This window comes from Erpetoichthys calabaricus, chromosome 10 (genome assembly GCF_900747795.2).
Source record: "Erpetoichthys calabaricus chromosome 10, fErpCal1.3, whole genome shotgun sequence".
Lineage (NCBI taxonomy): Eukaryota > Metazoa > Chordata > Cladistia > Polypteriformes > Polypteridae > Erpetoichthys > Erpetoichthys calabaricus.
The window spans coordinates 43703291-43775379 of record NC_041403.2 but is presented as its reverse complement, the minus strand read 5'-3'; the positions used below and the strand labels follow the sequence as shown (position 1 = coordinate 43775379).

At 38.5% G+C, this 72089-nt stretch overlaps 1 protein-coding gene across 1 annotated transcript; it reads left to right on the top strand.

Annotated features, from left to right (window-relative positions):
- Positions 1–31049: 31049 nt before the first annotated feature.
- On the top strand, positions 31050–31701 carry LOC127529446 (uncharacterized; the record flags this gene model as incomplete). Its single annotated transcript, XM_051933028.1, is given in 2 exon segments — positions 31050–31432; positions 31434–31701. Coding segments are annotated over 2 exon segments (651 nt in total), but the record flags the coding sequence as incomplete, so codon positions are not given.
- Positions 31702–72089: the final 40388 nt, after the last annotated feature.

Sequence of the window (72089 nt, the reverse complement as noted above, 5' to 3'; positions counted from 1 at the left end):
AAGATAGACAAAGTCGCTTAGCCGCCAATGCACAAACGATGCGAGCACGTCAGCAAAGCAAAACTTCCTAGGAGAGGGAGATGCCCTTTCAATTACCTGACATCTCTACATTTCAATTTTTTTTCTGACGATTTCAATGGCTTCTAGAACCCTGGGCTTTTTATAGCACGGGTTTACCCAGCTAGTATATATATAAACAATAAGAAACAAATACTAACAGCACACAAAAGTTCAAAGTGAAAGTAATACATTCCTGACAGCTATAGTCCCTCTAACTATTGGCAAGTTCTAGGGTGTCTGGTCCTTCATTAAATTACAGGACTCAAGAATGTGCTGCCCAATGGCCCGATAGATTTATAGCGGCTGCTCATGCCACCCAGAAGAGACTCTGATGGTTGGCAGGAGCATACACTTTAGATAATGTTTAAAAAGTTACTTTTTGCCAAATCCATCTTTCCAGTTCTATACAAATGGGCGAATAGAAATCCATTGTCACATACGTATAAATATGTTAGTCATTTTCTAACCCGCTTAGTCCTGGACACGGTTGCTGCAGTCTATCCCAGCTAGTATAGGGCATAAATCAGGAACAAACCCTGGACAGGGCATCAGTCCATCACAGGACGAACACACAGCACACCCCGAGCACACACAAGGGCCAATTTTAGTATCACCAGTCCATCTAATCTGCATGTCTTTGGATCATGGGAGGAAACAGGAGCACCTGCAGAAAACCCCTTCAGACATGCAAACTCCATTGGACGTGAACCCAGTTCTACTTACTGTGAGGCAGCTACACTACCACCAGGCCAACGGGCCACCCCAATATGGTGCTTTCTGTAATTATTAACATAATAATTGCAGGGACTTTTGCACATACATATATCATTTTATAAAAAAAGGAAGCAAACCGATTAAATGCACAGCCTAATAGTTGAACATATGCCTGTGCAATATATAATGTGTTAGTGAAGCATATCAAAATCTACATATAAGTCTAATAGTATAGAAATTCTTCTATGCCTGTCATTAGATAATATTATATCTGTAAAATAAATTAAGGCTCCTTTTCACAGTGACTAAGGGAAAACTTGCCTGAAGTCTTCCTAATAAACTGCACTTTGGAAATAAAACTACAGTTACAAAACTACTCTATTGCTAATTTTCAAAAAAAATTTCATATCCTCTGAAGCTCCATTAGATTGAATGGGAAACACCTGTAAACTGCCATCTTCAGGCTTGTTGCTATATAAAATTAAAACCAATTGAAGAATTAATTTTCATGCAAATGGATTAGAAATAAGTGGACAGAGAGGACAATTAAAAGCACTGTTTTTCAAGACATCCATCCATTCTCCAAAGTTTCTTATTGAAGTGTATGGTAACAACGAGAAGGATCGTATCTTAGTAGCAATAAGCATAAGACCACCTTTGGAACGCTCACCAGTCTAGTACAGGACAAACTCTATGTTGGTAAACCTAAAATCACAACAATTAGCCTAACATGCCCACCTTTGACTTGTGATAGACAACCAGACATACCAGAAAAAAAACAATTTGGATAAAAGGAAAGCGTGAGGCTTTCACACAAACAGTAACTAGGCTGAGAATGAGCCTGGACCTCTGCAGTTGTGAGTAAACAGATGAAGACATTCTAAAATTGGAAGGTCTGGTGAAAGAAATATACAGTATAAGAGCAGACTGGAAAGAAACAGAGACGGAAGCTAAGAACTGCTTTGTTTAAACCATCGACCGACTTGCTGAAACTGCTGTAAAGTCAAGTTTGGTCATGACTGGAACTGCAGACGTTTTTAGGCTGTCTAGGAGAGTAGGTAAGCCATTAGTCTCTTAGCTGGTGGTTCACTGATGATTACAATTATAATGGCCATGACAGTCAAACAAAATTGGCATTGCTTTGAGATGTTTCAGCCTTTAACAATGGAAGGATTACTTGAAAAAGATACTTTGGGAACAGAACAGAAATATAACAGAAGAACAGTGGAGAAGGGCAATACGGCAGAAATTGACCATCCGATTAGTTTTCAGGGATTAGGATTTGCAGCTTGGATCAGGAGCTCCACTGGTGGGAGGAAAGCACCCCAGAGATGTTGACATGGTCTGGATGTTGGAAAAGGTGTTTTGTACTTAGACTTTTTGGCTTAGCCCTCAAGAGTTTGTTTGAGGGAAATAGCACATTGAATACTAGCCTGGTCACTGTTTATGATAGCACTACAGCCAGAAATTCAATTGTGGTCTAATTGGCCATAAAGAGGTCATACAATAGCATGAACTGTATAACATTCTCCAATATTTTCATTTTATTCTATTAAAAATGCCTGTAAAATATTTAAGATAAATCAAACAATCAGTTGCTTACATATCCATCCATACTAGTTCATTGTCATTAGGAGTCATGTCTATCCTGGCACCATTGAGGGGAAAGGATGGAAATCAGTCCTAGATGAGAAGATGGTCAATCAAGGGCCACACACAAATGGACATTTCCTTTTTGGACATCAATGTAATTAGCATGGCACACCTTAATTTAAGTAGTTTATCCCATACTTTCTGGCTGATCTCAAGCTTCATTAGATTGAATGGGAAGTCTGTAAACTGCTATCTTCAGGTCTATCCACAGATATTCTATGGAGTTTGGCTGGGCTAATCAAGGACACTCAGAGACTTGTACTAAAGCCACTCCACCATTTTTTTGACTGTATACTTCAGGTCACTGTTGTGCTGAAAGGTGAACTGTCACCCCGGTGGTGCACTCACTCTCAGTATTTGCCTGCATTCAATCTTCCCTCAATTCTAACCAGCCTCCCTATCTGTTTCCGCTGAGGAGCACTACCATAGCATGGTGCTGCCACCAATAAGAATGTGATGAAAAGTGCCTGGTCTTTATAAGACATAATGTTTTGACTTCTGCTCAAAGAGTTTCATTTTTATCTTATCAGACAAGAGGATCTTTTTCCTCATTTTCTCAGAGTCCTTTAAAATGCTGTTTGGCAAACTCCAAGTTGGGCTGTCATGTGTGCCTGATTGATGGAGTGCTACTGATATGGTCAATTATCTGACAGGTTCTCCTATCTCAGCAGAAGACTTCTGGAGCTCTGTTCGAGTGACCATTAGGTTCTCGGTCACCTCCATGACCAAAGTCCTTTTTGCCAGGCGGCCACCACTAGAAAGAATCCTAGTGATTCCAGACTTCTTTCATTTCACAATTATTAAGGCCATTATGCTTCTGAGATCATTTGTATCTTTAGAAATTGTTTTATACCCTTACCCTAATCTATGCCTCACCACAATTTTGTTGCAGAGGTCTACAGAGAGGTCCTTGGACTTCATGGCTTGGTTTTTTCTTCTGACATGCAGTGTGAATTGTGGCACCTTATATACGCAGGTGTGCCCCTCTAAATGATGTCCAGTGAATTCAGTTTGCCACAGGCGGACTACCACCTAGACACATCTCAAGAATAATTAAAGGAAACAGGATGCACCTGACCACAATCTGCAGTGCCTCAGCAAAGGAGCTGAATACTTCCATAAATGAGAGATTTTACTTTTTGAATTTTAATAAATTTGCAAACTTTTCTGAAAACACTTTTTCACTTTGTCATTATGGATTATTTAATATTGATGGGTAAAAAATGGCAAATTTATGTATTTAAAATTAAGTCTGCAACTCAATAAAGAATGCAGAAAGTGAGGGGATCTTAATAGGTGGTCTAAATACTTTATGAATCCATTGTGTATAATGTTTTTGTATTTGCATAAATTGCAGTAAGAAATTATTGTTTATATTTACTGTGTATTATATGGAAATATGATGAATCAGTGCTTACTAGCTTACTGGTACACCACTATGAAGTCCCAGGATGTGTATGATATTTGAAAAATATACAAAGCAACATAGGAAAAAGATATACAGTACAATTACTCATGTTGAAAACACTTATTCTTTCTTACAGAGTATTTAGGCTCAAATTCTGTAATTTATCCCAACACTCCATAAAAAGCTCTGCACATAAAGCGAGTCTCTTCCCTTACTAACACTGGTTGCTAAATGTGTGTTGCAATTAACACCACAAGATAAAGCCTATGTTAGCATGTCATACAAAGGTCAAAGTAAAACCTGCAATGCTCTCTGGGGCACAATTCTAACAGAAAACGCCCATCTGTTATTCTTTTCACTGATTTTTTGTATGATTTATAGTGATCACCTAAAAAAGACAATTCAAAACAGGGAAAGGGGCAGTTCACCTTGAAACTCATTGAACTTTAAATACATCTGCATGCAGGCTTGTCTATATAAACAGGTCTGGATAGGAAAAAAAAAGATTTTTTTTAATAAAGTTATAATATACTTTAAATCTAAGACATTCATTATGTTTGAAATGCAGCTGATTGCACACTGGTAGAGAGATCAAAACTCTAAAAAAATGTAATTATAAAAAGCTACTGTTCAAACTCAAGTGGAGTTAATTGTTCTTTAAATGCCATATTATTATGAAAACAATTGCTGGAAATAGAGTTTTTCAGAATGAATGTTCACCAGGACTTAATAATAAAGCACATTCAATAATTGCTTTACATTACACTACACTGTACCTCCTTCACATTTTTAATCATTGTAATTTGTGCAGGTTATTTCATCTCACTCCTCTATACAGCTTATTTGTTTTTAAGGTAGTGTTCTAGTTTATAAGCAGAAAGTTGGTTTAAAGATGTCCAGCAATACCCAGCAAGGAAAAGGCAGCAAGAACAATGCAGAGGGAGGAATGTTTCCACATATCCCTCAAGCTAACTAATTAATATCCGAAAATGCTAGGAGCTGAGATTTGTTGAATGGCAGACCATTATTGATAAGGGGCATTAAAGAAAAACATGGAGCCAGCTTTCCAAGACTTATCTCCTCTCTTTATTACAAGTCAATGGACTCACACAGTTGCATTTCTCTGAAAACTCTCTAAATCCCCAACAAACTAAAAACTACAGTATCTTCTTTTCTCACAGGTCCTCATACTTTGCTGTCTCTGCAACAAGGAAGGAGACATTTGTAGTGAAACATTCAGGATCAGAAGTTTTTTCAATGACAGTGGATACTGCTCTTGTGTTGTGGACATAGACCTCAATCAAGCCAGCAGAGTTCACAATTTCCACCATAAGAGGAAAACCAGTATAAAAACCAACATGCCTCTGCTTCTTCCAATCCACTGTTCCACTCTTTCTTGCCCTAACGCTTTTAAACAAAATGTCCTCATTTTGCAGGTGATCCTTCTGCAGGAGCATTTTTGTCCCAATCTTCCCTTGATATTATTCCAAGCTTACACAAATTTCTTATGTGTGGTTCACCTCACATTAAAGAGAGCCAAACTTCCCACCTGGTGCTTTTGGTTGTGACAGGAGCCATTGTATAATTTGCAGATTTACTGACTGAACAAATTTTTAGGAACGCTATACTAATACTGGCTAGGGCCTCCTTTTCCTCTCATAACAACCTCAGATCTTCACGGCATGCACTCCACAAGATGTTGGGAACATTCCTTTGGGATTCTGGCCCATCTGGACATGATGGCATCACACAATTTCTCCTGATTTGTCATCTGTCCATTCATGCTGCAAATCTCTTGTTTTACTACATCCCAAAGGTGTTCTATTGAATTCAAGTCCAGTGATTAGTGAGGACACTGAACAACAGTGAACTCCTTGTCATGTTATTGAAACCAGTATGAAAGTCCTTTGCTTTGTGACATGGTGCATTATCATGCTGGAAGTAGCCATTAGAAGATTCATAAATTGTGGCCATGAACATGGTCACCAACAACAATCACACAGGCAATGGAATTTAAGCCATGGTTGATTGGTATTAACAGGCCCAAAGTATGCCAGGAAAACAATCCCCACACCATTACAGCACCACCAGCATGGCTGTTGACACAAGGCAGGTTGAGTGCATGGATTCATGCCATTGGTGGCATATTTGACCCCAGCATCTGTGTGCCTCAGCAGAAATCGAGATTCATCCATACCATACCATACCATTTTTATTTGTTAAGCGCTTAAAAACACAGCATTACAACTGACCGAAGTGCTGTACAGTTAAAACAAGCAAGACTAAAAGCAAAATATTAAAAACAAACATTAAGAGAGAATTAAAACAGAAACACCAAAAACAGGTCAGGGGACCCAATAAACAGAGAAATAGCAAAAAGCAAGTGGGAATAAGACAGGTTAAGAATTAAAAGCCAATGTGAAGAAGTGCGTTTTTAGGTGTGATTTGAATGTGGCGACTGAAGCAGCTTGCCTAACCACTAAAGGTAAGGAGTTCCAGAGCCTAGGTGCACAGACGGAAAAAGCCCTTTCAGCACGAACTTTAAAACGTGCCTTGGGAACGGTTAGGAGCAGCTGATCTGCGGATCTAAGAACACGAGGGGGATTGTGACGATGGAGCAAGACACTCAAATAGGCAGGAGCTAGACCATTTAGTGCCTTATAGGTTAAGAGGAGTATCTTAAAATCAATTCTGAATCTAACCGGCAGCCAGTGTAGGGTTTTTAAAATCGGTGTAATGTGTTGGCTTCTGCTGCTTCCAGTTAAAAGCCTTGCAGCCGCATTTTGAACCAATTGGAGTCTAGAAAGACCAAGCTAACTTTTTCCAGTCTTCAACTGTTCAGTTTTGGTGGGCACATGCCCACTACAGCCTTAACGTTCTGTTAATGGCTGACAGGATTGGAACACAACATGGTCTTTTGCTATTTTAGCCCATTTGCGTCAAGGTTTGATGTGTTGTACATTCTGAGATGCTTTTCTGTCACAGTTGTTCAAAATGGTTATCTGAATTACTATAGCCTTTCTGTCAGCTCAAATCAGTCTGGCCATTTTCCTCTAACCCCTCTCATCAATAAGGTTTTGCTGTCTGCAGAACTGCCACTCACTGAGTAAACTCTAGAGACTGTTGTGTGTGAAAATCCCAGGAGATTACAGTTACAGAAATACTCAAACCAGTCTGTCTGGCACCAACAATCAAAATCACTGAGATCACATTTTCTCCCCATTCTGATGTTTGATGTGAACATTAACTGAAGATTCTGGCCTGTATCTCCATGATGCTATGCATTGCACTACTGCCAATAGCCTGGCCATTTATAACTGCATGGATACACAGGTGTACATGTACTCGTAATAATTTGTTCAGTGAGTGTATGTCCAACACAATAACATTGCATTAGGACTCTCTGCTAAATTCAATATTAAACAACACACCTCATTCCAATCCAAAAATCTTACTTACTACATCTTCTGCGGATTGTGCCAAGCCATCTATATGAGTGAAACAGAGAGATGATGTGCAGATCATTTCAAAGAGCATGTTTAAGCCACTAGGATCGCCTTCAGCCCCTGGTGATGTAATAGTGGTAGGTGATTCTATTGTTAGAAACCTCAATATCGCATGCCCTAATAGAAAATCATTTGTTTCTTGTTTTCCCGGTGCTCGTGTCCGTGATGTGATGAGACGTGCGCCGGCAATCTATGAGAAGCACAAGAACAGGCCAGTTGGAGCAATTGTTTTGCATGCCAGCATAAACGATATAAGGCAGCGACAATCGGAAATGCTCAAGGCTGACTTCACAGCATTAATTAAAGACACGAAGGAGAGGACCCCATCGGCAAAGATCTTCATTTCGGGTCCACTTTCTCTCGTCAGACGATCAAACGAGTACTACAGTCGTCTGCTAGGATTAAACAACTGGCTGCAGGGCTTCTGCAAGAATCAAGACATTGGGTTCATCAAAAACTGGGACCTCTTTTGGGAAAGACCGCGTTTCTTCAAGCGAGATGGCCTGCATCCGAACAGTTTCGGCGCCCGGGTCCTCTCCAAAAACATATCTAAGGTAATTCGTTTATCTATCTATCTCTGCTCTTAACCCCTTCCGAAATGCTACTGCTGTGCTAGGACATGATAATTGTTTAACAAAATCTTCCATAAAAGTGCACAACATAAATACTGTAATAACCAATCTCAATGCACGTAGAAAATCTAGGCAATACGGCATAAACACCAATAATTTAATTAAAATTACTACTTTAGATGAACAATGCTTGTGCCACCACCATCTACTCTAAGTACCATGATGTTCCAACAATGATGGATGGATTAAAAGCCAGAAGTCTGTATGACCATCAGCATCAAGTGACTCCATGAGAACCCTAACTACAAAGAGGACTATTTCATTTATGTTAGGTAGAATGCCCAGAGGGGACTGGGCGGTCTCGTGGCCTGGAACCCCTACAGATTTTATTTTTTTCTCCAGCTTTCTGGAGTTTTTTTTTTTGTTTTTTCTGTCCACCCTGGCCATCGGACCTTACTCCTTTTCTATGTTAACTAATGATGTCTTATTTTAATTTCTTATTTTCTTTTATTTTTCTTTTCTTCATTATGTAAAGCACTTTGAGCTACTTTTTGTATGAAAATGTGCTATATAAATAAATGTTGTTGTTGTTGTTGTAGGATAAAAGAGATAACAACGCACATTGTAGAACATTTCATATCCCGTGATCTCTTTATTTGTGTTCTTTAACAGGTTTTCAAAGATATCGCCCTAAAAAAACAGGAGAAGTCAAGCGCACTCCAAGCCTTGGATCACTTATTTTTCCACGATTTAATGACTGAGTGACTTTTTAATGTCTCTCTTAATCTTCTTTAATGGCAGCTTTTCATGTCTACCCTTGTCTTTCACGCCTGTCATCCCTTGTTGCTTTTTTTCCCTCATATATACAGTATGTAACCCACTTTTTCTTTTTACTGTCACACACCTGATGAAAGTTACATGGCTGAAATGTTGTGTCCTTTACCTTTTTTTCTTTTCAGCATAAGAATAACCTTCACTTTTTAAAATTCTTTTGCAGATGCAACCTGCCACAGTCCTTCATTAACTGCAAAAACAATCAATGCACCTTAATTTCATACAGTGACTTTCACAGAGTCTACATTCACAATCCATTTTATTAGGCACACAGGGATACCATTCAAAGCAACAAAATAAGAAACCACAATGCAAATTCATTTGAATGCATCATAAACCCTGAACTTGTGTTCAGCTTACTCAAAGAGCCACAAAATGTCATTAAGGTGCAAAATAAGGCAAACCCTGATAAGAAGTAACAAATATAGATGAAATATAGGGGGAAAATTGTTTCCCATTAAATACAATGAATGCAATGAAGAAATTGCTACTGCAACTTCCTTCTGATCAGCAGGTCTACAAAGTGCTAGTTAAGACAAGCCAGCTCTTTTACATATGAATATGACCAAATTACTCTAATTCACTTGAATAACCTGCAGTCAATTCAAGCACTTGTTATGTGCTAAAATGATTATTAGTGTACCATGAAATCAATTTATGGTACTCAGGAGATCCAGAACAATTGCAAAATTCTGCATGCATTAAAGATTCCTTTCCTTTCTTTTTCTTGTCTTTGTTTAAATGTTATTTAACGTGTTTATAAAAAGGGGGGTTCATGCAAACTCATTAATTCATTATTACTGATATTTTTTATTGTTGTCTGTAAAATTAATAAGTTATAATTCTATATGTAATTGATGACACATGAGAAAAATGCAAATGTATTCAAAATGAATTTCCAAGATTTCAAGCAAATATTGTGAACCCACACAAAATTCAACTTTCATTTTTTAAATTTTTGAAATTAAAAAATAATTTAATCTGTGCATCTTCTGTGTGCCTTGAAAGGAGATGCTGAGCAGCTCTTACTGCTGAATGGCCACATACCCAATCAACAAAATTTCTATATTATGCTTATTATCTCCAAAAATGTTTTGATTTGTCAAAGTAAGGCAGTCTTGTGGGGCCAGACATGATTGTAGTGACACAACTGGGTGTCTTCCTAAAAACCCACCCCGATTTCCTCTTGTCTCTGCACTTTAAAAGTTCAGGGATGCAGTGTGTTCCATTTCTACTCAAGTATTGGAAAGCTACATATGTAAAATAACTTGAAAGTCAGAGAGAGTGTAAAAAAAACTGAACCAAAGCCTTGATACTTACAGAAAATAGAAATGTAAAATTAATGTTACCAAGAGCTTAGTACCTGAAGCTTTATATACTACATAATAAAACACTATGGTCTGTGTGTGTGTCCAGTCCCTTAGAGCAATATCATTAGTCTGTTTTGCTGTGGTACTTCAGTCAGACGTGATCAAGACAGAAGGCATCGTGCAAAAAAAGACGTGGGAAGATTGCTTAGACTCACCTTCAAGGTATTCACAAAAACTTAAATGATGTTTTTGCATTGGGTAAATGGGGCCTGTCTACCATTGCTGGTGGCCAAAAAGCAGACAGTAGGCAAGCAAGCTGCTTCAAAATGACAGAACCTTAGAAACAGGCTTTATGAAAATGCAATCAAGAAAGAATGCACTGGGCAATACAGTTTAAGGCACATGAGGATACCGAAGAAAGATGCTGGAAGAATGCTTGAGGGTATATGTACGGTAAGAGATATTAAATATCAAATATTCTTAAATTGAATTACCTGTCTTTAAATTCATTTACATTAAAGTATAAACTTTATTTGTCCCCAGGTGGAAATTAGGATGCTATATAAGCCCCCAAAAGAAAGAAAGAAATATAATAAAAAAGCAATAACTCCCCCAAACACTCATACAAAAACTTCTAGCTTGGATAACAGATAATTGCTGCTGTCAATAACAGGGTTGTAGGTGGCAGTAAAATGAGGTCAGACCTGCTCAGATCATACCACATGAGTATATTTGAAGTCATTACCATTTGAATAGGGAAGTTGTAGCTTGTAGTGCCCACAAAGGAAACATGCTGATAGTGGTTCAGTTCCTTGTTTGCAATTATCCGCATTCAGAATGACTCATCATTAAGATATTGGTACAGACTGAATAATTTCTGTTGCTGAGTAGGGAATCCGATTACCAGGAGCCCGGGATTGCCGGACATTTTTCATTCCCGCATTCCCAGGAATGAAACTGCTGTAATTCCCGGGAAAATGGGAATGGCCAAGCTTGCATATATAGTGTGTAAAAGTGTAAAAACTGATCAAGAAATAACAGAGTTATAGTTGAAAATAATTAAGGAGGCACCATTGCTGCAGCTTGCACTTCATCAGACAATAGCTTTGAACAGCAACTTGAAATTGCAATGCGTCAGTCTGTTGCATCCGCATTATCTGTGCCAAGAAACTTGCCATCACAGAATGATAACAAACTGGATGCATCAGTAAAAGCTGAAATGGCGGTGTTTCAGAGCAATGGCAAGTGCGGGCGTTGTTTAGAACAAGTGTATCAGTATCTGATGATTGTGCCGCCTACTTCAGTGGAGGCAGAGTGTACTTTCTCAGTGGCTGCCGTACTTCTGCACGAAGGTGCGCTCTTGCCTGGACGACCGCACACTGGACACGTTAATAATAATAATTCATTAAATTTATATAGCGCTTTTCTCAGTACTCAAAGGAACCGAACCCACAATCTTCCACAGTCTCCTTACTGCAAAGCAGCAGCACTATCACTGAACCATCTGTGAGGACATTGTGCTGTCTACGCTCATATTACCACAACTAAAGATGCATGTACTTATATGACAGCATGAACTGCTTGTAGATAAGGTTAGTCTTTTATTTGTGTCAACATATTGCAGTAGTTTTATCAAAAATAAGTGTCGGTCGTTCTAAAACCGTTCACATGTGAGATGCCCGTGCACTGTGTCATCCCCAGGAGCCTGGGATTCCCGGGAATGAAATGCGGGATTCCCGAATTCCCGGGAATGGATAAACCCTTCCGGGAATGGATTCCCTATTGCTGAGTCAACCAGGATGATGTAAGTTACTTTTCTGAGGCAGTGACAAGGACAAATTCAGTCCACATTTCAATGTCTGGATCATACATTTAGTTATAATTGTACGGTGCTCCCTTTTCACCAGACCCCGTCTTGCTTTTACTACTCAGTCTGAAGAAACCCGTTCAGCACTGAAATAGTGTCAAAAATAAGAGGTGTAAGATGGTTCTCCGCTGTATCCAAATACAAATATTTGCTTTGACAAGTAACACAGGTAGTGTATATATATGTACAAGTCACACATCAATATCATATTTATCAGATGTCTTTTCAGTAGGCACACAGAAAGTTTATCCATCATGACCACAGGCTTCTTATCTGCAGGATTAGGTTAACAAGCGCACCGTTACTCGTTGCTGATTAAAGTATGACCCCTACTTGAAGTTGGTCTTCAGGATGTGTTGGATTGGTTTAGATATTTCAAATTGAGTGAACCATCTACATTTTCCCACCCACATTTAAGCCAAATTCTCTCATGGTTGTCTCCAGACATGTGTCTTATACATTTGCCTTTGCAAGGCTACACTGCCGGAGACCAGTTGTTCATCATCTTACAATTTAAAGTGCCTTGAACATTGACTGATAATAGCCTACCTAGGACACTTTCAATGTGAAATCAAGACTGCTGTCGGCTCCGGTTTTCAGGTAACATATTTAAAGAGGTATCCACTCAAACCTGCCCTTATATTACCTGTACTGTTTCTGACTGGTGTCTAACCTGGACACCCTTCCTGGGCAATACTAAAGCCAACCACTGAGCCCTGAGTGCAGTGCAGGGTTCCTCCAGCTCTTACTGTAGCATACTGTACTATTCTACCCCGTACACACATTTGAGGACTGCCTGACTGAATCTCTAAAAAAAGATGAGAAAAATGTGCAAAAATTACAATTGACTATTATAGGGGATCACAAATGTTCAAGTGCACAGTGTAATTATAGATAACTACAGGTTGAGCAATATTTCAAATTAAATGATTAAAAAAAGACAAAGTTGAAAAATTTTATTTGGTTTGCTTCTGCAAAACATACCATTCTCAAATTCAGTTAATTCAGTTTGAGTCATAGCCGACTATCTCTGCTGCACTGATTGCAAGGCTGGAGTCAACTGTGGGCTAATGTCCATTCACGCACACACACTCACACAGTGGGGAAATTTACTGTCGCCAGTTAACATAACCTACTTGTCTTTGGGAATGTGAGATAAACTTCCACAAGGTTAATAATTTAGGTATATCGAAAATTAACTTGCCCAGCAAAAACAAAAAACACTATCAAAGCTGGAGTACCTTTTGTCAATACATTCCCTCTAAAACACCTCTTCCAGTTATTTCAAAATGTCCTTTCATGTAATACTTAGGTACTACTCATTTAGTAGTTTTTAGGTTTTTTTTTTTTATTATTCATTCAAAGGCAGTACTTCTTAAAAACTAAAAAAATAAAAACTCACCAAAAAAGTTACAGTGTTTTAATTCAATAAAGGAAGTTAACGATTAAATAGAATAATGTTTCAAACTTTTAGTCTAGTGTGATTTTTGTGTTGAAGAAATTAAATAGCATTTTACTTGTGCCATTTTTAGATGTATGCTTTACGAACTGTCCAGAAATACCTGTTCTCAACCATGTCATATGAAAATGTCAAGTAAATGCCGGAGCCTGCTGAGCACTCAGAGCCACAGGAATTTGGTGCAGAGAAGCTTAACAAATGTATACTTTTTAGTATTCAGGAAAAATAAAAGAGATTTAGAAACTTTTCTTGTAATGTGTATTATAAAATTTAATCAGGAGAGTATACTCAAAATAGAGGCACTGCATCTATGATTGCCTGCTTGCTTTGAACACAGTGTTACCAAGTTGGCCTCTGATTCTCCTAAACTGATATAAACTGATTAAGAAAATGGATGGATGGATGGATAGAAGATTGGATGCAGCCTTAATTTCACAAGGAATGTCAAATTTGCTGTGGGTTAGTGCAACATCAAACAATTAATAATACGGTCTATTCAGGTCAATGCCACCAACAGTTAGGATCACAGTAAACTTTCATTTCAGCAAGAATATATGAATAACCGGTCTTAATAAAAACATACATACAGTTTAAAGGACATTCCATGTGTATTCATGAAATAATAAATCTACCAATGTAGTATAAAATATGCAACTTATACAATCTTAAGTGAATAAATAAAATAGGCGCACAGGGTGAGGCAACTAGACAATTGCCTCAGGCGGCACTTTGATAAGGGAAACATTTTCATGCAACAATTTATATTTCTTTAACAATGCTAAATAAGAAAAAAAAATATATATATATAAAAGTCAATGTATGTGTGTGTGTGTATGTATGTGTGTATGTTCCAGCATCACTTCCGAACGGCTGGAGCGATTTTCATGAAACTTGGTACACATTTCTCATTGGTCGACTAAAAATACTGTAGGGTGAACTCAACCCTAACCCACCCCCTTCTGGGTAGGGTGGGGGGTGATCTTCCGGTCTTGTACGCATGTTATCATCCAGCCGACACTTGGAATGACCACTAGAGGGCAAACTGGAGGACACTGCCAGCATTCTTTATGTTTGAACACCACTGCGCCCCTGTTGCTTTTGAAATGAAATAGAGTTGGTCGGTTCCAAGCGTCAAAACGATGATAACATATTTACAAGACCGTAAGACAAGCACATTAGTGAGTCTTCATTGTTTGTTCATTTATTTTTATTTTTAAAGTTGTGTTTTTTTTAATTATATTTTTCTCAAACAATTAAAAAAAAACACTTCATTTTCCTCTCTGGTAACTCTGGGTATTTCAGCTAGTAAGAGTTAAATATGAACCTTGAGAATTACTGTACATACACATCCAGTGCCTTTTTTATATACTATTTAACAAAATTTTTCAAAGTTTCTCACTGAATGTAGTTCGCACAGCCTCACTATACCGTGAACATCCAAGAATCAAAACTGTGTACGTGCATTTTGAAGCTACTTAATATTGCTGCATGACTTTGACATTTTGCCAATTTTCACATACTGTATCGTGTATAAACTGATTGTTGTCTTGCAAAATTTTATTAATTTCAAGAATGTTATTAAGGTGTCAGTTACAATTATAATATCTCTTATGTTTGCACCACATGTTTCATTAGAAAGGGCAGGCATATATTTCTTTTATGTTTCTACGGCTGTATGCATCGGAATTTCCCCATGGGATTAATAAAGTTTATTTAATGTGATATAAACTGAGATGCCTTTCAGCTTGCAGGACACTGTTTTGAAACTGTAAAGTCATTTAGAGAAGCATGCAGAATTAGTAAAAGTTAACATTCATTTCACTTTCAATTTCACAATTTCAAAATTCAGTATAAACAAACAGAAGCAATGAAGAATGTATACATTTTGTATTGTTTTTACCATGAACTGAACTTGAACTGTATTGCCAGGCAGCACAGTTGCTAGGAATTTCTCTTGGTCTTATATCCATACACATAACAAGAAAAATACAATTAAACAAAACACAATATACAATACATGACAGCATCATAACATTATATACATTAGTGCTGAAAAATATATTGCACTAAAACACAAATATGTAGAACAATATGGTAAAGTAAATTTGTACTGGAGCCCAGTATTATATCAAGTTAAATTCTTATAAAATAAGCAAACAATAAACGTGATTTAGATTGGATGGAGGGGTTTCAAAATCAGGAAAAGACAGAGATGAACCAGAGACTTTGCTTAACCAGAGTGACTGCAGTAGAAAAGAAAGTCTTTCTATGTCTGGTAGTTCTTGCCTTTAGTGACTGGTAATAATTGGTCAATGATAAGAACTGAAATAGATGGTTACCAGGATGATTGTAGTTTTTGATTATAATTCTGGCACATTCCTGACCTGTGATACATCCACAGAGCAGATCAAATCATTAAGCAAAATAGGTGGCCTGCTAGAGTGCCATCATCTGAGGGGCTCCATTTATTAAATTAAGGGGCACTGAGGGGGCCTCCCCCCAAATGTAAATTCTTCAAACTCTGAATATACTGAGTGGCCACTGTTACCCGCTTGGTGTCGTTTATGAAAGTAAAAGCGCTCTTTACAGTCTCAAAAGCAGTAGCAAACAGCCCCACAAATGGATGGATCCTTCAACCTTCGGCTTGAATAAAGGGGAGAGAAAGACTTTACAAAAAAAACAGATTTATTTTTTTACAAAAATGCTGTACAAAAGCTCAAAATAACACAAAACACAAAAAAGGAGCTGTCTTTGAGAAAAATAGGCAATCCAGTGGCAAACAAATCCCAATACAGTGATCCCTCGCTATATCGCGCTTCGCCTTTCGCGACTTCACTCTATCACGGATTTTATATGTAAGCATATTTAAATATATATCGCGGATTTTTTGCTGGTTCGCGGATTTCTGAGCACAATGGGTCTTTTAATTTCTGGTACATGCTTCCTCAGTTGGTTTGCCCAGTTGATTTCATACAAGGGACGCTATTGGCAGATGGCTGAGAAGCTACCCAACTTACTTTTGTTTCTCTCTCTCTCTTGCGCTGACTTTCTCTGATCCTGACGTAGGGGGATTGAGCAGGGGGGCTGTTCGCACACCTACACTATACGGACGCTCGTCTAAAAATGCTGAAAGAGTTGCTACCTTCTGTGTGCAGCTGCTTCGTGAAGCGACATGCATACTTAAAAGCTCGAAGGGCACGTATTGATTTTTGACTGTTTGTTTTCCTCTGTCTCTCTCTCTCTCTCTCTCTCCCTGCTCCTGACGGAGGGGGTGTGAGCTGCCGCCTTCAACAGCTTTGTACCGGCGGTGCTTCGCATACTTAAAAGCCAAACAGCCCTATTGATTTGTTTGGTTTTCTCTCACTTTCTGACATTCAGTGCTCCTGACGCGCACTCCTTCGAAAAGGAAGGTATGTTTGCATTCTTTTAATTGTGAGACAGAACTGTCATCTCTGTCTTGTCATGGAGCACAGTTTAAACTTTTGAAAAAGAGACAAATGTTTGTTTGCAGTGTTTGAATAACGTTCCTGTCTCTCTACAACCTCCTGTGTTTCTGCGCAAATCTGTGACCCAAGCATGACAATATAAAAATAACCATATAAACATATGGTTTCTACTTCGCGGATTTTCTTATTTCGCGGGTGGCTCTGGAACGCAACCCCCGCGATGGAGGAGGGATTACTGTACACAAATCTAGACAGATTGGAAAAACAGAGCAACAGGTCAAAAATGCATTAAATCAACAAGCACAATAACAATAATCACAAGAACTCACCAAGACTAGAGCATACAACCTTTATAGGTCTGAGGGCAGACCCTTGACAGTGATGGACAGGTGGCCCAGCTTTTGGGGGCCCACCTTCAAAATACACACAACATAACAGAAGGTACATAGACACATAGAAACTAAATCCTCAACAATAGTGACAAAGACTACTTAATTATACAAATAGTAAACATGAACAAAAGTATTAACAAACAAAAGAATCAACAATGAACAAAAGAGACATAAAACGGAATTTGAACCCCTACCAGAGGAAGAACCCTGGCTAAAACATAACACGCCTCACCCAAGGAAGCCTGGCCCCAACATCAAAAGCTGGCCTGCGTAAGTCCATAATGGGTGAGCTTTTAAAAATTCAAAAAGCTTTAAATGCATAAAAATGCCCTTGAAGAGAGAGGATAATCATCTACCTCAAAACAAAACAAACAAAATGTTCCATCAAAGTTTAAAGCATTTATTAAATAAATACAAAAATGATAATAATTAATAAAAATGCAAGAAGGGTTTGCCTACAAAGGCAATGCAAGGCTAACAACTCCAATCCATAATCCAAATGTAGAATACAAGAACAATGCAAGAAATCACCATCACCCAAAACTCCAAATGATAAATGATCTTAACTCCGCCATGAACAACAAACCTCTGAGAGACCTGAAATGTAAAGGTTGAGGGTAGTCCCTCAGCAGTGACATCAGGGTAGCCCCAACTATTAAGGGTTCGACCTACACCACACAAGAAAGATAACTTGAGACAAATATTCAAAATACTTAAGTGTGGCACAGTGGTTAAGGCTTTGGACTTCAAATATTGAAGTTGTGGGTTCAAATCCTGCTACTGACACTGTGTGGCCATTAGCAAGTCACTTCACTGGCCTGTGATCTAACTGTAAATAACTAAAGAAATTGTCCAGCTTGGGTCACAGAGTTGCACAGGAGACTGGAAAAAAGAACCAGGCTCCCAAAGTGTAAAATCTTTATTGTTGAACTGGCAGGTACAGACACAAGACTTTATTCAAATGGAGATTATCTTCAGCAAGCAAGCACATAGGTTTCAACTGGCAAACATCACGGTCCAGCTCCACTATCCCATAAAAGAACACAAAGTCTTCACGAAAATGGTTCAGCAATTCAGAAGCAGCGACTGGGGCAGACACTGTCTGAGGTAGAGAGGACAGGAGTGTGAACCATTAAGTTGGTCGGGGCCAAGTGCTTTAACACTAGAATTACCAGAGCCCATGAGAAAACTCGTAAATTCGGCCCACCTTAAATCCTTTCTCACCTCTCTGTCAGTGTCTTTTGTCCTGTAAATGTGTCGATAAGCAGCAAGCAGCCTGGTATTCCATCCCCCTGCCCACCGCTACAGTTCAATTCGCAAAGATGTTTCTTAGTGCTCAGTGTTTATCTTCAAGTGAAGTGCTGGAGCTTTATAGGGTAAAAATGTGTGTTCCTTATCAACAACAATCTCTGTAAAAACGTCGTTAACACAGAAACGTTTTTCATGTTTTAGTAATAATTGACAAAATGTAGACATGAAATGTATAATGTGTGAAGCCTGAAATACAAATCTATATATATAAAATCCCTATGTGCGTCCAGGTGTCCGTGTGTGGGTGTCTTCTGGTGAAGTGCGCATGTGCGGGGCATGGTGCTATGCGCGATATTACTGTAACAGAAAGTTAGAGGCGTATTACTGCGAGAGGAAATTAAAGGTACACAATACAGTGACGCATATTACAGCCACATACAAGCCAGTATTACTGTCAAAGGAGATTAAAGACATATTACCGACACGCACGCCTGTATTACTGCCAGAGAAAATTAAAGGTATATTATGGACGTACGGACATATATTACAGACGTACAAGCCAGTGGATGTACAAGACGATATCCTTCAATAAGGGCGCGCACAAAAAGGCGAGCCTCAAAAGGACGACCTCAATTGGGCGCAGCAAATAAAGGCGCGCGTAAATAAAGATCTGCACTTGTTGCTCTTCACATATTCCAGAGCCATTTGAACTAAATTATCTACGCGCCCTTATTGAATAGAGCCGTACAAGACAGTATTACTGTCACAGAAAATTAAAGACACACAATACACGGTGGCAGCCCATGAAGAACGGTCAGCTCAGCAAGTAAACATCAACAAAAGAAAGGCTGAAAGACAAAGAAAAATACGACCAACAAAAAGAATGAGGTCAAAGTCCCTTGCCATTTAATATAGACTGTTCCTACTAATATTTATTCACTACTGTTCTAGCGCCCGTTATTGTAACGGGCTAAATGACTAGTATGAAATAAACACTTTCACAAAAGGTACAAGTATAACAAAATAAGTGCACTTTTGTTCAAGAATTTAACCGAAGAAAAAAGAAAGCAGGTTACGGTTCATGTTACAAACCTTGTGCTAGAAGCATGTTACGTGGTAAGCTTGCAAGTCTGCAGCCTGATTCCGCAAAGGACGGGTAGGAATGTGATTGTTTCTCATTGACATAGTGTTTAAAAGGGAGTTTCCAAAGGGCAGCTGTGTTTCTTTGCCATAGGTTTACTGTTTAGCAGAGAGTCAGCTTGCAGTTAAGAGCGTATGAGCATGCAGCTGTCGACGCCATGCAGTAGGAAAACTGAGCGGGGGGTTACTGAACTGTCTATGAGCGACGGTTGCCGTCGTTATGGGTAGCAAACCAGCAGTAACACCGGTTACAAAATGTAATCAACTGTATCTCAAATGTGACAAGTTAACCAAATAAGAAATAATAGTAAATAATATTTAATTAACACAATAACAACAGAGTATACATATTAATAAAAAACACACGAAAAACAATATTTTAGAAATGACAATAAAAGGGACAACATACAGTAACCCTGGCTGAAACATAACACCATGGTCTAGGGATAGCAGGCTAGACTGCCACCTAGTGGCTCCTCATGTTCCTCTAACTTTGGACCCTCGCCTTGTATGTTACTGCATATTTGGCTGACAAAGAAACGTGTGCCGTCATTGACAGGGCAAACCTCCTTTGGCATTACAGAATCCTGAAGAGCCCTGACTCTGCTTTGTCACCCCACTGATGCTTGAAGAACTGATTCTGGTGTGCCAACACAATACAGTATCTTGATTGGCTCAATAAAGCAGTTAAACAGATTCTGTATTTTCTTACAAAACTGCTGCTTTCGTTATAGTTGGTTTTTGCTGTGGTTGTGAACATGTGTGATTGAACAATTAGAAATAAATACGAAACATTCAAAGCAATGGATGCTCATCAGAGGCTTAAATATTATAGTCACATGAAAGGCAAATAGTTTTGCATCATGTTAGAGAGTGCATACCTTTATTTGAAACTAATTATTGTGTTCATTGATTTTGTTCCATTTTAATGTTATTATTAAAAATTAATCATCGTTATTTGAACAAATGCTCTGTATTGATAATTTAAACTATAAAAGTCAATAACAAAGTCAGGAAGGGTCATATAACAAAATTAATGTGATTAATAAAACAGTTCCTTGTCAATTCTTAGAGCAGCAGGTCGATGCACAATTTGCTCCCAATAAATTCATCTGAGTGCAAGCAGTTTAAGTTCTACCGGCACCACTCTTTAAATGAGAGCTCTACACTTTAATTAAATCTGAAAAACCAAAATATGTTAAGGTCAAAGAGATTTGCCAGTCTTTTATTAAAATTTTCTAATCTGGCAAGGCCAGCAGCAGTATAGAATTTTTGTTTGTTCTTTTGTGGGTTATTAAATTGTTATATGATTGTCATTTTAGTCTTTTTCTTTTATATTCAATAATTACAGGCAATTTCAATTTCAGGGCAACACTGTGACTCAGTGGTTAGTGCAGCTGCCTCATGGATCTGGCATCCTGGGTTTAATTCCAACGTCCAGCCATTGTCTGTGTGAGACTAATACCTTCCTCATGTGTCCTGGATATTTTGATTTTCCTCCCATATTCCAAAACATGCCATAGCTAAGTTGGCCCCGAAGGCCAAGTGACAAAAAATTGAAAGGTGTGACGTGCACAATTAAACAAGGAGATGTGCACACTTAAGGTGATGTGCACATTCAAACGAGGTGACGCGCAAAATTAGAGATGATGTGCTCACAATCAGAAGGGTGACGGCAAGTAAAAGTGTACTGAAGGGGTAGGTACCTTGAAAAAACAAAAGGAAAACACTAATTGGTGGACAGGTTTGCCTGTCAGTCCACAGGAGAAGTTTCCGGTTAAGTTGTGTGTTGAGTCAGGGAAAGTTAATATAGCATTCCTTTTTCAGTTACATTGTTGGCGATCACAGTTCCCGATGCATGTACATGATGGTGTACATTAACAGGCAGACATCCATTTCTTTTTTTTTTCCCATGCAAGAGTTATATAAAAAATGATCCCAAATTAAACTGGAGGTGCTCCCCATTCTTTTTTTGCCTGCAGTAAGGTGCTTGATAGTTTGTGCCAATTTGTTACACCTTTTTTAATTATGCGGCACCGTATTTAATTATACACTTCACTTTAAGTACGCACATCACCTTGTTTAATTGTGCATGTCACACCTTTACATTTTTTGCCACTTGCCCTTCAGGGCCACCGTACATAGCTGATCAGGGGCCTCATGAATAACGCCATGCATAGAATTCACACTATAACATGACGTACCAGCAAAAACAGAAATGTGTGTACGCACAAAAAAATCCACATGCATATATCTGTGTGTTTGCCAACTTCCACCTTCTTCCGCTACATAAATCCTGGTCAGTGTGAAAAGTAACACACGTGCAGGCAACTGCCACCACTCCCAAACTCCTCCCATAATTACACCTCTTTGAACATGCAAATCAATATAAGTAGCCCTTAAGCTCAGTGTTCTGTGAAAAGGCAATGGCAAAAGCACGGGGGAAAATAGAAGAATTTCAGCGAATACCAAGTGGAGGCAATGAAAAACGTACTATTTGTTGGTTTAAACAGTGATATAAACAACAAAAGGAAGTTGATCGAGTGACATAGAGTTTCGGAGAAACTTGAACGCTCAAGTTCACAAAGTTGCACAGTGCGGAAATAAAAAAGAAGTTGTCAGATATCAAAGTCACCGTGAAAAGGTGAGTTGTAGCCCACCGTCTGAGTGTCATATGAAAGCTTATTAGGGTACAGAGGAAAGAAAAAAAATAGGCACACAGTGGGAAAAAAGCTCAAAATGTCAACTTTAATCTCGAAATTTCCACTTTAATCACAGTTCATTTTGTCATTAAAGTAGAACATCATAAACTTCATCTTTAAATCATTTAATTTACTAGTTTCTCAAATACCATCGTAACTAAAGTAACATGTTAAATGCTTTGTTTTGTATTTGATCTTCTATGTGCTCTATGTGCGTGAATCACTACGTGCTTCTTAAATGAGATTTCTCTTCCTCCGACAGGACATAGAATCCATTACATTCATGATATTACAGCTCTCTGAATAATTAAAATACTGAGCTGTATATTTGATATCATTTTCATGATGATAAGGAGTTAAATCATGTTATTAAACATAGGAACACAGTGGTGCAGTGTTAGTGCCTCGTCCAGAGATTGTTCCTGCCTCCCACAAGATGCTTGCTGCACCATGCATGACCTTCAATGAAATAATTTATTGCAGCAGTACTGTCTCTTTCAAAGGTACTAACCTCCAATTCCTGTCCTTCCTTTTCTTTCTCCAAGTAACCAATTGCCACACAATCAGTTCTGTAATAGATGTTAAACCATCTGTAAGCTCAGAATGCTGATTCTTCAAAACTTTTAAGGAACACTGAAATATCTTTGCAGTACATGTTTAATTATTCCATCCATCTATCCATTCATGGTCATGCCAGTCCCAGCAAGCATACAGTGCGAGGCAGGAACAATCTCTGAACAGGGCACCAGATCATTGCTAGCGCTGCGCCACCGTGTCCTCACATGTTTAATTATTAACAATAGATTATTTAAATGATGTTAACATTTTATCTGTATAATGTAATAAACATATTTTGCTGCATTACAGCTTAAAAATGATATTGTCATCATATGTAAATACACTCTTTATAAAGTGGCTCAGGTTGTGCAATATTATAACTATCACAAGTTTACAGTGAGGTAATTGTACTAATAAGTACAAACAGTTCTACAAGGAGCACTTGATGGACTGATTGAGTGCATTTAGAGTTCTTGGGATGAAACTGTTTCTGAACCGCAAGGTCCGTACAGGAAAGGCTCTGAAGTGTTTGCAGTTTGACTGTGTGCATGGCTGAGGCAGCGTGTACTTGATACTGTATACCAATAATTCTCTTTCCAATCAGCTGCTGTAGATCTGTGATTCCACACTCCGATACAGTGATATAAATACTCGGAGTGGTGCATTGAGAGAAACAATGCTAAAGCAGCTATGGTATTTGGGATAGTTTGGCTATTCCGTGGACCATTATATTGTTACAGGTACAATCAGATGCCTTAAACTAATAAACAATATGCGGCTAATTTCAGTGTATTTGATAAAGCCACGTCAGGGATATGGATCTAAAAAAGAAAGGGAAACCACACTGGAACAAAAGCACTGCTTTGACGCTGGGTGCCGCCAGTTTGCAAAACCGAGTGGAGAACTTGCATACACCAAGCATCTAGCTGGTGTGAAAATGTGTGTGGTTTTATGCCAAGTTTAGGTTTTATACATCGTGATGTGTGCGTGGAAACGGGCTTACGCAACATTTTTGTGCGTACGCACCGTTTATACATTAGGTCCCAGGTGATTTTTAAATTGTCCACGTGTTAGTGAGTGGGCACTATCATAGACTGTTGCTCTGTTAAGAATAGGTTTCACTTCACCCAAAAGTGATATTTTTTTGGTATGTTACCCCATGTAGTTTCTAGTGATAGCCGATTAAATCCAAGAAAGTCAATAAACCCAAGTCCAAAAAAAATTCTCTAATTACTCGGGTCACTCCATGTCAGCTCATTCAGTTGTACGCTCACAATGTCCCAAACAAATATTTTTTATGTAATATTTTTAAATAATCAATGTCTGGAAAACACTTTTAAGAATGAAAATAGAATGAAGTCAGAAATGAGCAAGAATTTCAACTCTAGACCCACCGCCCGTCGTTACATTTATATTCCTATCCATAACTGGAGTACCTCAGGACTAGTTAGTCTGTGGAACTGCATGAATGAATTCACCTTCTGCTTTTTAAAGCATCTCGGGTACACACAAGTACAAAGCATATTCACTTTCTTTATTTATCTCTAAGTTTAAATCTTCAAGATCTTCATGGACTTTTTGATATCATTTGCTGTTGTCAATGAAGTCGCCATGGATGCCTTTTATATCAGAAACTGCATGAAAACAAAACAAAAAAAATTTTTTCTGCAATTACTACAAACAATGTTGGGTAAGAAATATATAAAAAAAAAGGCTATCATTTTTGGGTGGAGTATTCTTTTAAGTACATTTGGGAATGTGATGTTATATATGGCTATTTTTTAGCACCATGCAAAAATTTGCTATAAAATTTACAAAAGGATGTAAGCAACTTTGACATTGGCACTCCAACTAAACACATAACTCATACTGTAACACTTTGTTACTTTATTCTCTGTTTATGTGATGTGCTTTGGATGTTCTACATGACCACTCTCATCCTGCTGACGATGCCATGGAAGTGATAGTATAAATATGGCAGTGGTTACATTGTGCATTACCACTGATTCACAACATCCTGAAAGTTCTATTTAATGTTAGTTAGCTTTGCTAGCAGTTAGGATCCAGTGTTGAGTTCTGTTTTTGTTTTAGACTTTATTTTGCTTTTAACTTTTAATTCACGTCTTCTCCCATGGTTGCCTGTTTATTTTACTGTTATGGTTCTGATCCCTTGCCTTTCCTGACCATGTATTACAACTTTTACCTTTGTGTGTCATTCCCTGAAGTACTTTTGGCACTCATTATAAACCTTGGACACTTATGTATCTTGTAACATTGTCATCTCATTTAGCAATAGAAATCACTATGGTAACACAAAGGATGTTACATGACACACAGATACCATCTTCTTCGTCTTCTTCTTCTTCCACTTCTATGTGGAGTTGATTTGATCAACCTTCTCCAAACAGCTTGGTCCTGCCCCTCCTTATTAGTCAAGCCCTTTTCCTTCAGATCTTCTTTTACTTTATCCATCCACCTCTGCTTTGGCCTTCCTCATGTTCTCTTCCCTGTACATCCATTCCCATCACTCTTTTGCCCACATATTCATTGTCTCTCCTCATCACATGTCCATACCACTTCAACCTACCTTCCTGCACTTTCTTAGATATCTCTCCCATTTGTGTTGTACCTCTGACTGTCTTATTTCTTATTCTGTCCTTTTTTGTAACTCCAAACATCCATCTCAACAATCTCATTTCTTCCACATCTAACTTCTTCACCCATGCTCCCTTTACTACACATGTCTTTTACCTTTAACACAATACTCCTGATACCTTCTTCCAATTGTTCCATCAACTTTGTACTCCATGGGATATTTCGGCATCCATTTTTACATCTTGGGCTATGTTATTTAAATTTATCCACTTTATTCAATAGCTCTTCCTGTAGACTATCTGATCTGGTAACTTTTACGTATAATTCTTTACATTTTAACATCCTGTCTAAATTTCTTTGGTCCAGCTCCTTACCCTTGGCTTTGTTAGATCAACACATCAGTGATTTCCTTTACATTGCAATGGAGCACCCAACTGGCATGTGGATGCCAGGAGCTGGAACATCAACAGGATGGCATAGAGTGTGGCTGGGTCCTGCATGAAACTTACATAGGAATGGGGGACTCACAGTGGCAGGAAGAGAACTTCCCTCTGTTAGTCAACCTTAATGTGAGATGATTAGGTTTGAAGTGTATGGTAAATTCTATTATGCACATTGTTATTTAAATAAAACCTCCATGACCTCCTGAGCAGAGACAGACCAGAACCTTGGAGGAAATATGAAATATTCCTCTATTATGAAAGAAGGTAAATCCCAGGAAAGCTTACCCCTGTACTTAGAATCAAAAGGGAAAACCATGAAGGTCAGTCTACAGACCAAAACAGGTCCTGCTGACAGCACCCTGCCCTGTATATGGAGGAAATTGGTTCTGTTTGCCCAAATTGATGACAAGATTAGTGTGAATAGACAGTAGGCACCCATATGGTCAACATGGCCCCTGATTAGAATGTGACTGTGTTGCCTATATAAGAGAAAGAATAGCTGGAGAGCCACCATAGAAGCTTAGAGTTTTGAGAAGCACACAAAGCTTAGACTCCTGAGATTTCACTTCATGCGCCATGTAACTTCAGCAGTATGAACATGCCGAGCTCAGATTCAAAATAAAATAATCCTTGGTAGATGTGCAGTAAAATATTCCCTTGAATTTCAATCTTTATAGAAACAACAGTGTGCTGGTGTTTTGCATATAAATGCATGGGAGTGCACATAAAATTGTAAAGGAGGAGAATAGCAGCTGGGTGCTGGTGACATGAACAGAAGCTAAACTAAGATCAATCACACTGAAACATCACACAAAGAACCACCCAATAATCACCATGTTAAAGTGTACTGAATGCCTTCTAGATACTCTACTTTTAAAACTGTTGTTTACCCAAGAGCCATTGTAAAAGATAACGCTTTTTGTGACATTGGGAGTGCAATCATACTTTGCAATTTAGATACAATTGACTTTTTTCTTACTACATCTCCACCTGCAAGATGCTTGATTGGTTGTTTCTTGCAGCAAAGTGTTGGCGCATGAGTTCATCAGCTAAATAACGATTTGAAGAAACAGTCGTAAAAAGCTGATTTCAGGATGAAAGTACTGTTGTCTGATAACAAAGGCTAATGGTAAATGAATCTGACCTGCACTGCACAGCGGTGTATTAGCCAAAGAGAAAACAAATTACAGGTAAATTAAAAAAATGTTGGGAGTATTAAAACAAACTGAGGGCTAAAGGAATGGCAAATGGTTACATTTTTCCAAACCAAAGATTGCACCATAAAAGTGCATAACCTTCACACAAAAATAGACAATACAGATTGTTAAGTGTGGCTCTTGACTGATATAGTTGTCACTTGATCGATTCTCTCCAGTTTTATCATCATCCATTTTCCTACTCTAATGCTACGTCCACACTACTACATTTTCATTTAAAAGCACAGAGATCAGTCTCCACTTTTACATTTTGTCCACACCGCCCCAACATGTTTAATGACCCGATCTTCCCTGATTGGATCACATTCATTACAATGTCTCATTCCCTGCTTGGTCACCCTTCATGGAAGAAAACCATATTCCAAAATTTTGGGCATAGAAGACTTGCTTTCCATTGTGCTTACCTCTGCATCTAAATTGTGATATTTGCAGTTTGAATACTGCATACTTGCACACAAATCAAATAATTTACCAGTTGCGACAGTTTTGCAATAAATCTAGTGGCTGGTGGCATTGCCATCCCTTCAGGGATTTTTCTGCCAGTGCACGCATTTCCAGTGTTGGTGAATGTCTACGTCCTATGCACTTTCAGTCGTTTTAGCACGGTTGGAGATACTTTCATAAATGATGTGAAAACAAAAGTGTGGGCAGACATCATTTTGGTTTAAGTAGTGTGGACCTAGACTCACAAATTTGACCTCATCTTATCTTCTTTAGAAAACAAAAGATTCCCTAATGCTTTACTTTGCCTTAGTTTTCAACTCCCTATCCGTCTTCTTAAATGCACTTATTCCATTACAGTAATGGCACCACAAACTAGTTGAATGCATTTGGCCCTGCTTTGCTTGTTTTTAATATTTTAGTATTTGTGTTCAATGAGTCCAAGATGGTTCTGCCATCATAACATTAGTAAAGGAATGCATGGCATGCATGTTTTCCCATGTAACATCACAGTGACCATTTTTACTAAGAAAGAAGCTTGGAAACACAAGAGAATTTGTAAGATGTTTTGATGCAAATGTTACATTTCAGACATTTTCTCAGCTCCTGTTGTTAGCTTGTTTCCCACTTTCTATGTACATTTTATATGTTTCTGTCATGACCTTGTCATAAAAACAGATTGTGTTGGAGAAGGAATTTAAGAAGCAGAGATTTAAGCACAAACCAAAAAAGTAGTCAGCTAGATGTTAAAGTCAAACCCACAGGAACAGTGAGTAACAAACTGTGAATCATAAACAAATACATGGCCAAAATGACAGCTAATTCCTTTATTATACTTTAACTTTCAAAAAGAGATTTCTTGAAGAGTCTTTCATTTAATTTACACAGGTTTTAGATATAAAGGTTGGTTAAACAAACATGACTTTACATTCCGTACAGTGTACAGCTCACCTGTTTAACAGCACATAGCGTCATAGCAAACTGTACACAAAATGATGCCAACCATGATGTCATCAATAATAATTACAAAAATAAATAAGCCCAAAAACAATATAAATACCACATTTTTTTGAATCCTGAATACTGTTTCCAAGTGCTAGTTATTTCTATTTTTATATATAGAATCATAATAAAAATACTCTAAAAGGAAATGCAGGTATAGTTCCAAAATTAAAAGGCCGGCTTCTGGCCTGCACAGGACTAAAAGTAGGACTAAGGATTTAAAGTATTAAAAATGGTCAGAATGGAGAAGAGGACAAACGTTGAAAAATCTCTGGTTCCAGATAAACAAAGTTAATTTATAGTTAAATATTTATTAAGGAATTCCAGAAAGGTAAATCAAAAATAGAAAATGGAGAAAAAAACTTTTTGCCTAAAACTATTGGTGAACTACAGCCTGGGGACAAAGCCAAAAACATACAAACTCACACAAATGAACCAGTATCAAATATGCACTTTTCATAAAGCTGAAGGTTCCCCAGCTGCATTACTAGGTGGCCCTGCCCACAGAGGCTCCATATAAAGGAAACAGGACAGAAAACAAAGAAAAGTAATGCATACAATACTAACATAATAGAAAATTGCAAAGTAATTGCCAGGTTTTTTATCAACGATCTTATTAGTGATAAAAAAATAGATTTTATTGCACTAAGTGAAACGTGGCTTAGCTCAGATGGCGCAGCTGTTTTAATCGAATCTGCGCCTCCGGATTACAGTTTTACTCGTGCTGATCACCAAGGAAAGAGAGGTGGAGGGCTAGCAAACATTTACTCGAGCAGGTTAAAATGTAAAAATATCAGTTTTGGTAAATTCAAGTCTTTTGAGTATCTCGCCATTATTATTCAGGGAGATTCTCACGTTCTAGTATTATCCGTGTATAGACCTCCAAAATTCAACGCGTCTTTCTTTGAGGAATTCTCTGACTTGATGTCAATCTTAATTACGAACTATGACACACTCTTAATAGTCGGCGACTTTAATTTTCATATAGATAATCAATGTGACCAGAAAGTAAAAGAATTTATGAACCTCCTGGACTCTTTTGATTTGAGACAGCTCGTTAATCAGCCTACACATAAAGCAGGTCATACGTTAGACTTAGTAATTACTAAAGGACTAAAAGTTGATATAAAGCAGGTCATTGATATTGGTCTATCAGACCATTTTCTTCTACTCTTTAATATAGAAATAATGATAGAAAACACTCATGAGAAGCATATTGTTAAAAAACGCTTCTTTGACTCATCAGCAGCTTTAAAACTTTCAAACATTCTAACCAATCAGTCCGTTTATAGTGCCAACTATAATAGCAAGGAGAATGTAAATAGTAAGGTGGAAAGATTTAATACTAAAGTGAGGGCTGCTGTTGACTTAGTTGCACCTGAAAAGACAGTTAAAAAATCTTCTAGCATTGTTATACCATGGAAGACCCAAAGAGTGTCTGATTTAAAGAGAACATGCCGTAGAGCTGAGCGTAAATGGAGGAAAACTAAGCTAACTATTGACTATGAAATATTAAAAGTTAAAATAACAGAATACAATAACACAGTCCGTCTTGAGAGGTGCTGCTATTTCTCTAAGCTTATAAATAACAATGCTAGTAATCCCAGAGTCTTATTTTCGACAATTGATCATCTGTTAAACCCAGGTAACTCAAAGGAATGCCTCCTAAGTACTTCCAGTAAAACCTGTGAGGCTATCGCTGTATTTTTCAATCAAAAAATTAATGATATTAGAAATAACATAGTATATCTCCCCAACACTAAGGATCCTCCTAAACCCCAGTACCCCATAATAAACAAATTAAAGTCTTTCACTAGGATAGATTTACCTGATTTACATAAAATAATTTCTCAAATGAAACCCTCCACCTGTGCCCTTGACCCAATACCAACAAATTTTTTCAAAGAAGTATCGGGCGTGCTTAGTGATAATGTTCTTGACATAGTAAATTCGTCATTAGATAAGGGGGGTCTTCCCAGACTGTCTTAAGACTGCGGTAGTTAAACCCCTACTTAAGAAAAATAATCTCGATCCCTCTGCTCTTGAAAATTATAGACCCATCTCTAACCTGCCTTTCTTAAGTAAAATTCTAGAGAAGGCAGTCATTATACAGTTAAATGAGCACCTCAATAAACATGCTATTCTTGATAAATTTCAGTCAGGTTTTAGAACAAATCACAGCACAGAAACTGCACTCGTTAAAGTAGTAAATGACTTGCAGGTAAATGCAGACAGAGGCCATTTATCTGTTCTCATCCTCTTAGATCTGAGTGCCGCATTTGACACCATTGATCATAATATTCTTAAGAATCGCCTTAGTCAATGGGTGGGCCTCTCTGGCAGTGTCTTAAATTGGATTGAATCCTACCTGGCAGGGAGAAAATTCTTTGTTAGTTGTGGTAATTATAATTCAAAGACACATGATATCCTATATGGTGTTCCACAAGGCTCTATCCTGGGTCCACTGCTCTTCTCAATCTACATGCTTCCATTAGGTCAGATTATCTCAGGGCACAACGTGAGCTACCACAGCTATGCTGATGACACACAGCTGTATTTATCAATAGCACCTGATGACCCCAAATCTTTTGATTCGCTAACACAATGTCTAACTTGTATCTCAGAATGGATGAATAGTAACTTTCTCAAATTAAATAAAGAAAAAACCGAAATCTTAGTGATTGGCAATAATGGATACAATGAGGCTATTAGAAATAAACTGGATGCATTAGGATTAAAAGTCAAATCGGAGGTAAAAAGCTTAGGGGTAACCGTTGATTGTAATCTGAATTTTAAATCGCATATTAATCAGATCACTAGGACAGCATTTTTTCACCTAAGAAACATAGCAAAAGTTAGACCTCATATCATCGAAAGATGCAGAGAAATTAGTTCATGCGTTTGTTTTCAGTCGGCTAGATTACTGTAACGCACTCCTCTCAGGACTACCCAAAAAAGACATCAATCGTTTGCAACTAGTGCAGAATGCAGCTGCTAGAATCCTTACCAGGAAAAGAAAATCCGAACACATTTCTCCAGTTTTGATGTCACTACACTGGTTACCTGTGTCATTCAGAATTGACTTTAAAATTCTGCTTATCTATAATAATAAAAGGCAAAGCCCTCACTGACTGACTGACTGACTGACTCATCACTAATTCTCCAACTTCCCGTGTAGGTGGAAGGCTGAAATTTGGCAGGCTCATTCCTTATAGCTTACTTACAAAAGTTAGGCAGGTTTCATTTCAAAATTATACGCGTAATGGTCATAACTGGAACCTCTTTTTTGTCCATATACTGCAATGGAAGGCAGCAAGATGGCCGTAGGAGACTGAGTTGCGTGTCGCGTCATCACGCCTCCCACGTAATCACGTGAACTGACTGTGAACTCAGTACGTAGAAAAGAAGGAGGAGCCCCAAAGAGCGCTGAAGAAAACACTCATTACACAATTGACAAGGCAGCGAAACAATAAGAAGCGAGTGAGTGACGCATACAAGCATCTTCATAAGACACGAGGTATAAAAAAGCACGGTGTAAACCGTAAGTCTAAATTTACTTTATAGAAACGCTCCCGCTGCCGTTTGCAATACCATATTCGCGAGATACAAGTTTAATGAGAAGACACGAGGTATAAAAAAGCACGGTATAAACCTAACCTTAAATTAACTTTATAGAAACGCTCCCGCTGCCGTTTGCAATGCCATATTCGCGAGATACAAGTTTAATGAGAAGACACGAGGTATAAACGACAGTTTGCATCACTTTGTAACAGAGTTAAAATTGCTGTAGCGAGAAACTTTTAACTGCCGGGTCTTAGCTAACATTAAATAAACCCGTGGACATCGCAACATCACACAAGAGAGCGGCTCACGTGAAGTGACTGAACGCAGCAGGAGTGATCACTTCCATGAATCAAACCTGTTCAAAAAACACATTACACAATTGATAAAGTAGGAAAAGAATATGAAACAAAGCACGGTATAAACCGTAACTTCAAATTAAGTTTATAGAAACGCTGCCGTTTGCAATACCATATTCGCCCCTGCGAAGCGCAGTGATTTTGCTATATATATTAAACTATTTCAACCATTGTTTGATCTGCTTCTCGCAACTGAAAGAGGGCACCGTGGCAGAAGTTAGCCGACTTCCTCACCAACCACAAGCGTTACCTGGTAGGTAACCACCCATACAATCAGATTGTGAATCAGACTACGAATGCCTGCAATGTAATTACCCCGATCTACATGCTGTCAAATGAACGAACCACACGCCGTAGCACAACGTTAGGGGCTTCGCCTCTACGTCCGAGGATCGATTCCAGTAAGGGAGTGCAGTGACTGTGTACTCCTAATGAGCCCACAATTACGGCGAAACATGTGTCGCATACTATGCATCTTCAAAGCACGGTGTAAACAGTAAGTTTAAATTGAGTTTATAGAAACGCTCCCGCTGCCGTTTGCAATACCATATTAGATGACTTTGTAACAGAGTTAAAATTGCTGGAGCGATAAATTTTTAACTGCCGGGTCATGTCGCGTGTTCTTGGGTAGGTACACCAAAAAATGTATACATTTATGCATGTAATGGGCAAACAAAAAATGTACTATACCCGAAAGCACTACAGTAGTACTCAATGTATCTTTACTTCTTAATGTTAATGTTTTACTGTTTAATAATTTATACGCTTCTTATATGTTATTCAGATTCTTTTATCAAAATACCAGTAACAGCGCACTGCACGATAACGTGGAGTGAATATACTTGACATGACCATTCATAGTATTTATCCTCTTTCTCTGTACGTTTACCATTCGTTTGCTCAGAGGTTGATGACCTTGCTGCTTAATGAGCAGCTCTTCACCCTAGCGTCCCGCTGCTTCTCTTCTTTCGTCGGCATCTTTTCCCGTTAAAACTGATTTTTTTTAAAACTTAGTATGTTTTCTTTAATTTTTCAGTTAAGCTGGCACTTAAGTCTTCAATCTGCCTCAAGAATGATTAGCGGAGGTGGTAGACAATGAAAACGTCAGCCGTACGCATCCGCCACGCACGCACTGGTGCGCGCAGCTGTGAGTTGACTCTACAATAAAATAAAATAAAGATAAAAAGAGCAATAACTTGCAGCACCGCTATTCAATTACACTTGCCTAACGCCTCTCCTAAGGGGAAATACTGTGGGATCTGGGCATCCGTCAAAGCAGCAATCACAAGCCCGATTAGAAAGCGGGAAGCTGTGATTTGTCCTCTCCCTCCCATGTAACAATCGCAGCCCGTGTTGCAACGCACTATGTATGTATATGTATATATGTGTATGTGTGTGTATATGTATGTGTATATATATATATATTTGTTCATATGTGTGGGAAAGCGAATAGTAGACGTGACGTAGTATATGTGTACCAAATTTCAAGTCAATAGGTGAAACGGTTTGCGAGCTACAGGTGATTTAAAATCCTGGACAGACAAACGAATAGCCACGGTAGCGTATTATAGAAGAACATTTTACTGTTTAATAATTTATATTTATATGCAATGTGCTTCTTATATATTACTTCATATTCTCATATGATAATGATGTTAATGTTGTTTATATTGATTTCTATGTTATTGTAAGTGCCCTTTATTTGTGGAAAAATAAATTTGGCAATTAAACTTATTTTATACATACATTTTATTTTTTTCTCTTGCACTCAGTGAGCGAATCCACTGGGTAATCAGCTATATATATATATATATATATATATATATATATATATATATAGATAGATAGATAGATATGTATGTATGTGTATATATATATATATAGATAGATAGATATATGTGTATGTATGTAGATAGATATGTATGTATATGTATATATGTGTATATATATGTAGATATACAAATAAGTATATGTATATATGTGTATATATATGTAGATATACAAATATGTATATGTATATATGTGTCTGTATGTGTATATATATGTTGATATATGTATATATATATATGTGGATGTGTATATGTATATATATATATATGTATATATGTTTATGTATATATATGTTTACATAACCTCTTTAACACACTACTTCTCCGCTGCGAAGCACGGGTATTTTGCTAGTGGTTTATAAAGCTTTAAATAATCTCGCCCCGGCTTATATATCAGAATGTCTGACACCTTATATTCCAAATCGTAACCTCAGATCCTCAACTGAGTGTCTCCTTAGAATTCCAAGAGCAAAACTTAAAAGAAGTGGTGAGGCGGCCTTCTGCTGTTATGCACCTAAAATCTGGAATAGCCTGCCAGTAGGAATTCGCCAGGCTAATACAGTGGAGCACTTTAAAAAACTACTGAAAACACATTATTTTAACATGGCCTTCTCATAACTTCACTGTAATTTAATCCTGATACTCTGTATATCTAATTCATTATAATAACTATTCATTCAAAATCTGTACTAACCCCTACTCTCTCTTCTTTTTCCTTTTCCGGTGTCCTGTTGGTGGTGGCGTGCGCCACCACCATCTACCCAAAGCACCATGATGTTCCAACAATGATGGATGGATTAAAAGCCAGAAGTCTGTATGACCATCAGCATCAAGTGACTCCGTGAAAAGCCCGAACTACAAAGAGGACTATTTCATTTATGTTAGGTAGAATGCCCAAAGGGGACTGGACGGTCTCGTGGCCTGGAACCCCTACAGATTTTATTTTTTTCTCCAGCCTTCTGGAGTTTTTTTTTTTGTTTTTTCTGTCCACCCTGGCCATCGGACCTTACTCCTTTCTATGTTAATTAATGTTGTCTTATTTTAATTTCTTATTTTGTCTTTTATTTTTCTTCTCTTCATTATGTAAAGCACTTTGAGCTACTTTTTGTATGAAAATGTGCTATATAAATAAATGTTGTTGTTGTTGTTGTATTACACCATATTAAACAAATAAAATTTTGAAAAAAAAACACAAACATAATTAATAGCACAATACAAAATAAACAAACTCTTTCAAACAATGACGCAGAGCATAATCATGCAGACAATTAACTTAGCATGAAGGAGGAATTTGGAGAATGTGACTTAGTTTGTGTATTTCTGTTCTGTGTCCATTCTATTGCTGTGAATGCTGCCTCTCACAAAGCTCAAAAATGGGTGCAGACCTCAGGAGAACCACAAAAAAAAGCCAGAATTGCTTAACACGTCTGGGTTCACTGGGTAAGCCTAACTGCAGGCACCCTGGTCCCTAACTTTTTGAAGACTGTTATTCCAGTCTTCAACTGTCTAGTTTTGGTGAGCCTGTGCCCACTGCAGCCTCAGCTTTCTGTTTTTGGCTGACACAAATGGAAACCAACATGGTCTTCTGCTGTTGTAGCCCATCCTTCTCAAGGTTCGATGTGTTGTGCATTTAGAAATGATTTTCTACTGACCATACTTGTACACAGTGGTTTTCAAAGTTACCGTAGCTTTCCTGTCAGTTTGAACCATCCTGGCCGTTCTCCTCTGACCTCTGTCATCAATAAAGAGTTTTTTTTTGTTTTCACATCATTCTGAGTAAATTCTAGAGATGGTTGTATGTGAAAATCCCATGAGATCAGCAGTTACAGAAATACTCAAACCAGCCCGTCTGGTACCAACAATCATGCTGTGGTCAAAGTCACTGAGATCACATTTTTTCCCCATTCTGGTATTTGATGTAAACGTTGTGCTACTACCCCATGATAGGCTGATTAGATAATTGCCTGGATAAGCATGTATACAGGTGTCTGTAATAATTTTTCAGTGAGTATATCCATCCATCCATCCATTTTCTAACCCGCTGAATCCGAACACAGGGTCACGGGGGTCTGCTGGAGCCAATCCCAGCCAACACAGGGCACAAGGCAGGAAGCAATCCCGGGCAGGGTGCCAACCCACTGCAGTCAGTGAGTATATGTTTAGACAAAAGGAATAAAGACCAATAGTTTCATTCCTTAATATAGAAGTAGCTTTGTCCATGTTTAACTGTGTGCACAATGCGATGCATCCCATTACTGCCATAATAAATTTTGTTTTCCTAGTGACTTGAAATAGAACACTGAATAAATGAGTTTTTGCCTAAGTATATTTCACATATAAAATTTCATTTTTTGTTGCAACCTCTTTCCACCTTCTAGCTAGAAAATCCTTTAAAGTCTTACTGTAGCTCATTAAGAAAGACATTGATGCCCTGAAAGGATCCAAAAAGGAGCCATGCGACTAATATGCTGCCTGCTTTAAAAGGAGCTTAATTACAATGAAAGGCTGAATAGAAACATGCATGAATAAGGACAAGGGGCGACCTAATAGAGGTCTTCAAATTTCTGAAGGGTAACTCAGAGTTATCTTCTTATGACGACTATAAACTTCATAAAAGAAGTATGGGATGAAATAGTACATTGCACACAGTAAGACAACAGAACCTTTTCATTGAAAGTATCATTAACCTCTGTGATATGTGGCCGGCCATTCATCCCAGCCAATACCCCCAGGCCACCAGGTGGAGCACTCTCTGCAGCATGGAGATGCCAGCAGGGAATTCTGGACAATGCAGTTTTTAACCCCAAACCCTGCTGGATGCCGTGGGGGCCGCTAGGGGCCGCTGCAGGGAGGAACAAGGATCATTTGCCCTACGCCCCGGAAGTACATTCAAGTCACATGGACAGGAGGAATGACGTGCTTCCGGGGTGAAGAAGAAAGGATTTTTATCTAACCCGGAAGTGTTCCTGATCACGTGGACAGAGAGGGTGAAACACTTCCGGGTCAAGTACTATAAAAAGGAATGTGAAACACCAGAGCGTTGAGCTGAGCTGGGTGGAAGGGTGGCAACGCGTCTGGGAGTGGAGGATTGTATTGATTGTTTATTATTGATTATTATGAGTATTGTAGAGTGTAGGTGCTTTGTGCACTTTAATATTGTCCGAATAAATAATTATTGGACTTTTACTTGGTGTCTGAAGAGTGGTCAGAGGGTTCAAGGGGTCGAGAGGACCGAAAACTGTCACACATCTTAATCTCTGAAACTAAGGGGTTTTTAGAACTAGTTATGTTACCACTTGTTTTTTGTTTCTTCCAGCAACTTGTAAGTTCCAGGTTTTTTTGTTACCAAATTGCATCGTATGAAGGAAAATTATAATCATTTTCAGTATTCCAGTTAGGGAAATGGCTGCTGGTGGAGTTATGAAATCTGTGTTTAAAGAGTGCCTATGCAGACGGAAGTCAGAAGGGAGGTCATGGGCCACCAGATCTCTGAAGAGAATACTCCAGATCTTTCAAAGCGTGGACTTGCCCCTAGACTTATGGGAATCATGCAAGAAGTAACTGCAAGGTTTAAAGGCCACCTTCTACCCATGGTCTTTGAGCTAGGAGTTAACGAGGTGAGTTAATGACTGGCAGTGTGACAGTGTGGCAAATCAGAGAAGAAAGAAGGAAAATGGAGAGAGGTAAGTGTGCAGAGCCATGTGGTGTCCGAACCAATGTGTTTGAAGATGATGAATGATGATTACCACCATTCATCCATCCATCCATCCATCTTTGTAATCTGCTTATCCAGGGTAGGGCAGCTGGAGCCTATTTCAACCATCATTGGGCACATGACACGAACAAAACCTGGATGGGGTGCTAATCCATCACAGGTTGAACACACATACGCACTCACTATGGCCAATTTATCAACATCAATCCATCTATTTTGCCTGTTTTTGAACTGTGAATGGAAACCGGGCAGAACATGTAAACTCCATGCAGAGCTGCACACCATCTTAGTAAAACATTTCAAAATATCAGACATGTAATTATTGAGCACAAGAGTTCCAGTAGATATGATTCTGAAAAATATTTTATTCAATTAAGCCATTCCCTCACAGAACTAAAATTTACCGCCTTTGAAATTGTTAAACCACACCCAAGGGATGGAGATTACAACAAGAAGTTGTTAAGGAGGGAGACTTTTGTATTTATAGACTCAAAGCCCTTAAAGATAAGGGGCTTAATGAGATCTATGACTACTCTTGTTTTAATAAGTGCTGTTAAATGTCTTTAAAAATCCCCCTTGACCATCTTAAACTTCCACATCAGTTGGTTCCTGAATTCAGTTCACTTTGCCTCCGAGGCTTTTAGTGTCTTTATTAGTATAAGGTATATGGGTTTTTAGTCTGCTGAATTCTTTGCTGTATATTTCTTTATTTTTATTTTTAGTTTATCTGGTATTCTGGGAAATTCTTTTTCTATGATTATTATACAGTATATGTAATATATGTCTACTATTGAATATAGATAGTCATTGAGGTAAGGTAGGCTTTTTCCATTTCAAAAAATTGAAAAACTTAGACTTCGTTCCCTGCTGCACCCAGGGATGCGCTGGGTAGCACCTTTGACTCTCTGTTGGTCCTGCTCCATTGCCATGATCATTGCCTCATCCCAGGTCAAGCCCATTACATTCAGGCCATTTAATACTGCCCTTTTCCATTTCATTATTGAGTATCTTCTTTTGCTTTTTCCTCCTTTTGGAACCCATTCTAATGTAGTCTTAGTGTTTCTTCATTCTCTTCATTCTGGCATTCTCAAGATGTAACCCAGCATTCTTAGTTATCTATCTTTTACCCTACCCATTAGACACCGTTGTTATGTTCTTTGCAATATAGAGTTACTGTCTCACCAGGTGACTCCCATCAACCTACATAAACATCCCTACTGGACCACATTTACTTTATAAGCAACTAGCTGAAATACCCAGTGTTGCCCAATAGGAAAATAAAGTGTTTTTTTTTAAGTGTTTGAGAAAAATATAATTTAAAAAACCCTACAACTTTAAAAATAAAAATAAATTAACAAACAATGAAGACCCACTAATGTGCTTGTCTTGCGGTCGTGTATGTACAGTATGTTATCATCCAGTTGACGCTCGGGACCGGCCAACTCTATTTAATTTCGAAAGCAACAGGGCCATGGTGCTGCTCAAACATAAAGAATGCTGGAAGTCACCTCCAGTTCACCCTCTAGTGGTCGTTCCGAGTGTCAACTGGATGATAACATGCATAAAAGACTGCAAGATCACCCCCCACCCTACCGAGAAGGGGGTGAATTAGGGCTGATTTCACCCTACGGTATTTTTAGTCAACCAATGAGAAACATGTGTACCAAGTTTCATGAAAATCGCTCCAGCCATTCGGAAGTGATGCTGGAACATACATACATACACACATTGACTTTTATATACTGTATATAGATGTGTCTGGATAACCACCAGGTTCCACTAACATAAATTGCTATGGGTACGACTTAGGAATTAAATTACTGTAGCTTGCTTATGAGGCTAAGTTGTGTTGATGACCAGATTTTGTGCAGTTATCGGAATATTGAAACTGCCTTATTCAAACTACAGTTGATGTCTGGCTGCACTTCTGCTTTGCTACAGATGTTGCTCCCCACATACCATTCTGCCTCCTCCACCATCTCTTGCTTCACATGCATATTTGTAGCACCTCTTTAATCCACTGACATCACTTTGATCTTCCCCATCTCACTCCTAAGTCCACTTTTACATCTGATAAGTGATCCATCATTTCCTGCAGGGATTTTGGTGACTCTCTGATTAAGGCGATATCATCTGCAAAGTTAAGGTCAAGCAGTTGTCTTTTTCTTACAAAGGTGTGAATTTATGGCCCTTTTCATCTCAAAGTCAATGGTGAGAGAATCCAGCTTATGTTACTATGATATGAAACATCCATCCATCCATCCATTTTCCAACCCGCTGAATCTGAACACAGGGTCACGGGGGTCTGCTGGAGCCAATCCCAGCCAACACAGGGCACAAGGCAGGAACCAATCCCGGGCAGGGTGCCAACCCACCGCAGGACACACACAAACACACCCACACACCAAGCACACACTAGGGCCAATTTAGATTCGCCAATCCACCTAACCTGCATGTCTTTGGACTGTGGGAGGAAACCGGAGAGCCCGGACGAAACCCACGCAGACACAAGGAGAACATGCAAACTCCACGCAGGGAGGACCCGGGAAGCGAACCCAGGTCCCCAGGTCTTCCAACTGCGAGGCAGCAGCGCTACCCACTGTGGATATGAAACATCATTGTAATAATAATAATACAGTAACTCTTTGCATTTATATAGCACTTTTCTCACTACTCAAAGCGCTCAGCAATTGCAGGTTAAGGGCCTTACTTAAGGGCCCAACAGAGCAGAGTCCCTTTTGGAATTTACAGGATTCAAACTGGCAACCTTCCGATTGCCAGTGCAGATCCCTAGCCTCAGAGCCACCACTCCACCTGAACTGTATACAATATTCCAAGATTAATCTCAACCTGGGCTAGGAGAAATTCCATAATTTGGGGTGAAATTTAGATACATCATCATCAATGCTTGAAGCAGGCTGGTACTCTATATCAATACTTCTGTGTTTGCTGTTTAGAATCACAGAAGTTTTACTTCCATACTGGCACTTTTCCCAGCCTTCCAGTACTATTATGCCAGACATGCTGTCCTGCCCTCCTCACTAGTGACTAAAAGTGTAGTCCTTCATTGCCAGGTAAGGTCATCCATGATATGTTATCCTAGCTACAAAACAGCAACAATAAAATAGGAGCAGAGGAAGAAGAAAAAGCACCATTTCAAAATCAAAGTGACTTACCATAGTGGTAAGTCAGTAGCATCAGCAGTCTCAGCTCCCATAAGCACTTTTTGCAAAGAGCCTGTGGATATAGTAAGTGATGACAACAATATCAGTGCTGATGAACAGCTAGATTGTTGTGCAAAGAAGCAAATGTTGCATTTTTGCTCACACAACGAATAAACAGCTGTTTCATTTAAATAATTGTAATTTCTGCACCTTCATTAAAGAAAAATATGTTGTGAGTATTAGAAGTAATCTCTCAGTATCCTTTACTCAAAAGTCAAAGTCAAGTCAAAGTCAAAGTGAACTTTATTGTCATCTCAACCATATACAAGTATACAGATAGACAAAATTGCGAAGCTCAGGGTCCACAGTGTAGCAACATGATGTGCAAATAATAAATTAAAAATAGAATTAAAATTAAAATTAAAAATTAAAACACAAACAAGACAAGACATTGTGCAAAGACAAGACAAAAAAGTAGCAGTAATATTGATGTGTAGTTAGCAATATGAACATTGATGCAATGTATGGTATTTGCAATCTAGATACATAAATATAGTCAATAGCTATGTAATATAAATAAATAATAGATAGAGATAATACAGAAATTATCAGTGTATGATAATAGTTGTTTAAGACGTGTAAACAATGACAGGTCAGAATGTTTCACAGCAGAAGGATATCAAGAGTGTCAAAATATTTAAAGGTCAGTATGAGATTTTCAGTTCTTCTCTACATGTACACTATTCTTTGCAGGAAAGTGGCTCGCATGTATAAAAGTTCTGTTTTTAGAAGTGGTTGAGGCATTGTGGACGGTCCCAGGGGGCAGCATGGTGTTAAGGAGTCTAACAGCTTGGGGGTAAAAACTCTCCTGCAGCCTGGCAGATCTGGCTTTGATGCTGCAGTATCTTCTCTTGGATGGCAGAAGTGTGAAAAGTCCATGTGAGGGGTGTAAGGGGTCCTGCACAATGCTGCAGACCTTGCGGACACTGTGCTTGTGAAATATGTCCTGTGGTGAAGGGAGAGGCACCCCAATAATGTTCTCTGCTGTCTTCACTATCCTTTGCAGGCACTTGTGGTTGGATATGTTGCCATACCAGACAGTGATGCAGCTGGTCAGAACACTCTCAATGGTGCCTCTGTAGAACATGGTGCTGATGGAAGGGAGAAGACTTGCTCGCTTCAGCCGCCTCAGCAAGTGTAGTCTCTGCTGGGCTTTCTTGATTAGTGATGAGTTGTTATGTGTCCATGTAAGTTCCATGTATGTGCACACCGAGGAACTTGGTACTCCTAACAGTCTCCACATCTGAACCGTTGATGCTGAGTGGGATGTGGGCAGTATGTAATTTTCTGAAGTCCACAATTATCTCTTTTATCTACTCATATTAGAAAGTCAAAATGTAGTATGCTTTTGATTTGGTTTTATCAGCTGACATGCCTGAAAAGATTTGGAGTTCTGTTTTCCTTTTTATGTATATAATTTAGAAGAATTGCACAAATTAATTTTCATTTAGCTCTACCAGTTTGTTTTGTGGGTAAATGGAAATCCTGAGCAAGTTATTTATGTAGCTGATATACCCCAGCAATGTCCCTCACCTATCTTGAATGCCATCACTGTTTTTCCACTATGCGCACTGATCATTGTGACTCAGACTTGAAACAATGAAAGCAGGGTAATACTTCAGAACCAAAGAAATTAAAGTTGTAAAGACAGCATGCCCCCAAATTCCCTTAAAACCAGTCAATCTTATATTAGATTCAATGTCTACAGAAGTCAATCAACAACAACATTTATTTATATAGCACATTTTCCTACAAATTATGTAGCACAAAGTGCTTTGCAAGATGAAAAAAGAAAAATATAAAAATAAGATTAGGCAATACTAAGTAACAAAGAATAAAGTAAGGTCAGATGGCCAGGATGACAGAAAAACCAACAAAAAAAAACTCCAGAGGGGTTTTGGGGTTGGGGTTGGGGTTCTGAGACCACGAGACCTGGTTGCAAATCCTGCCCTAAGAAACTTTTGATTCAAAGAAATGCCACGTCCATGGTTTTCTCCAAGCAGAGCTGGCCCTAGACAATTTCGGGCCCGAAGCAAACTGATACTTATGGGGCCCGACCCCTGCAGCTAGGGGGTCCGGGGCAGAGCTCTGGCCGCCAAGCGATTTCCTGCATTCTGAGCTGCAGAAATGTGTTTTCCCGGCATCTACAACCATCACTTTTTGACGATTTCCATTTGACACTGACAACCGTAACCGTAACACACTGAGAAGAGCCAAATTTGCAGGCTGTCAGCGCAGACTGTCGTACAAGGCCCTGAGTGAAGGGTATGAGTGATGGAGGTCGGAGCGGGCCAGCATAAATGTCTTTAGTGATGATACATTAACAGATAAAGCTACATTTTAGCCAGCTTTTGCTGTTTCCACCAGGCAGCACGTGGAGGTAAATAGCTAGGCCAAGCACTTTTTTTTTTGCTTTTTATATTTTTTATACATTTTTTGTATTTTATGAAGATGAGATCCACATTGTTTTGTTTTTACATTTTTATTCGGTTTTAAAGCTTGTTTTCATACTTTCGAGATATTCAGATTTCCGTATAAAATAACAACGCCGTGGAGGCAGCAACAGGCGCGCTGGCCTGAGTGAAGCGTAATGAAGATTGGAGTGCCGAGTGGAGATGTCCACGTGGAGTAATTAGGTGATGGAATATGTTGCCCGTGAATTATATATATAAAAAAATTAGTAATAGAGGTTGGAGTGAAGGAGTCTGTTGCTCCATTGGGCCCTCCGCAGCAGCGTCGCGCATCACAGGAAAAAAAAAAAACTTGGGCGCAGTGGGCCCCCTCCAGCTGTGGGCCCGAAGCGGTCGCTTCGTTTGCTTCGCCCTAAGGCCGGCTCTGCTCCAGGTCTGGCCCAAAGTGACTGCCACCTACTCCCCAATCTGATGGGCTACCATCTTGGGATGCACTTTGGCAATGATGGGGCTGCACAGTAATATAAATATGTTTTATTTGAGTGGTATAGAAAATATCTGAGAGTATCAAAATTTGAACACCCTTCAAATAAATACACACACACACACACGGTGGATTCAAAATCTTCAGATCCCTTTGCATTCTGTGTTGTAGTTTTAATTTGAAATAGATGAATTTGCCATTTTTACCCATCATTCTATACTCAATAATCCATAATGAATAAGTGACAATATATTTTCACAAAGACTTGCAAACTGAAATATCTCATTTACATTTTAATTCAGTAATTTATGAAGCTCCTTTGGCAGTAATTACAACTTTGAGTCTTCTTCGGTAACTCTATACAAGCTTTGCACACCTGGATTTGAACAGGTTATTCCAGTGTTCCCGGCAGATTTTCTCAAGCTCTGTTATGCCAATGTCACATTACACAGCTTCTAGTCATAGGATATATCAGATTTGTTGACCACAGTCAATGATCTCATCATTGGACCACTTGTCCTGAGCCATTTCAAATGGTTGTTTGTTGAATCACGTTGCTCTCGTCTCAGCAGAGGATTTATGAAGGTCTTTTATAATGATATTTGGGCTATAGGTCAATTTCCTGACCAACGCCCTACTTGCCAGGTTATTCAGTTTGGTAGGACGGCCAACTGTAGAAAATGTTCTAGTATTCCCAGACTTCTCCATTTCACAATTATTGAGGCTCTTATTCACCTGCGAACACTTAAACTTTAAAAATGGCTTTATACCCTTATCCTGATCTATGACTCACCTCAATTTGATCATGGAGGTCCACAGAGAGTTCCTTGGACCTTGCTTTCTTTTTTGTCATTTCATGCAGTGTGAACTGTGAGACCTTATATACACAGGTTAAATCAATTCAATTGGCCCCAGGTGGACTCCAAACAAGGTCTAGACACTTCTCATGGATAATTAGAGCAAATAGGATGCACCTGGCCACAATGGACTGCTTCAACAAAGGGTCTGATTATTTATATGAATGAAAAATTTCAGTTTTTCGTTTTTTATACCATACACTAGTTGTGTAAGCCCGTGCTGTAAAAAGCCTGGGGTCCTAGAAAGTATTGAATTCATCAGGAAAAAAATTGAAATGTAGAGGTGTCAGATAATTGAAAGGAACTATTCTGGGCGTCTCTCTCCTAGGAGGAGGTATTGCCAACGTGCTTGCATCGCTTGTGTATTAGTGGCTAAGTGAGTGTCTCCTTCTTCTGAGGTTTTGTTTTGCCGACGTGCTCGCCTCACTTGTGTTATTAGTGGCTAAGTGAGTTTCTGTTTCCTCTGAGGTGGAGCCCTTACCCTGACTCCACCTCTCAATTCCGGGCCGGACAGACACACACACTTCCACAGGTAGATGTTTATATATAAGATATATGTACTGTATATGAGGTGGAATAAGCCGATAGAAAACAAATGTGTGCAAGTCTGCATTAGTGACTACTCTCACCTTCAAAGTAATCAAGTAATCTCCTTCTGCAGCTAATTATTTAGTTAGGTGATGCTGCCATTACTGGAAACATAACTGGAACTCTGTTTTTGGAATACCCGTGACTTCCTTAGTCACTGGATGTCAAAAATATCTGAAAATCCTTCTTCATTTCAAAGCATTTTTTATTTATGGGAGAAGACAGAAATTGCAAGAGGTAAAGTCTGGTGAACAGACTTGGCAATTGAATAGTCACGAATACTAAACACATCATGGCTTGAGGCATTGTCATGATGGATAATCTACTTTTGGCATCATCATTCACATCTTCCCACCCCTCCTTGAACCTCTTCTTCCACTTAAAGACACTTGACTTTTTCATAGCATCCTCACCATATGCCAGTTTCAATAGTTCCAATGTTTCAGTAGCACTTTGTAGCATGGGCAACACTTGCATTTCTTCCTGTGTAATCCCCATCATTGAAGATAAACACTAAAACAACAAGCGTAGCCACACGTAAAGCCCCACATCTAGCTGTACCCCTTCTGGTTCTCCATTACAAGAAGACACCACAAGAGGAAGTAGGAGTTCATTTTGAGACAAAAAAACCAAAGGAAGCACTTTAGAGAGGCTCCAGCTGCCAATTCTGCATCCTTCCTCCAATCTGAAACACCAGATGTCCAGTGCATTGAGGCTGTTAAAAGCGGTCTCTGTTTGGTTCTCCAACTCTTTTGATGTTTCTTTGTCTTTTTTTCTCATTTCTTCACTATGTAGTATATATGAATTGCATTTGATGTTGCTTATCCTGCAAGCTGCTACAATATATGCATGGAGGTTAATCCATTTATATTCCTTACAATACTGTGTGTACAGCATCCTACCTATGTTGCTCTGTCCAATCTGTTGGTATCAAAAAACTGAAGAAAACAATACTTTATATTATGGAGTTAGCTGGTCTTGCTTATTGTGCTCTGGGCGATTAGGAGAGGCCAACATCACACCTTAATATCACTTGAAAGCAATGTTTTATTTTAACAATTTAGTTTTTCACACTAATATCACAGCACCAAATGCATTCATGCATTATTTTCCCCAAGGGAAGTCCTTGATTCAACAGTACTGTAGACAATATGATTTTACGATAATCGTTTTTAAGCTTCAGCAATCTGAATGACAATGTGGATAATGTCAAATATCTTCAAAGGAAAATAATTTGTGTGGATGTGTCACACAGGCAAAATATCACTCGCATGCAGTGATTTCTTTAGTGCCTGGAAAAAAAAGAAGCAAATGAAAGAAAAGAAAGGGACAAAAATACATATCTCAAAGTGAAATGTTTCCGTACTGATTATTTAATAATTCATATCTGAAGATTTAAGCAAAGCAAACTGCAAACATATTTGTGTATTCATCCATCCATTCATTTTGTGAACCTTCCAAATCATTCTTGGAGGATGGAAACCTTTCTTAGCAGCTTCAGTACAAAGAAAGAAGCGATCAATTACAGTAAATGCCAGTCTGTCAGAGCGCACACTCACATTAGCGCAATTTAAAGTCCCCATCAACAGATTATAATTGGATTGCAGGGGAAAAGCCAGCACTTTGAAGGAAAGCCATATGAACACAGTGAGAACATATAAAAGCCCTGCAGAAGGCTTACCCAGGAATCAAACTAAAACCTAAGTGTGGTAAGGAGGTCATTTTGCCAAACAAACAGTGTGCAAAGTGTATGTGTTTCGGATAACTATTGATCATCGATAGCTGGAGAAGTAATCTGCAGTATCTGTCCACACTTTTGACTCCACTTATTACTGGTCAGATTACAAGCCTAGCCCTACTACATCAAAGCAGCAGTAGCTTTCAATGCAGTGCCAAACCACTGTGAGGGTTACGCTGTAAGGGTGACATATTAAAGTCACCTAAACAGCATTGAGTGTTGAGAAAAAAGCATTATACAGTACCTGGATAAAATTCACACAGACACCTGGAGAATGTGCACACTCCACACAGATGATGTATCAGAATTTGCACCCAGACCTCTCCAGAAGGAAAAGCAGCAGCTAAAACACTTGGTCACCATGCTGTCTTAAGAATTATATATATATATATATATATATATATATATATATATATATATATATGGTGTTAATTAAGATTAATAAACATTTTCATTACACAAATGTATGTAAAAACATGACTAATGGGGTCGTATATTAGCTGAAAGATCAGTGCTTCTCCAGTTTAGATGTCATCTTTGATATCCTAACTGTCATGTTTTCAGTTTATTTTCACAGGTGGCACAGTGGTGCACAGATTAGTTCTCCTTTCAAAGTCCTGGGTTCAAAACCCCAACCCACTCACACCGTCTGTGTGAAGTTAGACTTTCTCTGCGTGGCTGAGTGACTTTATTTCTTGGTACTCCAATTCCTTCCCACATTCCAAACACAGCTTAGATAACTGGTGTCTCCAAATTTCCCCAGTGTGGGGTGCATGGAGGTGCCTTGTGAAGCACTGTCATCCATCCCATCAAGGGCTCATTCCTGCCTTAACACGCTTTGCTTTAGGGATAGGCCCCACCTCCCTGTAACAAAGCAACAGAAGAAGCAGACTGGCAAAACCAAATAAGGGATTGTGTCTCAGAAACAAATAATGCGGAAGCATAGAAGGTCAATTTCTTGCCATTTTCCTGACCAACCCCAGCCCCCCTTACAACAATTGGCATTATTTTATGTGATTTTTAGAGTCATCTAGGGTTCATGTTAGGGATTCCTGCTTCGCAGCCTCCATTGTGAGCTTGTTTTAAGTTTGCCACAAGTTAGAGGGGCTCCACTAACCTCTGAATTGGCGTTTTATTCTTTTTCTTTTATTTCACTGTTAAAAAGTTTATTTATTGTAGTCAAATAGGCTGATTTAAGAAAATCCTAAATTAATTTTTATGTAAGTTATAATCTCCATCCATGTGAGGTTGTCATTTTGACCCCTGTCTACTCACAGTAATGGGCACAGTGCTTTATAAAGTGGATTTTTATTTTATTTGTTTTTTGTCTTTCCCCTAAATGTATTTCAAGTTTCCTCAAGTACCTTGAGGAATAAATAGACATGAACTTTAGTTTTCTCATTTTTAATTTTTTTTTCTCAGGTATTGTGTCTTATACATTTTTAATGTGTTATTATTTTAAATTTATGATGTGCATGTGAAATATACAACTGTCCCAAAAGAAAAGTCTCGTTGATGAAGTGCCTTAATAAAATAATTTTTAATTCTGTTGAACATACTCGAGGCAGCTGGATTTAAAATTCAGGTGAGTTGAGTTCTTTGCCATTCTTGTTTTTTTCCTTTTTAAAAATTCTCTCAGGCCCTCTCTTTAGTAAAGAATAAAAGAAAAATGAAGTAACCTTCTGTATCATCATAATCCACCTAGCCAGCACACCAAAACCATAAAGAATACAATGCCTCAGAGCTCCACTGACCTTGTGTCAACACTCAGTCCATTCCTTTTAGTGTGAAGTTTGCATCCTCTTCACATTTACATGTGAGATTTCATTCATGTAAGATAATTGGCCTGTGACTGTGAGCACAGATGTGTGTGACGGAGCTTGCCATGCCATGCGGTGACCTGGTGTCTTGTCCATGGCGGGTTCTTCTCTTGTTCCCACAGTCTCGAGACTCTACAAATTAAGAAATTAATGTATGAATACTATTTAAATCAAACCAACTGTTAAATAGATGAGATTTGCACACTTATAATAAAGGGATTGTTTTTTTAATTAACATACTATTAATATTCTAATCAGAATTTTAAATGCACCATCTTTGTGCCCATTTATGTTAGTTCCTTCAGATTTTCCTCTTAGATTTTATGTGTTTTGGTAGCTCCACTCTGGAGTTGCACTAGTGCTGTGATGTCCTTATGACCCCTGGTATCTTCCCTACTCTCATGTGATCCCCATTCTCAAGAAACCTTCTTTTTACTCTTCTGCCATTCCTGTTCCAGATTCTAGAACACATAGTCCACAAAGAAATCTCATCTTTTCTCAATCTATTAGATCTTCTTTAGTTTGGATTACCCAAGGGTCATACCAGTGTTTATAGTCACAAATGTTCTTAGATCGGCTCAAACTGTTTCTCTCTCCTCTGTCCTTCTCCTTCTTGATCTTTCATCAGCTTTTGATACTGATAATCACTCCTTGCTTATCACTCTCTTGATAAGCTCAGAATCAGTAGGTTTGTTTTGTTAGTGTTAGGAGCAAATTAAACAAATTATTTTGAGACCCTTTGCTTTCGTTTAGTGGCTTTCATTATGATTTTCTTATTCATTTTTTCTTGACTTTTTCCTACCTTGTGTGAGTTTTTCATCATAAAGATTTGGATTATAGTGTTAGTTTCTTGTTTTGACCTCTGCTTGGCACTAATAAAATATTATTGCACTGTTTTGTCTCCATTTTTTTCCTTTTGCATTTGTTTTTATGTTTCCTAGGAAACGACATGATGTCATCCCATATAAGAGGTTGTCACTAATACCCTATTAATATCCGAGATTGTGGAAAACGTCTCCCTTTTTAGTGTTTCAAAAGAGTATAATTTCTTGGTTCTCTGCTTAACAGATATTTGGCATATTTTCTTGATTTTGATTTTTCATTCACGTTTAGGGTTTTTATGAAAGACATTTCTGAGCTACTGGTTTTGATTTTGCCTTATTTAAACAACTGCTCCTCTTCCCCTGATCCTTTTCAATTCTTGCTGCTTAGAGCCCTTATCCTCTTAACGAATTAGAATTTTTACCAGACTGCTTTAATGCCTTCAAACTCCTTCTTATTTCTTCTAAATCTCTGTACAACCTAAAGACCTCCTCATTGCTAGGTGTCCATAACACTAAGCCACAAATGCATGGCAGTACCTGATTTGTATTTTTTACATCTACAATCTGATGCTGTATTTAATGTCTGTCATTTGTAGTATACTAGTGTCACTAGTCTGTTGGATGACACACATGTAAGAATCTCATTGTGCTGTGATACACGATGATAAACTTGAACTTGATGCAGTCTTATTCTGTGCATTAGCTTGAGTTCCAGAATACTATTCTGTGAGAGCCTAATTCATTTTAATTTACACTCCTGTCATTTTCCCTTGTACAGTATAATAATAAACACAAGAAAAATCAACATGCCTGTATATGAGATGCACTGGTTGTGCAAAGTTTGTTCTATGTGAACTTGAATTGCGAGACTAAGTTGTTTTCTTCAAGTAGTGTTAAGTTTTTGATACATTTACATTTTACATCAGTTTTAGCTTGGACTGAAAATGAAAAAATCTTTGGTGCGTTTCCCAAAAACATCTTAACATTAAGAACACCATAAACTTCATCTTAAGATAACCCATAATAGTAGCCCATTAAATCCTTCATAATCTATGTGCTCCCCAACCGACTCCTTAATCACTAAGTGCTTTTTAAACTAGCTGCCTCTTGCGCCGACTGTGGTGACAGACTCAGAATACATTAAATTCACGTTGTGACAGTTCTCTGAACATTTAGCATAATACCGTTGCACTTGAGCTAGTATGTTAATAATGAAATGCATCATTACCTATGTAGGATTATATTTTATAGATAAGTTAATTTAATCAATTCTAATTGTCAATAATTACAAATTCATAACTTATTATTTCTATATTATTTAAATGTTTTTCTATCTTTAGTATGACACAAACATTTTCTAAATTGCAATTGGTTTTGGGAAGAAGTGGTAAGAAGGAAATGGAAAGGACAAGAATTGAGGGTTGGTACATTGAGGTAGGTATAGCATGACCGCAATAATAAAGAAGACCTACCCAGAAGAATGTTGTTTGAGTTCTATGCCTGAGTCTCCAGTCACAACCCCAGAAACCAAACACTTCTACATTATTTAAAATAATTTACCTAGGGGGCTTCGTACTCTCTCTTCGCTTGTCAACTCCCCCGGCCTGAGCTACGCGTCAGCAACTTCGCATCTCTGCCGCTCATGTATGTGGATTTCACTTTCACCAAACAACAAATCTTTTAATTTTCGTGAATAAGCCTCTTCATTTAGGAGAAACACTACTTTTCCCTGATGGCAACACGAATTAGACAATCTACAAGTCTCTGACTTAATGTTTAAATCCAAACAAACAAACAATATATACAATCTCTTTTCGATGTTCCATTATTTCACCGAGTAATAATTTCCATTTGTTTACGCTAATGCGATCTTTACTATCATTTTTTTGAGACTTTCATATTTTAGAACTTTTATTATCTCTAACCTGCTCTGCATTTGTATTGTGCCAACATTTTTTAATTCTTTATGACGTTCTACTTTGTCATCTACTCTTTGTCTTTTATTTCCAGCCCCAGGTGTGGTTAAATCTCTTGGCACCAAGTCTCGTCTCATGGAACGTGAAAGTATCTCTCTGAAAAAGTCAGGTTTCATTCCAGGCTAAAAAGTCTTGTCTTATCCCAGGATTTTTTTATTATAATAGAGACATGAGTTATAATTGATAGCCGGTCATTCTCCTGGTCTCAAGGAGTCTCTTCTACTTTCCAGTGCCACGCCATGCAGCAGTCTTTACAGAAACTCTCTTTCTCATTTTCTTTAATTTTATATGTTTACTGTCTTTAAATTAATTAAAAGAGATGCTGCTGTCAACGCAGACCCATGCACTGGCAAGCTGCAAACTTGAGAAATGTCACATGGTGAGCATAAAAGATCTGATGCCTGCCTACATCCATATATCTGAGAATACAGTATAAGAGACTCAGAGAAATGTAAAAAGTGGGATGTAACAACCTGGTAGCATTGTGATCACTGACGCCTAAAGATCCCCATTACGCACTATTAGAAGAGCTGCTCATCTGAACATGAAAAGGGCAAAAGGGTGAATACATGGAGTAAGAATAAAGGTTACAAACTCATCTGGAGATGGAAGAGGTGAAGATCTGGAGGAAAGATAAAAGTAAGGTGGAAAGAATTCAGATCTGGCCTGATGTCATAGGATGAGAAATGTTCTATTGCTTTCATATAAGTGGTTTAAACTGTTATATCTCATAGCGAGTTACGGCAAGTTCAGGTACTGTGATATTTTGGGTATTGCGGAGAACCGACTTAAACATTGTTTAAATACTGGATGGGTTTCATCAGACTGAATGAAAAAAGCAGGAGGGGGACTGGAGATTTTTGTGAATGTGCAATGATGAAAATGGGAGCATAGAACAATTAAAACTAAAAGATGTCATCAAGACATTGAAATGCAGACTGAATCCGTCCATGTCACTGCGCAGGAAAGCCAGTTACAGCATCCTGGCTGACTCAGCAATGGAAATGATTCTCTCTGTATCGATGTCTTAAAAATGAATCATTCTGAATGCTGGTAACTTCAAACAAGGAATCAAGTGTCTATTGTTCCATTTGACACTGTAAGCTGGACCTGCTCTATCCAAATATTAATAAACCCCTGGTACAGTCTGAGCAGGTCTGACCATATTTTACTGCCACCTACAAGCTTCTGATTAATAGCAGCAGGTCTCTGTTATCCAAGGTAGAAGCTTTTATGTGTGTTAAATAAATAAATACATTTATTTTGGGACTTCTGTAAAATTTTAATTTCCCCCTGAGGACCAATAATCTAATCTAATCAAATCTAATCTATTCTTTACACCTGCTGTAAAGGTTCTCTGTATTGAACATACAGGTGATTTTACAGTCACTAAGTACTTTTCACAGATATTCATCTGAGCTAATCTGACAGTGTGTCAAAAGGCAAGAAACTCTGAGTTTGGCAGTGGATGAGTACTGGGTGATGCTGGGTATTTTCTTTGTGCATATCTACTGACACATGTAACTAACATCTGGATGGAGAGCAAAGAATAGTAGAATGCAAACCATCACCAAGCCTTAAACCTGATGAGAGAGAGACAGAGAGAGTTTGGGAGCAGGCACCGATGCAGTGCATTTCCGCAGCCACAACATGACAAACCACCTCAGGATCCCAAATTAGGACCCGAGCGCAGCCTTGCAATGGGTTACACCTCAGAACCACACTAGTTTGAATGGAGTGCCACCAACCCCTAAGTTTTCCCTGCAAGTTGGAGGACCTGCTTGCAGAGCTGGTTGTAGGTTAACATCATACCCAGGTCCAAGCAATTGCAGGTTAAGTGCCTTGCTCAAGGGCCCAACAGAGTGGAATCACTTCTGACATTTATTGGAATTGAAACGGCAACCTTCTGATTGCTGGCGCAGATCCCTAGCCTCAGAGCCACCGTTCTGCCCATGGAACTCAGCCTGATGGAACTCAAGATATATGCATAGCCATATGGAAGATGTGGTGCAGCTGTTTTCAAATATTGTCGGGTGGCATCTGGCATCTCATCTCAGCTGCACAACATTGCTATTATAGCTGGTGTACCCCTGCCCAGTGCAAAGGAGCACAAAGAATGGAGGTTGCAAATGTTGAAATTCCTGATCTTAGAGCAGAGGGTGTATACCAGGCTGGTGATGAGGTTGGGCAGGTCACCATCACTGCTGTTTTTAGAAAGGAATTTTGTTTTGTTCACCAGTTTCTAATTAAGAGACTTTGCTTGCAGTTTATGATACTTGAGGTATTCCACATGTGTTTGAGAAATAAACACAATGAGTGCCGTCCAAAAGAATTTTTAATAATACTGGAATTTATTTACTCTTCTTCATTTAAGGATTGTAGAAAGATAACAGAATATACAAACTAAATAAATACACAAATAATTTGCAAACCGTTAGTCTTTCCAGGTGCTATCAATGTGTCTGAAAGAGAGTAAAGTTCATTTGTGATATGGTGCTTCTTATTCTTTTCACTGTCTTTTCCCACTTTTGTTTTTCCTTGCTGCTGGAATAGTTGCTGTGTGCCTTAGTAAACAACAAAACTGTAATGTCGTATAAAAGCCAAGCATTTCTTTAGAAGATTGGGATTTTGTTTGAAGGCGGGTGTCTGTAATTTCTTGTGTGTCTGTCTTTAAAACAATATGTTGTAATGTGGCCATGAAGCAGATCAGAATATATAGAGAAAAGGTAGCAACCGGGTCACTCCATTCACATGTAACAAAAAAGACTGCCATTTGTGCTCACAAAACAAAACAAAACATGATGGTTTCATTTAGCCTAAATTACACAGAATGATAGCAACAGCTGAAGTTCTGTCCTTCTCGAACGCCAGACCAGTAAGCGACGGTACCTACAGGGAGCATCTCTGTTTTATGGTATAGGTGCCGTAAGGGGTGGAGAATTTTCTAGGTACCATGACCAGGGCTAGGCAACCTCCTTGAGCACTTTTTAATGCTATGGGGAAAAAAAGAAGATACTGTTAATGTCCGTGCCCCCACCAGTCACAGAGTGGAACTGCTTTTCTCTTCAGAACCTGCAAGATGGCCTTCAACAGAGATACATGCGTGACAATGTATCCAAATCTGGTCTTGTTTATATGCTTTCGCTTAATTGTTCATTGAGTTATGAAGTTATATTTACTTCATATTAATTATTACAACTTTATTTCATTTCACCAAAGGACCAAAAATGTCACCCTATATTGGAAATATTGTGTTTGAATTGACTTATGATGCTTGTTTATAAATGAATTCAGGAGTAAGGTTAACAAAGTAGTACTTTATCCTCACTTGCAAAGGAGGAGTTTTGGGAACACACAAAAATGTCACTCTCATGTTGCATACGTTCCATCTTAAATTGTTTGTTAATAACTAACGTTCATTGTTTTTTATGAAGCGCAAGGCAATTTCTGATTTGGCTTGCCCAACCACTTCTAGGGACAGGATCAGTCTCTGGAAATCTCTGGAATTCTACTACCACGAGGTTCTACTACAAGGTCCCATATGTTTATAAATTTGCCCATTTGGATAATAGCAGTCAAAATCGTGGTGTGATAAGACTCCCTAAATACCTGAGGCTTAAGGCAATTCATAAAATCCATACTTTTAATTTCCATTTTTAAGTACTCCTTGCAATAGCTGTGACATAGTTTTCCAAACTCTGTGCATATTGCAAATCATCTCTCCTATCACAGAAGATGAAACATTCATTACAGAAATTGTATGATACTTACTTATATGGTAATCATTTACAGACTGGACATAAAAAATGCGGACTGGACAAACAGTGATTGAACAATCAGCATCTGAGGCAGGGATTCAGAAAAGGCACAGAGATGTGGAGTATCTGGTGCTTTGAGATGCAGTAATTGTAGCAAGTTAAAGATTTCAATTAGCAGGGATCCAGGAAACAAAAAAATAAACTAAAGTCTTCAGCATTTATGGAGTCATGTAGCAGCTATACTAATGGTAAAAAAAAAACTTCACTTGGAAGCTTAAGAAGATAAATGAGACCAGCCTTAGTGCTGTCCGGGTAAAGATAAGGCTAGCTGAAGTGGAAGACAAACTGAAATGATCAAGAAGACAATAAGCAATTGATTAGGGCACTTAATGAGAGAAAATAAACTGCTCAAGAGCCTGATGAAATAACAACATGTCTAACAGGAGGACAAGGAACTGAAAAGTTGGAGGAGGTCCCCTACATGGAAGAAAATGTGAGTAAAACTGGAGGCTTAGGGAGGACAGTTCACAGACAAACTTACTGATAATGGTTCTATAAATCTATTTAAACTGTTTTTAGCCAAGCAAGTGCAATGGTGAACTTTCAAATAAGCATCAAATGTGGTCATTACTCTGTTTTGAGCAACAATAATTACTTCTGTGAAAGTATTATGATTTACATTTCAATCCCATCTGTGTATTATATTAATTCACAACACACAGAAAGCAATTTTTTTCGCAACTGAAATGCAAGGAGGGCCACAGTGACTTTTTGTTTGTCAACAAATGCTTAAAAGAAACTAAAATTTCACAGATATTACCTGTTTTATAGACGATCAAGTTCAGTACACAAGTCTGCTTTTCATCGTGTTTGGATTCAATGTCTGACCCAAGAGCAATGAGAAAAAGAAAGGAACAAGTAATGGAAAGTTCACTATAATTATTTAGAAATTGATGGTTTAACATTTCAGAATCCGCTATGGATGGGAGATACAGTAACTGCATACAGTGGGTACATGGAAGGATTTTAAATGATAAGATCCTTAGTTTGATTCCCACCACGATCCCCCTTTTTTAATCAAGTAAACATTGCCTAACCTGCTTGTAAAAAAATCCATACGAACACCTTAAACAGACCATAGCAGTTGGTACTGCAGATAGTAGTGCCACTTTAACATTCTAGTGTCCTGATTTCACATTCTGTGCCAGGCGCTCTCTCTGTCGAATCTGCATGTTTTCTTTGCCTATGCGTGTATGTACCTGTATGTGTGTTTTCATACATTTGCATGTCACTATAATGGCAACTCTTAGTTTGCCACTTGTGGGTGTAAGTATGTGTGAACATGTCCAGTGGTAGACTAGGGCCTCATTGACCCTTTCCTTGTGCTTAGTGTTGCCAAGATAAGCTGTAGTGTCTGTGATCCTGAGATGTATCAATTGGTCTTAATAATGGATGGATGTGGTACAGCCTTGTATGTCTCTGTGGGGGATAGGATCAGCCAAATAAATAGTATAGCTGATGAAGATTGTGCATGATGTATGGTCACAATAATCATTGACTTCCCTTGAGATGAGGAGATTAATTCTCCTTTAGTAGTGTGAGGGACGGCCGGCAGCTAAAACTGGCCAGGACGCCCAAAGTTTGGAAGGATGAGGGAAGGCAGCTTTTCCAGGACACTGCCTCCCCCAAAACACTAGATGGCAGCTTCCCTGGAGTGTAGTGGTGCCCCGGATTCCCGCAGGGTATCCTGAGACTTGGAGTCCGGTTTCTCAGCCCTGTTGGGTGCCGTGGTTGCTGCTGGGGGACCTGTGAAAGGACCTGGGGAGTCATGCTGCACTTGCAGCCCGGATGTATTAGGAAGTCATGAGAGTGCAAGCCCCCAAGGTACTTCCAGGCTGATTAAAGAATTGGAATTTTCTGTTTGACCCTATTTAAAGAACTGTTGGAGACCCAGCAAGTGAGCCGGCATCGGGAGGAGTGTGACAGAGCTTGCTGGGAGGTGTGGAGGAGAGAATTATTGTTATTATTATTATTGAGAATATTGTGTTCATTTAATTGCTTTTACACTGTGTCTTGTACGTTTGTCTGTTGGGTTTAATGGGCAACAGCGGCCCCTAGCGCCAACCCATTTACAGTAGGTAGTTGGAAGGTTTCACTGTAGCCTTTATAACAGATTCTCATTATAACTCTGATAGAGTAACTTATACAACTTACACAATTTTTGCAATTTGCAAAATTTAAGCAGTCCAGTGAATACAGCAAATTATCTGAATTGGTACAAAGTAAGCAGTAAACTGCTTGTTAAAGAATAAAGTTTAGGTTACCAAAAACTGAACAATAATGTAATTTTCGGGGTTATATGACAATGTCTTTTTTTAGAAAACAAGTTCATTTTTAGATTGGTCTACGCTTGTGTCCTAAGCTTAACATACACAGTGAAAAACATACACAAACACAGACACCCTGTCCACTTAAGCACTGATTATGAGGGATGCATGCATAGTCTATCCTCCCTCAGTACTCCACATAGGGACTCACTAGCTTCAGCATGTCCCTGGATATTACCTAAACCTAAAGGCTGATATACTTGTCGTGAAACTGGGAGTCCCAAGAGTACATAAGTCCTATAAATATTTTATGAATCACCCACAAGGGTAATATTACTGTCAAAACTCCAAATAGAAACACAAAAGGACTTGAAGAATCTTTGTAAAATAAAAGATTTATTTAAAAAAAATCAGTAGCACAAGAAGCTCCTTAGTGTACAAAAGGAATTGCTTGAGAAGGCAAGGCAACTCACAGTAAACACAGTCCCATACAGAATCCAAATCAAAGTCACAAACTGAAGGTCTCAATATTCATACAGGTAACAAGGCACAGCAAAACACAAAACTCTCCAGCACATTCAAATCCCTAACCCTAACCCTAACCGTATCCCTCCTCGGTACTCCACATAGGGACTCACTAGCTTTGGCATGTCCCTGGATATTACCTAAACCTAAAGGCTGATATACTTGTCATGAAACTGGGAGTCCCAAGAGTACATAAGTCTTATAAATATTTTCTAAATCGCCCACTAGGGTACAGAATCCAAATCAAAGTTACAGACTGAAAGTCACAATATTCATACAGGTAACAAGGCACAGCAAAAAAAAAAAAAAAAAACAGAACTCACCAAAAAAAACTCTCCAGCACATTCAAAATGAACCGCCAAGAACTACGGAAGGCCCTCCAATTGATGGGGTTGCGGGCAGGTTCTGGCAATGATTGGCAGGTGGCCTCGCCTCTTGGGGAACCACTTCATAAAACACATAACACAAGCTACATATAAACATACACAAAACCAAAAATAAAGAATAAGCTTTAAGTCTATAAATTAACAAAAAAAACCAAAAGAGACATTAAAAATCACTGCAGACATGCATGATGCTAATTAAAGATAACAGCTAGTCTGAAAAATCATTCTTATCAAATTATTTATGATCTTTTCTAGAGCTACCAACAAATGTGTCCTCACCCTTATAGAATACCTTAGTAGAATAAGCAATATTTGATCTCTTCTCACACTTCCTTTGCTTTACTTCATGCCATATCAAAGGTATGTAGGTACATATGGAACAATTGCTTTTTCATTTCATCACTTTTCAGGAGGCATACAGCACTTTTTTAATGAGCTGTAAGGGGACCAACACATTTCTCCACATCTGAATATTATTTAGAAAGTTTCATCCATCCATCTATTATCAAATCTGGTTCAAGTTATGTTTACTGGTAGTTGTTAACATTGCCCCTTTTAACGTTTTAGTTCATGAAAATCCTGCAGATTGTTGCATTTGCTCATCATTGCATATTAAAATCCAAAATTAGAAATTGATCACAAATAAAAAAAATTCTGTTTTGGGTCTGGGGCTCCTGAGCCATTTCTAACAATATTGGTATCAAAGCAGGAATGTAGCCAGGACATGGTGCCAATGCCCTACTTTTCACCCCCATATGTGATGCTTTATAATACTGACTTTAAAAAGCATTGCACTCCTGATAAAAGGTTAAAGACTGAGTAAAAGCAAAGTTTTGTACCATTTATTGTCATGTTTGACAAATGAGTAATGGCATTTAAATATCACACACTACTTCTTGTTCTTTTGGATTGTATATGACTACGCACATTTGCGACAAATGGAATTTATTTTAATTGGATTTACTTTTTTGTGATGTGCATGACAATCTGACACCCGTTTGTTTTCAGTGTAAAGAAGTGAAAGCTGCAATCAGGTAGTCATAAATGTTGCTTTAAACTTTCTGACTGCTCTTTAAAGAGTTTATAATTATTTCTATTATTTCTTCTGCTTGTTTTTTGTGTGTGATTTTTCTTAAATTGGCCTTTTTTTACTAGAAGACACACGACTCCGTGAAATCACTTCCAAGAATCTACAGATAAAATCTTCCAGAAACCCCTCACAGTGCTCAAAACCACAGAATGTATGCACAACAAAAATTCTAAAACCCACTTAATGCAATCAAAGATATGAAGCACAACAAAAGTAATAAAATTTGGGAAGGAAAATTCTATTCTTGTTTGCATTTTATAATGTAGTAGACTATTGTGATAAAATATGCAGGAGAGAAACTGCACAAGGAGGAGCCACAGAAGCTGTGAGGTAAAATGGCCAAGTCTGTTGTAAGTGCATACTCTCTTTGCACTTCTCTACCTCCGTAGTGAAGCAGGCTGGATTGGAAAAGACGGGCAGCACAATGTGGGGAGCTCAGGAACACAGTGATTCCCTTGAGAAGGTTCCATTGCAAATTAGTCCGGTCTTTCTCAAAAAAGAGCTAATAAATCGTCCTACCAAGGGCTGTTGCTTGTGTCTGTGTTCGGCCTTTTCCTCCACACCTTGTGTTTTTTCAACACGTTGCATCTGTATGGAGGGTGAATGCTGGAGGAAGTCATAGACAACTTGCTATGGTTGGTTTGAGCAGTAATTAGAACTGAAATGGTACTTTTAATAACCCAGGTTTTAGTAAGGAGTATTAGTTGTTAGTTCAGTTTTTTTTCTTTGGAATTGAAAGGAAAAGTAAAGTTTCACTTGGACAGTTGTAATGCAGTGACGGGCAGTGAAGTTCTTGGCTGGTGAGACACTTCAGAGTCAGATTTACAAATATATGAACCCAAAAGATTTGCTTATTGACTATTTAGTTGGCAGCATACACATTATGGTTATGTTTCACATCTCATCAGAATTCTTTACACACACATAGGTAAGGCACATATTTGGCTAAGAAAGAACAGTACATTTATAGAGGCGGAAGAGAGTGCATTTGCTCTGCACCCTCCATGTGTTCTAAAGTATGAATTCCACAATTCATACTCATTAACTACATATGAAAGTATTGAGTGATATACAAAAAAAACCAGATTTCAATTTTGACCTTAATTGAAATATTTAGTTTTTTTTTTGTTTTTTTTAAGATTTTTATTCTGATGCTTTAATCAATTTTAATACATTCTGTTCAACAAAAGGACAACAAGGAAAACAAAAGAATATTTTATTTAAGGTCAAAATTTAGTTTTTAAATATTGGATTGTTTTTTTCTTAGTCTGACCCCATTTTTTTTATAAAATTGAAAACCGTTTATGGTCTTAACTTTATTTGTGAATGAAGTCCATGAACCTATCCTTCTCCACGAAAATCTCCGTTAAAGTCCCTCCTTATTTTCCTTTAGTTTTATAAACCATAACCTTCTATTTTGGTCGTCAGTCGGAACAAAGAGTAAAAATAAACAGACCGCTGCAGTGCACTTGACTTTCTGATATTGCTAACTTATAGCGCATCTACATGGAAGAACAGCAGCAGCAGCAAGCACCTGTTGGGCCCACATGCACCACCCTTCAGTGTGACACGGTACTGTCTGCTTCACTTTGTGCCTTTTCACTGCGGTTTTATGTCCAATCAGCAAAACTAAATATGTCAAACACATTAATTAAAGATATTAGCCAGACTATGGAAAGTCATGGTGTATAATAAATGTGTCTGTAAACATTATATTGGCAACATACAGAGAGAGACAGCAACAAGCATACATCAATTGCATGCATCAACCCAGTGTGTGTGGGACCGCGCAGTCTGAGGTGGGGATCAGCTTGTCACTGCCGCACCTCACGTTTCTCCCCTGTATTTTAACAAGAAATGCACCAATTCAGCAATTTTGACTATAAACATTATCACAATTATTGGAATCATACAGAAAAAAAATTATAGCACAGACCAGTGGACACATTTATTTTATGTTATCATTATTAGTTTTTTTTACTTTTCATGATGACACGTGAGGCTCCCCTGACCACACATCCCTGTTGTAATGACTGCGGGAAAGAAGTATCCCCAATGGAGAGTAAAAATCCCTGTTAAAGTCTCAAGTTAAAATCTGCTTCAAACTATATTGAAGATCTCTGCAGATAAATTATATTGTCAGAAAAATGTTGAATTATTATTTCACTCAGATAATGCAGTTGTGAGGTTGTTTTAATGTATCATAGTGTAAATTGTGAGGACATTTGTTTTGTTCTGTGTTTACTAAGAGACGCTTACATAATTCCTTTCCTCTTGCATTCATTTCCAGATAAATGATGTTTTGCTTTTTTGTATTTTTTACAGTTAACTTACCAACTTAGAGAATTGAGCTGGTGTGCCAGAGGTTCACAAGCATCTCTCCCAGCGTTTGACTAACTTGTATTGAGCATCTGTTTTGCCATTAGAAGCAATATAATAATAGAGAAATATATAGAAATATGCAAGCTGAAGTGACCTCTCTCAAATTTAAAACAGTCAAGTCATCCACAATTGAAGCCACACAGAATGCTTTGCTGTGAGTTTTAAAATTCTATAATGTTTTTCATTGGAAGATTGTGAAATTTCAAAAAGTTTACACTGAACTCTATTTGAGACATCTCAACACAAATTGAACTTTCCACACAAATTTCCCAGAAGAATAAGTGTGTCAGATTTCAACAAAATTGGCCAACTGGGAGCCGAGTTCTTTCATATGGACAGATGGATTTACAGACAGACAAGCAGACATGACAATGAAAGTAGGTGCTTACTGCATTATATGCAAAGGTATCTAAAAACCACTTCATCCAATTCAAGACCATGGGTCAGAGTGTTTAACCACCACTGTATGAGATGGGGGCGGCATGGTGGCGCAGTGGTAGCACGGCTGCCTCACAGTAAGGAGACCTTGTGTTCACTCCTCCCTGTGTGGAGTTTATATGTTCTCCTCGTGTCTGCGTGGGTTTCCTCCGGGTGCTCCGGTTTCCTCCCACAGTCCAAAGACATGCAAGTTAGGTGCATTGGTGATCCTAAATTGTCCCTAGTGTGTGCTTGGTGTGTGTGTGAGTGTGTGCCCTGCGGTGGGCTGGCACCCTGCCCGGGGTTTGTTCCTGCCTTGCGCCCTGTTTTGGCTGGGATTGGCTCCAGCAGACACCTGTGTTATGATATAGCGGGTTGGATAATGACTGACTGACTGACTGTATGAGATGCTAGTCCTCCTCTTAGATCTGAGTGCCGCATTTGACACCATTGATCACAATATTCTTAGAAATCGCCTTAGTCAATGGGTGGGCCTCTCTGGCAGTGTCTTAAATTGGTTTGAATCCTACCTGGCAGGTAGAACATTCTTTGTTAGTTGTGGAAGTTATACTTCAAAGACACATGATATTGTATATGGTGTTCCACAAGGCACTATCCTGGGTCCGCTGCTCTTTTCGATTTACATGCTTCTCTTAGGTCAGATTATCTTGGGGCACACAGCTGTATTTATCAATCGCACCTGACGACCCCAACACTCTTGATTAAAAGACACAATGTCTCACTTGTTTTTCACAAATGGATGAATAGTAATTTTCTCTAACTAAATAAAGAGAAAACAGAAATTTTAGTGATTGGCAATAATGAATATAATGAGGTTATTAGAAATAAACTTGATGCATTACGATTAAAAGTCAAGACGGAGGTAAAGAATTTAGGGGTAACTATTGACTCTGACCTGAATTTTAAATCACATATTAATCAGATTACTAGGACAGCATTTTTTCACTTAAGAAATATAGCAAAAGTTAAACCTATTATAACATTGCAAGATGCTGAAAAATTAGTTCACGTTTTTGTTTTCAGTCGGCTAGATTACTGTAACACACTCCTCTCAGGACTACCCAAAAAAGACATCAATCGATTGCAACTAGTGCAGAATGCAGCTGCTAGAATCTTAATTCGAAAACGAAAATCCGAGCACATCACCCCAGTTTTGATGTCACTACACTGGTTACCTGTGTCATTTAGAATTGACTTTAAAATACTGCTTATGGTTTACAAATGCCTTAAATAATCTCACTCCATCTTATATTTCGGAATGTCTTACAGTACACCTTACACCCCAAATCGTAACTTTAGATCTTCAAATGAATGTCTATTTAGAATTCCAAGAGCTAAACTTAAAAGAAGTAGTGAGGCGGCCTTCTGCTGTTATGCACCTAAAATCTGGAATAGCTTGCCAATAGAAATTCGCCAGGCTAATACTGTAGAGCACTTTAAAACACAGCTGAAAACACATTACTTTAACATGGCTTTCTCATAGCTTCATCTTAGTTAAATCCTGATGCTATGTATATTCAATTAATTATCATTATTATTCATGGTAGCTCCAAAATCTGTACTAACCCCTACTTTCTCTACTGTTCTTTTTCCGGTTTTCTGTGGTGGCGATCTGTACCACCACCACCTAATCAAAGCACCGTGATGTCCTTACATTGATGGATTAAAGGCCAGAAGTCCACATGACCATCATCATCAAATTCTTCCATAAGAACCTTGAATACAATGAGGACTGATTGAGGTAATTTATGTGAGGTAGAATGCCTAAAGGGTGCTGGGTGGTCTCATGGCCTGGAACCCCGGCAGATTTTATTTTGGATCTCTGCTCTCCCTTAATGGACCAGACAACCCCTAAGACACCTGCCCATTTTAACAAGGAGCAGGAAGGTCTTCCCTTCTGTCACCTATCCCACTTGAGATACTCTGCTGTACTTGCTAATGCAAATCATCCCCAGAATCCTTCTGTTTCATATTAACCCAGATGTTTCTAGATCTAGGGTTCTTCATAGTGCTCCTGTTTTGGTAAAGCCACTAATGCATTAGTCTTTTCCATTGTTTAACCCAAGTGAGGATCTGTTCTTATTATATAATACCCTCTTTTGACAGCAATTAGTTCTGCCTTGGTGATTTTCTATGGCTGACTCTTTTAGATATTATTATGGAATATATCCATCCATTTTCCAGCCCGCTGAATCCAAACACAGGGTCATGGGGGTCTGCTGGAGCCAATCCCAGCCAACACAGGGCACAAGGCAGAAACCTATCCCGGGCAGGGTGCCAACCCACCGCAGGACACACACAAACACACCCACACACCAAGCACACACTAGGGCCAATTTAGAATCGCCAATCCACCTAACCTGCATTCTATTCTAATTAGGCATTCTTTGGACTGTGGGAGGAAACTGGAGTGCCCGGAGGAAACCCACGCAGACATGGGGAGAACATGCAAACTCCACGCAGGGAGGACCCGGGAAGTGAACCCAGGTCCCCAGGTCTCCCAACTGCGAGGCAGCAGTGCTACCCACTGCGCCACCGTGCCACCCTATGGAATATATATATACTGTATATACTCGCGTATAAGTCGGGTCTTGAAACCCAAAAATCAATCATAAAATCAGACCCCGACTTATACACCTGTTCAAAAATATGACACATCAGTGCAGTTACCAATTTCTTTCGCCACTTCAATGACTTTTAATTTAAAACCAGCTTCATATTTTCTTCTGATCAAATGCTCCAGATATGCGTAGATAAGGGATGCTCTTATGATAAAGACGTATGAGGGCATGAGATACAAAAAACACAAAACAGCGTAAATGTTGCTTCGTAATAGTTTGGGTATAACCGTGTGGTCACGTAATCACAATACATAGAAAAAAAAGGCAGTGTGCTCCATGGTTACTCTCTCAGGTGGCCATTAGCATATCATAATCTCTTGGACCAATAGCGTGAGTTTTCCACATTTGACTTATATGATCGACATTATAAAATACCAGAAATTATACGGTAAAATCAAGCCCTGACTTATTCGCGGGAGAACTTAAACACGAGTATATACGGTAGATAGAAATTTTTATCAAGTACCTGTCACCTACAAGAAATTCGCTCAGGCATTACCTCTGTCAGTTGTAGATCCTCACTCAGAGCTGCTCGATGTGAACTCAGGATATTGGGCTCAAAGTGTAGAATACAACCATCTAAGACAGCTGAGCTAAAGGAGAAATCCCCCTTCTCTCATGACCAATCAGGTTTCTGGCTACGAGGATGTCGTTTTACAACATTACTGTCACCATTGTCGACACTCGCTGTTAGTGGTGAAGAATTTGCTCAGAGTGTTACTCCTCTGTCAGCCACTACATGGCCTCCCTCAAGCATTGTCAAGAGCATAAAATGGATCATAGCTACCCGGTATATCTCTCACCAAAACAGAGAGCACCATATCTTCAGCTGCAAACCTGTCAGTTCATTTTGTAATAAAGCTTTCCTACAACGAGGCTCTCACTGCCTCACTGTATTCTGCCTGTTATAATCCACCATCTTGCTACACTGACATCTGTGTTCTTCTTTTTTTATTACTCTTGTGTGTTTCTCAACAACCTTTTGCTACTGTTCCAGTGTATGCGGATCTTTTCCCAGGTGCAGAAGAGTTATTTAAATATAAATAAGAAAAGAACCCAAAAGGGGTCCTGTATGGAATGTTGGCAAGAAGTCATTGTAAGTTACAGCAGTGTTCTTCAACCTTTGCGGGTGCATGAACCACTTGTTCTCAAGTAAGGTCTACATGCCCCCCCTTAGTGAATCGAACATGATCATCAGAGCGGGGGAGAAGAGGTGCACCCCCCTTTGTGAACAGAGAGGTGGAGTAGTGGGATCCCCCTTGGTGAAGTGCATGCGATCGTTGGATCAGGAGAGGGTTTAATTGAGCACGATCATCACAGTGGTTGGAGGGGGGATGAGTGCAATCGTTGGAGTGGTTACCCACCCCAGCCCACAACCATTATAAACAATAACAACTCGTGACCCCCAGTGAATGAAAAAACACTGAGTTACAGTTTGTCACCTAAATTTTATTGTGTGTCCTTCACTTACCTGAACAATTTAAGTAAAACAATTCAATTCTAAACAAGTATTAGGAATCTTTAGACATCCTTTTTAAGTTCCTAATGAAAATTATGCTCCAGGACAACTTTTTAATCGTTTTAGGTGGCGCAGTGGTAGTGCTGCTGCTTTGCAGTAAGGAGACTGTGGAAGATTGTGGGTTCGCTTCCCGGTTCCTCCCTGTGTGGATAGCGCTTTGAGTACTGAGAAAAGCACTATATAAATGTAATGAATTATTATTATTATTATTATTTCTATTAGGCTGTAAATTTAACATTTAGGCTACACAAGTTACCAGGCTACATTCCAGCTTTATACAATCTAGAATTAGAATTAAGAGGTCCCAACAATTGAGGCATGATAATTTTTTTGTATTTTGACTTAAACAAAGTAAGAAGTACAAACCTTTCAATTCGAATGGCATCTCATACCGTACTTTCGGCCTATTTCTTATGGTGTCTTTGAGGTCTACAAAGAGAACCTTTAATCCTTTTCTGTCATATGAATAAAATGCAAATAGATTCGACAATGATGATATCTTCTCACTGCTGTGATGACCTTTTACTTGCTGCCCTCCAGACCCTCAGCAGTTTTGTCACATTACTTCCCAGCTGTAGCAGGTCAGATGAAAGCCGAAAAGTAATAGTAACTTCGAGTGACAGAGACTCCATTCCCCCTCACCCACCCTCCTAAACCACTGGAAAGGTCACAGATGAAATCTGCCACATCCATCCTGACTGGAGAGCTTGATTTGACCTGAATTCTGGGGGACTTCCTGCAATAAATCATATATTTACAGCAGGCATTAAAAATGCTTTTCATTTAAAGCAAGCCTGTAAAAGCCGGGAGACGCGCTCCGGGGTCTGTGATACTGTCTCCTCACGCCAGAAGAATTATAATCCGCTGCTCTGAAACAGGACTCTAGTGACTACAATGGAGCCCAGTTCATTAATTCTCTCCGTCTCCCTGCGCCATCACACAAAAAGGAAACACTGTCACCTGCTGTTAGAAATGCTTTACTTTAGTGAGATCAAGATCTCTGGTAAATGATCAAGATGTACAGGTAGTTGTGAGCTGGGTTGACCTAATCACAATATTATTTTAATCTGTTTTTTTTCCCAAGCAGAAATATAGTACAGGCAATTTAATCCATGAATACTGCCTACCAATTTAAATGGAATTGATTCTGTCTAGGTAACTTGTAGTTTTCATTCAGCAGGCTCAACAATAAATTAACAGCAGGATTTATAAGGGACAGTGTGTGCAAGGATTCCATAAATATACCTCCATATTCATAAAGTAACTCGCCAACGTTCAGACACGTCCACAGTCAAGTGGCACCGATCTTGGATGTGTTTATTTACTTTTCTAATATTTTTTTCACTATGCAACCATTATAGCTGCATGTAAATAGCAGCATTAGAGATAAGGATTCAATAGCAGATTGTAATTAAACCTTGTGAAGAGCGTCACATTGAGCCATTAGGGACAGCACTAGATTAAATGCAGACTCTGTGGTATTCAGACATGGGCAAAGCACTGAGCAGGGGTAGAATTAATTCAGGTGTGAAAATATCAGCAGGACCTCACAGATTTAGCAAGAGGAAATGAATTATTACTTCACTAGTCTTCACTGCTCAGATGCTAACCTGGTTTCAATTTTCACCCCATTTTGTATTTAATTGTACTGTAATGTCACCATATCTTAAAATATGGGTTGAAAATAATTTGATAAGTAAAATAATAAAATGCACATGTTGTGTTTGATTTGTGTGCTTTCAGTTAAACTTTATTGTAAACACATTTTTTTTTCCCCACTCTAGGCCGTCTACCAGGGGATTTTCTTGCTTGCGTATCTAGCCTCAAATGGCTGGCTAAGACTGTTCAAAAAGAACTTTGAAAAGAACTGGAAACAAGGTGCGTATATTCAAGTATTACAGAGTCCTGCTGCCCATCAAAGAGCCCTTTCTATTTGGATGCCTTTGTCATGTATATGAGAATCATTATGTAGTTGAGGAAATGGCAGATAAAGTGAAGGGGGGAAGAGCCGAGACCTGCAAAGCATTAATATTCCACAGGCATCAAAGATATTTCCCTGGAGGGACCCCTTTAGGCCACACTGTTATTACAGTGTCTCTCCATTATCTCTTGCTGTACTTGATATTAAGACAATAATGGAGAGAATAGGATTATGTGCAGATGATAGGAAATGTGAAAGTAATTCAGAAAGATAGGAAATGAATGGAGACAGTTTTTTTTTTTCTGCTGGATCTGTGCAGGGTTAGCACAGTGGAAGATAAATGATGTGAAATGAAATCTTTGCACTTGAGCAGGGCCTCAAAATGAATGTTTCTATATAATCCTACCAGCTTAACCCTGTTGGTACAGAATTCGTTATAGGACTCAAATAGATTGAGGATAAAAGGTGACAAACATGTTCTGTTTGGGAAAAAATGCAATGAGTTTGACAGCCAACCCCCTTTAAGCTGTCCTCAAGTTATGTTGGGCATAATATTATGGGCTTATTTATTTTATTTATTTATTTATTTTTTTTACAAGAGCTTGTGATTAAAATGATAATTGCTTAAAAAAATAGATTTCTGCTTTCAAGCCCTCATGTCTTCTGAATCTAAGTAGAGTATAATGATTTTATGCCTCTCCATATAATTTAGGAGTTTGAAGAATATGTAATCTTTATTATTGTATGCATAATAAGGATGCAAGGAATATCTATCTATCTATCTATCTATCTATCTATCTATCTATCTATCTATCTATCTATCTATCTATCTATCTATCTATCTATCTATCTATCTATCTATCTATCTGTCTGTCGTAATAGTAATTGACTTTCATAGCATGCAACCAGAGCAAGGAAGAGAATGATACAAAAACATGCAATTTTATTACAAAAATAAGCAATAGAGAGGCAATGAAAAGAGGAAAACTTATAGCACAAAAAACAGAAAGCAAAACTAAAACTCTGCTGTCTCTAACTAATCAGGTCTTCAACATCTATCCATCTGGTCAGCTGGATTGACAACTTGCCCATCAAAGTGCTACACTAAGGTACTCCATCCTCAATTCCAGGGTCTGTCTATATGTCATGCTACAGTCTCCAGATCCTGGTCACTCATACTCCAGCCAGTTGAGTGTATGTCCTGCTCTCATCCAACACTGCACTCAGATTATATCTGTGGTTGGATTGGTTTTAAATCCTGTCCTGGGGTCAACTTCTGCCAAGTCCCTACATCATTTCAAGGGCATCACATTTAAACCAGGGACATCAAACTGGAAGTCTGTCCAACAGCTCCTGGTATTTGGACACTCCTGAGCCTCCATTTGCCTTAAAGGGACAGATATTCAAGGTAACTCCGTAACTGGCATCATAATATGAGGGGACAGCATTGCTATATACAACACCTACTGGGACTTTCTACAACAACAACATTTATTTATATAGCACATTTTTTTAAAGGCAATGTAGCCCAACGTGCTTTACAAGACGACAAAAAGATAGTTATATGGAATGAAAAACAAAAAAGATTAGGAAATAATATTAAAGAATAAGTAACAAAGGAAAATGGTAATATAAGATGGCCGGGAGAACAGAAAAAACAAACAAAAAAAGGCTGGAGAAAAAAATTAAATCCACAGGTGTTCCAAGGCAAAAAACACCACCAAGCCAAAACTGGGCATTCTACCAAACATAAATGGTTGCTAATCAGTCTTCTTTGTGCTCATGATAGTAACTGATGATGTTGGTCTGTGGACAACTGGGACTTCCGCATTCAACACAGGGAGCTGCATGATGTCTTGATCAGGTGGTGGTAGCGTAGAGAATAATAGAGATTAGTATGGATTGCAGAAACTTGAAGTACCCTCTGCCAGAATGGCGGCTGTGTTTTCCATCAATAACCTCACTCTTTCTTTAGTTAGAGAGGTAGATACCTATGTCAACTACTGGGTTGCCAATTTCCATTTGTTCTGGTGACCTTATATACTATACTGTCACTACTTGCTTTATCTCCTTACACTTCCCATCCTGGGGTACAGGGGAAACCAGTGAAGCAGGCTCTTAACTTCAGCTACCTTAGGGACTTAATCTCATTGTAGGAAGGATCCAGAGGTGCAAGTGCCAGGATACACCTAAGAAAGGACAGTCTTAGACATCTTAGAGATACTCTTTCCAATAACCCAACAGAGATCCAAAAAAACACAGGTGATGATGGGAAAGAGTTCACATAACCTCAACAACAGGACAGCAATTATATCTAAACAATCATCTCCTGGCATGAAAGGAAGACAAAGATTAGTCCTGGATGATTGAAGAAGGAGCAATCAACATCCTAATTTGATGTGTGCTTAGGTTTAAAAACAAAATAATAACAAGTCGCATCTTCTCATTTCTGAGATCCCCATCACCCACCTCCCAGAATTTACAAATGGAGTAATAAGCAGACGGGCAAGGAAATTGCTACAGGAACCTGAGAGCATCAAGAAGGAAAGGCCATAAGATGCAATTTCTTAGAGCAACATGAGAAGTCTGCTATGGCTCTGGAGCTCCAAATCAGGGGATCTTCTAATAAAGATACATAACTTTACATTTTTGGTTAAATCAAAATGTCATTGGTTACCTGCATGTGGTCACTAAATTCACAAAACCAATAATTACACAGGATTATGTGTTTTCTGGTGTGGCGTGTGAACACAGGATAAGAAAAATAATGAGAAGATTAAAAAAGAGAACAGATTATGTGATATGGCTAAGCCACAAGGAAACAATGAACTGCCGCATACCAATTATTAACTTTTTACAGTGCATTTGGAGTCACTCTAGTTGAGAATATGGTTGAGAGAAAGAAAACTGTTGAGCATGGCATGTTTGGGTGAATGAAAATAATTAGTAACTTTTACTGTTCCTTGCTGGTATACATTTGAGGCAATTCTGCTTTTAGGCTTGAGTCACAATTCACTGCAATTTTAAATCAACTTTGAGTGATTGTTATTTATATTTATAACAAGGGGGCTTCGCTCGCCAACCTCCCAGCCTGCACTACACACCAGCCACTTTGCGTCTCTGCCACTCGCGTATGTGGATTTCACTTTCACCAAACAACGACTCT